The 72,089-nt window shown below is 39.4% G+C and overlaps 2 protein-coding genes and 1 pseudogene across 2 annotated transcripts; 2 read left to right on the top strand and 1 right to left on the bottom strand.

The window, feature by feature from the left end:
• The first annotated feature begins 13,211 nt into the window (after positions 1-13,211).
• LOC149285085 (aldehyde dehydrogenase family 1 member B1, mitochondrial-like) lies at positions 13,212-24,256 on the top strand. The gene is made up of 2 exons (XM_089495834.1): positions 13,212-13,227; positions 22,755-24,256. Exons 1-2 carry the CDS (start codon positions 13,212-13,214, stop codon positions 24,254-24,256), a joined length of 1,518 nt encoding a protein of 505 aa, XP_089351960.1.
• A 3,445-nt stretch (positions 24,257-27,701) lies between these two features.
• Positions 27,702-43,081, bottom strand: LOC149285084 (insulin-like growth factor-binding protein-like 1). Its single transcript, XM_089495867.1, has 4 exons — positions 42,637-43,081; positions 33,405-33,514; positions 30,546-30,662; positions 27,702-27,857 (listed from the first exon to the last, which is right to left on the bottom strand). Exons 1-4 carry the CDS (start codon positions 43,079-43,081, stop codon positions 27,702-27,704), a joined length of 828 nt encoding a protein of 275 aa, XP_089351993.1.
• Positions 43,082-53,793: 10,712 nt separating this feature from the next.
• On the top strand, positions 53,794-56,091 carry LOC149285083 (exosome complex component RRP40-like; annotated as a pseudogene).
• Positions 56,092-72,089: the final 15,998 nt, after the last annotated feature.

Below are 72,089 nucleotides of genomic sequence, written 5' to 3'. Positions count from 1 at the left end.
AAAAAATAAAATTAAGAAATAATCATTTAGCTGATGAGAACAAAAGTTAAGAGGGCAACTCCCATGATCATATCACAAGCATTTTTTTTATTATTCTTCTGCTTTTTGATTATTCCAGGGTATATGCCTGCCTGTTATTTTGGACCTAGCTGAACCAGAATCGTATCGAGACGTGCTCGATATGATCAGATTTTACATCCCAAGTGTGCATGCATGGGAATGTGATAATGTGAAAAGTCCAACATTTCATGGGTAGGATATAGATGACAGAGGCACATAGAGAAGTAAAACATGGGCTAAAATATCATATAATGAATTAGATTTGTATGGCTTTCTTAAGGCATCGAGACCCAGTATTCTGCAAATGTTATACCTTCCAACAGTCCCGGTTTTCACAGGACTCTATCCTGATGTAGCGGGTAGCCGTCCCACTGTCCTGCTTTTGCAAGTAGTGGGGATAATGAGCTTATGGGACCATGAAGGGTTGGGAAGATCCTCTGATCTTCTGGAACTGTCCCAGGAAGCTATATAATAAAGCTCTCCTGTGGCTACATATGGCACATCGAATACTCTACAGCTGGTAATCGCAAGGTGGTACATCGGGTAAGGTTGGTAGGTACCATCTGATTCCACATGCAGCTTTGCCTTAGCTATCTATAGCACGCCCACTCCTTCTTCTAGTCTCCACCCACTACAGGTGTCTTATTTGGATGCCTAAAATGTTAGCAAGTATGTCCCCAAAAGAGCTGTCTAATTTCCTTTCTGAATATATATATATACATACAGTATATAGTCGTGTAAAAAAGAAAGTACACCTTTGAATGGTATGGTTTTACATATGAGGGCATAACATCTGTCCCTTAGCAGGTCTAAAAATTAGGTAAATACAACCTCAGATGAACAACAACACATGACATATCAGTGTTGTGTCATGATTAATTCATGATTAATAACTTGAAATAATTGCTTTCTGTATTACTTTATCAGTCTCTCACAGCATTGTGGAGAAATGTTGGCCCACTCTACTTTACAACATTGCTTCTGTTCATTGAGGTTTGTAGGCATTTGTTTATGCACGGTTCTCTTAAGGTCCTGCTACAGCATTTCATTTGGGTTGAGGTCTGGACTTTGACTGTGCCATTGTAACCTTGATTCATTTATTTTTCCACCCCGTTGTAGATTTGCTGATCATTGTCCTGTTGCATGTCCCAATTTCAGCAAAGCTTTAGCTGTCATCACCCCTCCACCAGTTGGTATGAGGTGTTTGTGCCGAAATGCTGTGTTTGGTTTTTACCAAATGTGGTGCTGTGCATTAAGGTCAAACATCTCCACTTTGGTCTCGTCTGTCCAAAGGACATAGTTTCAGAAGTCTTGTGGATTGTTCAGATGCAACTTTGCAAACCTAAATTGTGCTGCAATGTTCTTTTTAGAGAGAAGAGGCTTTCTTCTGGCAACCCTTCCAAACAAACCATACTTGTTCAGTCTTTCTTTCTAATTGTACTGTCATGAACTTTAAGGTTTAACATGCTGAGGCCTGTAGGGTCTAAGATGTAAGTTTTTTGCAATTTATCTGAGCATTGCACAGTTTGACAATTTGCTGGGACAGCCACTCCTGAAGTTTGGCAACGGTCTTGAATGTTTCCACTTTTTGATAATCTTTCTCAATGTAGATCATGAACTTTATATTATTTGGAAATGGCCTTATAACTCTTCCCAGAATGATGGGCAGCAACAATTGCTTCTCTAAGATCATTGCAGATGTCTTTACTCCTTGGCATTGTGTTAACACACACCTGAATACTCAAGATCAGCAAACTGCTAAAACTTCAGATTTTATAAAAATGGCCACACTTGATCAAGGGCATTTGAATAGCAGTTTCTGTCTGTTACTTAGCAACCTATGGAAGCTAAGGGTATACTAAGTTTTTCACACATGGCTTCTCCATTTTGGCTTTTTTGTTTGTTAAATCAACCGTAACATGATGTAACATGTCCTGTGTTGTTCCTCTGAGGTTGTATTTACCTAGGAACAGATGATTGTTATTATGTCCTGATATGTTACAATCATAGAATTCAAAGATAGTGTACTTTCTCTTTTCCACAGTGTATATACATATATATTACCCAGAAGACCCCAAGATGTTTGACACTTTGGATTCAATAGTGTTAACGCTTGCGATAAATATAAAATATTTTTTTCTTGTGTTAATTTTATATATTTCCAAAGGAAATGCATTTGAGATGTCCTTTTTATGCCTAATTATTTTCCATTTGTGTGCATTTTTGCAAAAATAAGCAAAGGAAAGACTACATATGCTGCATGTAGCAAGAAAAATGTGAGAGCATATTTATTTTTCATCTTTATAAGAAAAACACCATCTGGCACATGAGCTTAGGGGATTGAGATAATAAAGGACCTTCTAAAAACATATAGTGCTCTTCAACTCATCCTGTTTTGAAGAATAGCAAAAGTCATTGTAGGGGAATCTGAAAAAATAAGATGACAAAATTCTTTGATTCACAGAATACAATTCTCGAGAGTACTAGAGAGGAGAAATTCATTAAGATTTGAGCAATACTTGAAAAGAGCTTGTTAATGCATTAACTGATAATGTTAAGTTACAATGTCATTTACACTACAGCACATGACCTAAACAAACACAAGTATTTTGTGGCATAAATTCGTTTCTCAGATGTATTTTGAAAATTTAGACAGTAAAACAACAATGCCCCATAATTCAAAGAGTGCCATTTTAAAACTCATGAAGATTCCATAGTACCATGAGGCCTCTGTTTAGGACCCAAGTCTCTCTGTGCCATTTACTTCCCTGTGATGTTTGTTTTTCAATAAGTTTAAAATGTTTGATGGCTGTGAGTTCATACAGACCTAGAATGATTCTGGCCTAGACTGACTAGGCTTATGTTCCCATAGTGATGGGGGAATATGTGCATACCACCTAAAATTTCAGGGGACACCTGTGTTGGAGGTGTATGGCAAGAGCCAAGGAGAGGCAGGACTGGCTCCAGAAGTCGGTATGTGGTGTTGCCATCCATCAGGCTTACCCGATTAGCCACCTAGTGACATGAGAGTTGTGGCTACATGAGACCTGCAAAGGCGGTGTAACATTACAGAACGCTTACTTTTTCACCTCCCTGGGTCAACCAGCCCACAATCTTTGCTGCAGTGGGGTAGCTACCCAGGTGAGTGCAGTGGGATTGAGGTGTTAAAAGTGAACTCTTTGCAGTGCTGTATTTATGGAGGTCGTTGTCCTAGGTCGGACTCAGAACAGCACCCCTGGCTGTCCGCTCAGACCTATTGAGACACAGAGGACCTCCTTCTCTGCTGCAGAGGCCTAATCAGACTAGGTCAGAATATGCCACTAAACCGAATTTGTTTCACTGAACCTCATTTTGCCATTAAACAATCAATGCTAAAAAGTTTTCGTCAGGCTGCATCCTGTTCTTTAACAGTAAGAAGTAACTGTGCATAAACAGGCATCAGACTGCATGTTTAGAACCTTCTAAGTGATTGAACCTTGAATCACCCCATCAATATTAAACTGAAATGACCAGGGCTTAGGTGTCCTGCAGAGCGTTCTACAGAGAGACCTGCAGGATTGGGGAAGGCTGGGGATATATCATTATTTTAATAAAAGGGTATGTCAAAAATGTCATGATTATTTCTTTCATATTGAAATAGCTGACATCTATTATATACAGAGAGGGGAGCACACCTTAAAAAACATTCACATTCAGATTCCCAGGTTGCTGTCAAACTAATGACCAATATGTACAAAAAAACGGCAAAAACAGCCCAGCAAGTATCATTCAGAAACACGTATCTGAGGTGTAAATATTCGGGATTCCGTTGCATTATATTGCCATATATTTCTTAGCCGCCACTACAGCAAAGTACCCCAAGTCTGGCAAGTCCTATCCTTACCAAGGAGCTGAATCAGTGGGACTGCAGACTTTTAACACACATATATTACTCTTGTATACTTGTTCATGTGGTGCAGATACCTGTATGTGTCCTAATCCCAGGCATTTCCAAGATTGCATCAAATACTAAGGTGTATATAATGTAATAATATAGGGCAGTCATATGAGTCTATTTAGTCAATTTTAAGTGACTGTCCCTTTGAGACATATCTCATTAATTAATGCCAACATAAGCAGAATTAGGCTAGAGCAGATGTAATAAACTGCCACCTTCATTCAGTGTGCTGTTGAAACAGGAGTTGGGTCTTTGCTGTTTTGTTTAATAGGATTTGGCAAACGAATAACCCTCAAGACTTCTTTACAAGAATAGGATGAGACTAGAGAAAACCCCAGGCAATCTGGCTATGTGCATTATATGAAACATCATCTCACTTGACTTGCTATTATCAAATTAGTGACATATACTAAGTCCTTGAATATTAGCTACAGAATAATAGTTTCTAAAGTAATATTTTACATTAAAGTGATTCATGCGTGACAGTATTCCTCTTCTGTAATCTGAGCTAATGAGGCCGAACTATAACTGTTTTGAGATAGAAACAAATTACCTCAGAAATAGTTGTATGTTGCTTTAAAATGGCATGCATATTAAATTAAACATTAAATAAAAATGTGTTTAGAAAAATAAAATCATTAAAAAATAATTCAGAAAAGAAAGTGTAGCATGATCTGACATGTTACATTTAGCTGACATGAAGGATAAGTTCTTAAATAGTATCAGCCTAAGGACTTTTGCCTATTCCTGGCCATTTTTACCCCCACTAACTCTTTCAACCATCTCAAAAATGTTTAATCCCTTACTGATGACATACCAGGTACGTCAGGAAAATATGTGCCTAGACAGCCAATGACATACCTGGTACGTCATTGGTAAAAAAAAATCATCCTGTGTCGCTGCAATCACCGCTTTAGCTGACCGTTCAATGATGGCAGCAGCAGTTATGATAATATTATCAGCCAAAGGACTTTAGCCTATCCCTGGACATATTTGTCCTCACTCAAAACAGCCATTTTAAATCTGTGTAACCTCTTACCGACCAATGACATACAAGGTACGTAATGAAAATATGTCCCTAGAGGATGTCATTGGTAAAAAGTCATCAGCCTACAGCCAATCCCTTGCACTACTGTGCATATGATTGCGACCACAGCCAATCACATGCATGGATATAGTTAAGTGACAAAAGCAGTGCTTGTAAGCAGTGACGTAGGGTGGCAGGCCCAGGGAGTGTCAGGCCCTCTACCTCTCATATAAGGATGCCACATTGGCCATTTGTTCAGGATACATAATTTTGTTTATGCGCTAAAGTATGTATGACTGTAGAATATATCAAGTAATCGATTTGCTTTTCTGAAAATAAATGTGTGGCACACTCAGCACTTCAATGTGTGGCACTGGGCTAGATACAAGCAACCATTCACTGAGCAAGTGCAAGAGCGTAGTGTATGATCACCAATGTAAGGAAAGAATAATATGTATAATTCAAATAATACTTCCTCTTTAATCCAAAATGCTGAAGTAAATCTTAATGCAATTTGCTTTGCAGATGATGTTTCCATTCTATGTACATGAATCTGTGAATGTTAACTGTACCCTCCATGGATTAATCTGTGTTATGTGTGACAAAAATGTGAAAATGTATGCTCATTACCAAGTATTTCTTTTCCCTCTAGCTTACTTAAAAATTCTGTTTTAATTAAGGAAATAAGGAAAAATATGATCTTGCTTTAGTAAACTGTAAAACAGTTTATTCGGAATGATGGATTTTTGGGAACGTTTTATATGGAATTTTGGAGATCTGTACATAATCTAAAAAAATATATATATATTTTGCATGTAAATATGTTTGAAACAGAAGAAATGGAAATTCATTATTGAACCATAATTGTGTGGATTGATATAGTTGAGTAGTAAAATAGGTGCCTGGATATCTGAAATGGTCATACAAATGGGATGCTAATACCGATAAATGTAATTTGAATTAAAACCACTTTTTCAATGCTTATTTATTTATGTAAAATGTACATGCATGGACCAAATGTTTGCAGGAAATGTAAGAACAATTACAAACCAAATAATAATTTCAAAATATATTTTAAAAAATTCAAACGATGAGGGGAGAATAATAATTTTTTAAAACATGTTTGGACCAAAAGGAGGCTTGATTGAGTGACCAGTTTCACTTCTATTATTTTCAGAAAATGAAGGGCACGCACTAAAATAAAATAAAAAAAATGCACTATTAAGAAGTTAAACTTCCTAGGAGCAAACCCAAAAAATTATTACTAACTGCTGAAATGTACATACACATTTATCAAGCATATCTCAGCATGCTCTGTGTTCACATGCCAACCAATGCTTGTCAAATAAGATAACCATAACCTTTAGACCTAAATTCATAGGCCCACATTCACTCACTCTCTCACACACTCTCTAAATGTTTCCCTACCTTCTCTGCTGACCGCTTCTGCCGACTACTTCCGCTTTTGCGTCGACTTCCGCTTTAACATCTGCATTTACATTTTCTTCATTATCATCTTCTGTCTCCCTTCTTTTCTCTCATCTTCTGTCTATCTTCATCCGCATCAGGGGGCACTTACTGTAACATCCTCTCCGCAATCCTCCAATTGGGGAAGAGGATGTCACTGCAACCGTCACCCTATTACCCTGAGTTCAAGTGAGGGCAAAATGACGGCACTTCAGGTGACATCCTCTCCTCCGATTGTTCCCAAATTAAAATGGCCCTGAATTTTTGGACAAACTGAATGGGCAGGGAACAAAACTCATTGCCCAAAAATAAATGGGCCAAATATGAACCAAAAAAGTTGTCAGGAAATTGGTCCATTTGCACATATATATTGTAGAGGACAGCTCACGCATGGGGCGGCAATGACAGTATTCACACAGGTTTCAAAAGTCAAGCGTGTTTATTTAGATGCTGTAGGCACAGAGCCCCTTGAAAATAAAACAAACTCTAAGCCTGTCCGGCTCTAACTAAACATTCGAATACCTCTCTACAAGCCTAAGGTCTGGCACAAAGCAAAGTAACAGGTTTTGCATGGGTAATGCTTCATACCTGGTGGGCTGCAGCGCTGGCTGTAGCTGCTCCCTGCCTCAGTCCCTCCTCCACCCTGCAAACCCAACAGCCCTCTCTTTTAAGGCTTCCTCCCCAGTAATGAGCATAGGAAGGCTCACCTGAGGGCTCCTGGGTTTGCTACCGTGCCTGGCTGAGGAAACCAGGTGAGATATATATCCCATCCACCACTTTCCCATACACTTTACCACAATATATATATATATATATATATATATATATATATATATAATGCTCAGGTATTAACTGTGTATGTTCCAAGTATTATAAATGGCCATCACATGTTCATCTGTCTCTTGAAAAACAAAAACTTTTTTCATATATTACTACGTTTACATTTTCCATGGCCACGATTCTTTTGGTAATCAAGTATATAGACAGATATATAGACAGATACTGTTCCACGTTTAATCTATCGGAACAGTCAAAAAAAAAGGGCAATAGAGAATCTGATTGTTATGTGTAAATTAGGAAGGTGTACCAAGTCCACTTAGTCTCCTGTGTGACTTAAAGGAAAACATGACATGCTAGGCATTGTTATGCATGCTTTTAAATTAATTTGTAGTCCCTTCTTGTTGAAAAAAGGCTCAGAATTTTCTTACATTTGTAGATTAATGTTTGCTTCTCTACTAAAATGAATTTATCAAACAACATAGAGCTTATATTTTTTGTTAAGGGGTAAGAGAGGGAGTGAGAGGATAAGGGAGTATGTATGAATGTATGATAGAGCGAGAGTGTATGTAAAAGTGTTTGTGTGTGAGCATGAATGTATATGTCACAGGAAAGCCAATGACTGTGGCTAAATTACCTGTGCTGAAGTTCTCTCAATTCTCTTCCCAAACTCATTCAAAGGCTGTCTGAACCAATCTACAGCAATCACCAATTTAACAAGAGAAGAGATAATTTACTGGGAAGGAATACATAAACAAATTTTGACATTAGGGATAAGTAGCAGCAACCATGATATAAAAAGTACTAATTGTATGGGGCAAAATTGGATTTTCAGAGACAGAGACAGGATTATGGGTGGTACAAAAACTCACAAGGGCTGCACTTGCCCCGTTCGCCTCCTGTCGAACAATAAGATGTTGGTTTATTATCCAATGTTTAGGCAATGGTATAGTTCATTAAGAACTGGAAAGCCACAAGAACCCTACCCTGTCTCCAAGCAGATATATTTTGTTTCATGGGCTAGCTATCTTCCTAAAGTGGCTCTTTAGGAGATGCATAATTGGTGCCTTCTCTCATGTACAGTATAATCCTGCTGATCCTTATTCATATCTTGACAGGCCTTTTACATAATTAGACAAACATGCTCTGGTAATTAATCTGAATTACATTTAAGCTCAAACATGCCTCTTCTACAGAATTGCTTTAATCCACTAGTACATAAAAGTATTCTCCTGCAACAGAACAGTAACAATTGCTATTTTAAAGGTGTGTCTTTACCAAAAGGTTACTGGCAGGATATAGGCATAAAAAATGAACACAGCGGTAGATAAAGTAAGGTCTCCATCTGGTGGTATTTTTTGAAATTTTTCAAGGCTAACTAACCTTGCTGTATAAATGTCTTCTAAAGAGAACTTATTAGTAATATTGGTATGGACATCCATATGCTGTCTGACATATGAACTAGTAAAAATAGCTTCTGAAAAATAAACTACATCAAATGGTGTGTTTGGTCACAATCACTTCATACCCAATTCCCACCCGCTTGCCTACCACTCCACACTCTGCTCCTTCTCTGGAGTGCAGCAGCAGAATTTAGCCATGCTTACTCCCCATGCAATTCTAAATTATCTGTGGCCAGCCCGCCCTTATCAGAAGCCTTACCCCTGGCATGGTTATTCCCTCTTTTCATTAAACCATTACCGTAGAAGAGGGAGATCTCTGTGTAGCCTGATGTGGGAAGTTTCTAGGTAAGATTAAAGGATGTTTGGGGCTAGCCCTGCTCCTTCAGAATGCCACTTCCCCAGAAAAGGAAGAGCACTGGTTAGCCTAGCTTGAGAATTTCCAGCTAAGTGGATGGCATATATTTAGAACCTCTTGTCATGGACCCAGGGGTCCTTAGCCCTGGACATTGCGTTGATGTCCTTATCAGGTCATCCTGGAATAGCTCTACAAGGGTTCGAGGCAGCAGCTCTCAGTCTTCACGAGTAGAAAGCAGTATAGCTCCTTTGCAGGGACCTGTTATCAGGTTTCCCCATCCAATAAAGTAGACAATCACCAGTTTATGGGGTTTCTGATGTTACAGTGTTTCAGTTTCCTAGTCCTCGTCCTGGTTGAACCATCGATCACCACTCCGTTCCAGTAGGGGATCTCAGTCTGCTGAAACAATGTCCCAGCTCTCCACTATGTATCTGGTAATGAGTGCATGTTCCATACAGTAAATGATCATGGAGATGGGCACTGTACCCATACACAGTCTACTTTTATGAAAATATCCTTTATTCCAAGTGTCCAATATAAACGGTCGATGCACCCCCTACATACCTTCACCTGGGTTTGCTGCCTGCAGGGTGGTTTTTCACCTTGCAGTCTTCTCTCTTGGACTGATGCTGGGATTGACAATCACTTTCTCTGCAACTCTCTGTTTTGGGCAGTTGTCTGGGATTAGACTTTTCCAATTTGCATTCCTGTGCCCCAAAGTGCAGTTGTAGATATAAGGCTCTGCAAATTCACATACCTGCACCTCTAACTGTAAGATACTCTGGGCTTCACTGCTGCACATACTTCAACCAAGAGCCGTGCCTAGAGACAGGCCTCTACTACAGTGCACACTAGCATATTCGTTTTCTGTTCCAATTGAGGCTCGCCCTGACATCCCGGCATTGCCAGTTGGTTAAGCTCTCTGCATCTATATCTCCCATTGAGGATCCTTGCATCTATGTCTGTCACTGTGGAAGAGGTCCACTTCCTTGCATCCTGCATCTCTATCTGCCACTGAGGACATACTCCTCACATGACTGTATTTAGAGTTGCCACTGGCATCTGTAAATGCTGCAGGGGAAATAGCTCTGCTGCTGCACCCTGTTTACCCAAACGGACTAATTCTCCTGAGGAAACCGGTATAATACCAGCGAAATGTGTCGAGAGTTCACACTAGAAGGACTAACAAATCGTTTTTGGACACTTTCTATCGGCTTCTATACTACCTATTTTGGATCCATACTGGGCTCATTAGCATAACATTCCGGTTATGCTACGATTTCTGTAAGTGGATCCCTGTTTTTATGCTTTATATAACAGAAGATACTGCACTATTGTGGCTTTTTATTTTAATAGACCATAAAGAATATTAAAGAAAACTCTTTTAACGATTTCCGAAGAGCTTGAAATCCATCGCTGTTTGTGAGTGTGATCAGTACATTTCCCTATCCCTATTTCCAAGATTTATTACACTATTGTGGTTGTTTTTGGGTTTTTTCCCTATGTCCATGCGCCCTTTTTGGTTACCTCACCCTGTTTACCACCTGGATCTTTCAATGCGGAAGGGGCTCCACTACCTCGCATCCCAATGTCCACCAATGTCACGGGAACCAGCAGTCTTTTCCTGGATCAGCTTCTTCCACCCAATAAAGTAGCTAAACAAGCACTCCCATTCCCATCATGTCTCCCCGTTCATCACACCTGTCTAGATCAAGACTAAGTCAAAGAAGCAAATTACATGTTAAACAATTTAAGAAGAACTGGGTGATTTTTTTCACACTGTAGAAATGCTTGTGGAAAAAAATATCTTTACATTTCAATTTGTGATACCACAGTGGGCGCAAGACATAATGAGACATTACATGTAGCATGACATCAGTGGGCCAAATATTTTAAATATACCCATCTATAGTTTTAAGGTGGACAGAGCTAGATAAGGTACAAGCGAATGCAGAGACATGATGATGAAAGGCTCTACTCCAATCAAAGAGGATACTAATTTTAGAGGAGGGGTCTTATAGGGAAATAGATCCAGCAGAACGGCAAATAATTAATTTTACACTTAAAAGGGAAGTTTGGTCAAACTGTTATTAGAATTGTCCTTTAAGATGCATGGATACTCACATAGCTAGAAGACATTACTCAAGAATTCGACAATTATTGCTCACAAGCTTCTGAATGAAAAACACACAGGAGGATATACAAGTGAACACAATATGATTACACAATGACTGCTACATGCACACTTTCACAGATACAACAGAAAACATTAATCTTTGACATTAAGTGCAGTCACATAACACTAATCCATTAATTATGGGGACTTATGTTTCAATCTGTCACATACACCAACACCTCAAGCATTATTCATAAACCTGGTGTCTCAATTAGTTACTGGCGCTATCGAGAATACATGAAACATGCATCCAATTTATTCAAATGCAAGTGGATTCTGACAGGTTTTGCATTATTTTCAATGAGAGAAATGTTTTTTTCTTACAGTTGTTGAACGTTATGTTACATTTAATTTTTGACAGCAAAACATGAAAATACCTGCATTGATATCAGAATAAAGGGGGCATCTGCTTTGATCAGAAAAATGTATGTCAACTCATTTTTAATTACATGCATGGCCATTATGGGAAGGGCAGATTCTAACCTAGGCTTTTGTCTAGAGCTCCAAGCTAGTGGGAAGGGGTACAAAACCACCAGATTCTCACCTATATTAGCAAGAAACTGCATGTAGCTCACCTAGAGCAGTAGAGTCCCTAGAGATTAGAAAAAAAATATGAAACCAAGTCTATCAGCAGCATTTCCGACTTGGCTGCATTCTTAAGTTTTTATTTTTACTACCATTGTGCATAAATTTGTGGATCAGGTGTTTTTACTGGCCACTTGGGAAATTTGTATTTTGTAGGCCATACCATACATATGAACTCTCTGGGTGACGTGGTGATTCCCCCAATTTCAACATGACAATCCTCATTCTCCTGGGTAGAGGAGTAGCTTTTAGCCATGCCCACTGCCTGCCTAATTCACCTCTCACCCCTTATACATTTATCGATAGTTTTAGTCATTCCTTTGTCTGCAGTTCGTCCTGCCCATCCCACAACAAGGTCCACCTTCCTGTGTGGCTAGGTCCACCACCTCATGAAGTCATTCCCTCAGGAGGGGTGAGCTGCATACAGCCTGTTCTCCAAAGTTCCCAGGCATGGCCATCACTAAACTAATATAATTTTAAACAATTGCTGTTACATGAAGATTAAATAATAAAAAGGCCGAAAGATAATCATGTTGAAATTTTGAAATCAGAAGCATTGTACAAATACCAAATTGTTTTTAAACCAGATAGTATATATGATTGATTAGCATCCTTAGATTTAATTGGAAAATCACATAATGGTAACATCAAATATTCATTTATTTTGTAGACTAGCATTTTTATGAATTATAATTAAATTACAGAGACTATTTATCATCGAGCTATTCTTATAATTCAATTGAAGCACACTGAACTTTAGAATAAAGTGCATATGCTATGAAACCTGTATTAATATCAATAAAGACATAAAATAATTTAGAACTGTTGTCTACAAGGGTCTACTTGTAAAACAGCAAAAATATATTAAAACAAACTATAAAGGTCTCCTGACCAAGATAACCAATCCGATGACATCCGTCCATCTCCGGCTTTGTATAAGATGAAATTCATCCAACATTTTAATTTTTCGGAAATCCCATTTGTTCCTCTGGTTATCATGGAAACAAGAAATAAGCACATAGATGTTGAATAGGGAATTTGAGACCAATGGATGGAAGAAAGAGGGTCAAATTAGGTTAGCGTTATAGGGGTTTTTTTTTTGTTTGTTTCACCCCCCCCCCGTGTCTGCTAGGAAAAAAAAAAAAAATCACCATAAACCCTAAGTTAGTTGGAACTCCTTTTTCTTTTTTGATTCACCACTTCTATGTTGTTCGTATTTTTTAATTTGTTCAATCATATTTAACCACTGGGCCAATACGGGGGCTCCTTTATCAAACCATTTCCTCAGAATCAATAGCCTTCCTAGAAATTTTTTTTTTCTAAAAAGTTTGTTTAACATGCCAAACTGTTCCACATCTCCTAGGATCGCAGCCTTTGGATCCATTACACCATTGCAACTAAATTTCCTTTTCACAAAAAAGAATATGTCATCCCAAAAATGTTATGGTTAAGGATAGTAGCGGACTCGTTAAATGATCTTAAATTAATTAGTTAAATTAATTAATGATCTTAATTAAATCAGAACATTAGAGAGTCTTAGACAATGTGAGAAATGGCAGGCTGGGGCTCACCAAGTCTCACATAGAGGAATCTCACTGTGCATTAGGTTCTGTGCATTGTCATGATGAATTATAGTAATAAGGTGTGCAGGTGCTGGATATTTGCAGACTTGGTCCTGTCTGTGGATTTTGTGGAAAGCATAGGGTGACTGACACCTCATGGAGCACAAAAGCTGTGAGAAGGTTTTGCTTCATCTTTTCAATATGTGATAGTTATATTTTCTGATGAAGCTTCTGTTATAAAGTCACCATTTCAACCATCCCTAACTTTTTGCACTTATTTCTTCTCTATTTCTCTTCTCCTTCCCTTGGCTATATATATATATATATATATATATATATATATCTATATATATATATATATATATTGATATAACGATATATAGCACTGACAGGTAAAATGAATAACATTGAGGCAGCAAGTGAACATTTCGTCCTGAAAGTTGATGTGTTAGAAGCATAGGCGAGCGTAAGGATCTGAGCGACTTTGACAAGGGCCGAATTGTAATGGCTAGATGACTAGGTTGTGAGGTGGCATCTTGGTGCCAGATACCACAGCACACCTTCAAAGATCTAGTGGAGTCCATGCCTCGACGGGTCAGGAGTGTTTTGGTGGTCAAAGAGGTACCTACACAATATTAGGCAGATAGACATATAGACATAATGTTATGGCTGATCGTATATATATATATATATATATATATATAGTTTTTCATGAAAAACTTCACAAAGAATAAAGAATACAATAGGAAAGACTTTGTTCTTTCATACAATGCAACATCTTTTGTTTTACCATCATTTTGCAGTCATAGTATTTTAGTAAACACAGCAGCAGCCAGGCAGATCAAGTTTCTTTGACTAGGATCCCAGTTTTTCTCACTGTAAAAGGAGCAAAGAGAAAACAGGTTTGTACAACTAAATTAGTAATGCACTAATGACCCAGCATTATGTAGCCAATGTTTTAGGGAACTAAGATGCAGCCTTTGTGATATAACGCATATGTCTTGACACCCACAGTATCTAGGAGTGGTTATACAAAGAGATTTCCTGTGCTTTATTCCTAAGGATTCTGTTTACAATTATTATGTGGTTACAGCCCTTACATACCACCCCAAAATATGAGTATATATTCACAGTAAACAGCTGTATGTGGCTCAACCCATGTGATTCATTAAGTTCTGAATTCAGCATAAATGTACTTCCAAGCATATAGAGCAATATGTTACTCAAATTATGAGAAATATATAAAATATTCTGTAGTGTACTGGTAATTATGTAATGTAGAAAAATGAATATATAAGCCATACAATTAAGCTGTATCTGCGTATGTCTGATTTTTCATATTATGTTATGAAGCCTCTCAAAGCTGGTGCTAGGGTAAATATTTGTAACTATTTACATGCCAGGATTTTTGTGAAGATACAGTGCTAATTTTAGGAGACAGGCAACATGTCTCTAGCTGTGGACACTCTGAGCGATGCTTCCTGGTGTGGCTTTCTGGTGCCGCTGAATGCCTCAATATCGAGGCATTTCAGCAACAACGTTTGTGCTTAGGAAGCGATCGTTTTAAAGCAGACGTCCGCCATATTTTATATGGGGCACATTCTCACTTGGGTGAGCGATCACATGCTGCAGCAGTTTTTGTTTTTTGGTTATTTTTCTTAATGGTTATTGTCAAGGGAGTTGTGAGGCTAATGAAGTGAAGCCACTCTATGTCAAGCACACAACAGTATTTGTTGAGTTAAGTCTATTGGTTGCTCCCAACCATTGGAAACTTTTCTTTAGAAAGTGCTAACATCTGCTTAACACCAGCTCTGTAAGTGTGAGGCTAGTGCTGTGTACATTGTTGGTCATGACATAACTGAAAAGTGAGGTGCGTAATGAAGCTTATGTTATGAAGCTTTGCATAGATTTTATTTAATATTAAGTTTCCAGACATATCATTGTTAAAAAGACAGTTTACTGTCCCTGACAATCCCACTAAAGCAGCCAATCAGTGGCACTAAAGCACTCCAGTTGCACATGGCTATGCTTTAAAGTGCATATGATGACTGGAGTTTCCCTTAAATAGTAAGCCTTGTTCTGGGCTAGATACTACCAAAACCATTATGTTCATATCCCAATATTACCACGTCACCAGTTAACAATGACTATTAGCTATTTTGTGTTTATATGCAAATAAACCTTAATAAAATAGTGTCTGTAAATACATAGCAATTTATACGGCAATCCTACGTAGGCTTTGGTGTCCCATTTGCATTAATGGACTAGTTGGTGTTTACCAAACACCACTGCTGTGTTGCACAAGAGGGGCCCGTCAATACAAAAAAACTTTTTTTATACGTACTTATAGGCTTTTCCTTCTGTCCAGTTGTGCATTTGTTTGGACTAGATAGTGGGCATTTAAGTATATTGTTTATCAAATGTGTATTTTGTTTCAATAATGTAAAATCACATAAATATGATCTTGCCCTCCTGCTATAATTATAACCTGTATTTAATTAAAGCCACTGTTTGGTCTTTAAAAAAATAAGGGCATAAAAATAAAAGTCTCGCTTATTGGGGAGGCACAAAAAATTCTGCACCCATGTGTCAGTAACCTTAGGCTCATCCCTGGTTGTTGAAAACAAGGTATTTAGTTTCTATACATAATGTTTATACCACATCGTCCATGTTAATGTGATAGTTCTTTAGATTATTTACTTGCAATTAGAATATTATGTAGAATATCACATTCTCTTTGCACGCTATTTAAGTTAAATAATTTTCCAGGCCAACACCTCAATATAGGATCATTTTATAAGGAAGACACTAGTGAGTGCATCCTGCTGAGATAGCTCAGTTCCAGGATTAAGCATAAATCTTTTCCCTATCTTCAGAACAAATTGAATTTTTGGAACATTAACAAACTAATATATGATCTTCAAAAACAAGAACATTATCTTTTAAAAGAGCAACAGTGCCACCAGCTGGAGTGAAAGAAGCAACCAAAATGTCAACATGCCATTAATACTTAAAAAAATGCAGTAATGCAGTAATGCTTTCAAAATAATTGACAAATTAACCCCTTCTTTAATAAAGAAATATAATTCTTTAAAACCTGGCGCTTTTTAACATTTTACCATATGTTTATTGAACCAAAGTTCTCCTTTTTCCTTGTTTAATCCTAAATATATTTATTACTTTTACAAGCACAGAAGGGGCTTTCTTTTTATATGTATAGTTCAACAAACTGTAAATCACATGATAAAGTGGTATAAATGATACAAAGTCCCCATATATGCCAAACCAAATAAAAAACATCAGAAACAAAATATTTTTTATGAAATACATTGACCTCCCTTACTAAATGGAATAAAACTGGGTGATCAGCAGCCACACTAACTAACAAGATGAGGTTGCATGTCAAAAATCATACACCATGGCATGACTGAGCACGACAAGGTAGTTATACTGCATGAGCAAGGTCTCTCCAGGGCCGGCCCGACAATGGAGCCGAGTGGGGCAACCGCTCCAGGCGGCACTTTGCCATCCCAAGCCCTTTTTTTTTTTTTTTTTTTTTAAGCCGAGAAGAGAGAGAGGGCACCAAGTGGTTTTATCTTACCAAGTAGTCAGTACCCGCTCGGCGCCCCTCTCCTCTGCGAGCCCTCTAGCTCGGTCTCAGTGCCGGCTTGTAATGTTGAGCGCCGGAAGATGACGTCATTTCCGGTGCTCAGCATTACAAGCCGGCACCGAGACGAGCAGGGAGACTCACCGCAGGACTGCTGAAAGGAAAGTACGGGGGGGGAGAGGAAGGGTAGATAATGGGGGGGGCAGGGAGAGGAAGAGTAGATAATAGGGGGGGGCATTTTAAACTCGCCCCAGGTGGCATTTTGTCTTGGGCCGGCCCTGGGTCTCTCCCACACAAACATTTCAAGGCCGACAGGGGTTTCTAGATGTGCTGTACAAGCTTTTTTGAAGAAGCACAAGGAAACAGGCAATGTTGTGGACTGTAGCCACAGTGGTCAGCCAAGGAAAGTGCTGCAGACGAAAGACACATCATGCTTAGTTCCCTTTGCAATCGGAAAGTGAACAGCAGTGCCATCAGCTTAAAATCGGCAGAAAACAGTGGGCCTGTTACACCCTGGTACACCCATCTACTGTCCAGAGAAGTCTGGTCAGAAGTGGTCTTCATAGATGACTTGTGGCCAAAAAAGCCATGCCTCCAATGTGGAAACAAGGCCAAGCAACTCAACTGTTGATGAAAATAAAGGAACTGGGGTGCAGAAAATGGATGCAGGTGCTCTGGACTGATGAGTCAAAATATATTTGGCTGTAGCAGAAGGAATGTTGAGCGCAGGAGGGCTGCAGATCGGTACAAGTGTTTGCAGGTAACAGTGAAGCATGGTGGAGGTTCCTTGCACGTTTAAGGTTGCATTTCTACAAATGGAGTTGCTGAGAATGCTGAGATGTAAAGGCAGATACTTATCCATCATGGAATACCATTATGGAGCCATCTGATTAGGCCCAAATGTATTCTGCAGCATGACAACCCCAAACATATAGCCAAAGTATCTTCAGCGTAAAGAAGAACAAGGAGTGCTGGAAGTGATTTATGGCTGCCACAAAGCCCTGATTTCAGCATCATTGAGTCTGTCTGGGATGAAGTGAAAGAAGTAACTGAGGCTACATAAATCCAAAAAATAATTATGGTTGTGTAAGTGTCTACTTACATTTCACAATGGCGAACTCCAATTTCTCAAGTCATGACTAGCATTTTCACAACCAGGGTCACGGTACCAGAGGTTAATGGATAAAGCAGGTAAACAGCCAAAGTCAGGAACATACACAAAAGCAGGGGCCCAGGAGAATGCTGAGAAGCAGGGACATTCACTAGGGAGCCACAGTACAACTGAGCACATGCATAAGGGTATTGTGGCCTGATATAGCCCGGGTGGGGCGGTCCCAACAACATCAACGGCGTTCGCCTTAAAAATATTAATGAGGCAGCTGTGCAAGGGTGTGGCAGCCTCATGATGCATAAAGTGTGCGTTGCTCTGCTGTATGCGGCAGGCAGAAAAGGAGGATGCCGGCGAGGAGCCCCATTTGGTTCTCTAAGATGTTTGGAACAACCTACCTGCCGAGTTCCTTAAAAAACAGTATGCAAGTGTATTTGATTTAGATTTTTCTTCTGTTCACTGACTTTGCATTTTGTTACATAACAAAAATAAACTATTAATGTGTCTTTTTTTGAAGGCATTCTTACTTTACAGCATTTTTTCACACCTGCCTAAACATTTGCACAGCATTGTAAATACTTCAAAGATGCCTGAAAACCATTACTGCCCTACATGAGGAGTTTTTGCCCAGATAATGAAGATGTCTGGTTGGAGGATGGTAGATAAATGGAATTTAAAGCATTTATTAATGCATGGGATAGGGATAAACCTATCCTGAATCTAAGAAGATCAAAGACTGTCTAATGTCTAAACCTTTACATCAGGAAAAATGGGCAGACTTGATGGATCAAATGGTTTGTATCTGCCATCAATTCCTATGTTTCTATGGTCTCACACAAGAGACACTGGAGGTAAGAAGGTAGATCTCCCAGCCACTATTTGAAGATACATAGAGAGAAATGGCACACTACACCAATATTCTAACTTTAAATGCTAAAATTATAATATAATACTTTCTTAATAAAAGACACAAACAGTATACCGTATTTGCTCGATTATAAGATGAGGTTTTTTTCAGAGCAAATGCTCTGAAAAATACCCCTCATCTTATTTTCGAAGGCGTCATATAATCAGACCTCAAATAAAGGTCTGACTACAAGATTAAGATCCAGGTTCCCTGCAGCGCTGCAGGAGACCTGGATCCTCTGCCGGCACTTCCTCTGGGGGCTTCTTTGACAGAGCGCCGGCGTGACCTTCTGGTGCTCCATCATAGACGCCCCGAAGGAAGTGCCGGTAGCAGCAGAGGTTGTCTGCTCAATACGCACAGGCAACCTCCGCTTCTGCCGGCACTTCCGCCGGGGCTTCTATAACTAAGCACCGGCAGGTCACGTGACGTCAGTGCTCCGTCGTAGCAACCCCCTGGTAGAACTAACGGGCAGCAGAGGTTGTCTACGTGCATTGCGCAGATGTCCACTGGCTGCCCCCATTAGACACCAGGGAGTCTGAAGTACGAGGAACAAGTCAGGGGAAGCATTGGTAAGTCGGGGGGAGGCAGAATCGCAGGATATAAGGCATTCCTGTAGGCAAAGTGGCATATAGGGGGGTTAAAAGGCATAATGGGGGGGCAGAGTGGCATATTGGGGGTTAAAAGGCATATCATGGAGGCAGAGTGGCATATAGGCAGGTATAAGGCATATCTGGGGCAGAGTGGCATATAGGGGGTTAAAAGGCATATCTGGGGCAGAGTGGCATATAGGGGGTTAAAAGGCATATCATGGAGGCAGAGTGGCATATAGGCAGGTATAAGGCATAACTGGGGGCAGAGTGGCATATAGGGGGTTAAAAGGCATATCTGGGGCAGAGTGGCATATAGGGGGTTAAAAGGCTTATCTGGGGGGCAGAGTGGCATATAGGGGGTTAAAAGGCATTTTGGGGGCGGAGTGGCATAATGGGGGTTAAAAGGCATATCATGGAGGCAGAGTGGCATATCTGAAGGCAGAGTGGCATATAGGGGGTATAAGGCATATCGGGGGGCAGAGTGGCAAGCCGTGGGGCAGATGTGCATAACTGGGGGGGCAGGTTGGCAAATAAAAGGAAATAAAAACAAAAAAAAATTTTTTCTCGATCATAGTTTTCATTAAATATAAAAAATAGTTTACATGTGAATTAATATTTACTAGTAAAACTTTTTTCTTATAGGGTAGTCTTATATTCATGCTTTTTCTTTCTTTCCTAAATTAATATTCAAATTTTGGGGGGTCATCTTATAATTCGTGTCGTCTTATAATTGAGCAAATATGGTATTTATGATATATTCTTCAAATTATGGAGGCGGGAGCACAATGGAGCCGCGTTATATGAGCCGGAACAGCTATAAAAGAAAGGCTTCAGGTGTAATAAAATGTATATAGGGCCAAATACAAACTTCAAATAATTGGAACACATATAAATGTATGTGCGTCAAAAATAGGCAGAGTCACTTAGATGCAAACAAAGGTAAAACATTTAATACGAACAAAAATAGAAGAAGAATATAAAAAGAAGATAACAAAAATAATACGAAACAAGTCTTACAAAACCTTGGAGAGGAATTTAGTTCATGACATCTGTCCTATGCATTCCTGAGGATGGAGGGAGGGAGTGTTGGGACGTGAAGAGTCCGTGGATGGCAAGTACATCTTCTCTCGACCTCTCTTCCCATGCCTCTCCATGTCTTACAAAAGCCTAGCTTATATGTGGATTGGATAGTGATGTCAGGGTATTGGTCTTCACCTAATTGGGTAAACATGCTCACTAAGATCTTTACACGTCGAAACCCTATTTTAGGTGGTGGCTGTACGCATACTGTAATGCCCTTTTAGAGTTACAACTATACCCTGCATTAGCAAGTTACTATCCTATCTATAGAATGCCTGTTCAGCAAATCCTTCATTCCATATTTTAAGGTCAAGGAAACCTTGAAGCCTATCATTGAACTATTGCCTATACCAATAATTATATATGGTCCATTTCTTAATTGAGGTTTATTAGAATCTTTTACATCAGGCAAGTTAATGTAAGGGTGTAATAGAGTGAGTGTGTGAATGTGTATGTTTTAGTGCATATGCTAGTTACCAAGGGAGGAGGAAATAGGTTGAGGGGCTACTCTGCAAAATGCCCTAATGTATATGCCCCTTTTCAATCCTCCCCTCAGCTATTTACCAAGCAGGGTACATTTTCTCCTTGATAAACTTGCCACCAGTCAGCTCCATTGTTGGTCTGGCAAATGCTGCCGGTGGGAGTCTGCTTATTGAATTTCAATAGGAGCATTTTCCTGCAACTGATTGGCTGCTTCAAACTGGAGCATGGATGAAGAGCTACAGTACTCACAGGGTTCTTTGTGCACTTTAATGCATATGATAGCTGTGTGGCCCCATTATATTTTCATGTAAGGCAAATGCATGGAGGATTCTGCAGAATTCCTATTTGCATATACACCTCCCCCAGCCAAATGTTGTGCAGATTTGTTCGACTGAACACATTTATCTGCATGTGATATACTCATCTTCACCCCGTTCCAGGGCTGGCATGGCGAAGTGGGTTCCCCATGTGTGGAAAGCTGCCATTGATTTCCAAAGCTCCAGCAACCAATCGGTGGCAAGAGTAGTTCACCATGGGCAGCAGCAGGGCTTCATCTTCGGTGTCAGGTAAGTGCTAGGCAACACTATCCACAGACTGTCAAAATTAAACATTTCTCCTGCAGGTAACAGCCCATAATATGATTACAGATAATTGTAATTTCAAAGACAGCTGCACTAACAACACATTCATTCCACATTTCCTGCAGCATTTGGAAGAGGGCAGTGTTTAAGCACGAATCTCCTCCTCACTGTCATGTTTACTAAGGGAGGCAGAGAAGGTCCTTGTTATCACAGAAAGGACGGAAAGCATCATCTCTAGTCTGCATCGTACCGGGTAAGTGTTTGCTTTTAACAAATATATATATATTAATATAGATATACTGACCATATTGCATACCTGGCTATAAAACCTACACAGGAAACTGCACTCCATGTTTAATTGGTTATGCAGAAATGTATGCCATTACAGTGGAGGGAGAACGCATTAGATTAGATTTGCTAGAGGTGTTTGAGCCTTTTGGAAGAAGATCACTTTCCGCTGCCAAGGTGAGAATGAGAATATTTTTCACAGCTGCACAATTCTTTCTTTAAACATGTTAACTTTTAACGGATGATTTATGATGTACTTTCAAAAGTGCTACGATGCGATGATTCTTTTGGTATGAAAGGCTTTGTTCTACTTGTGCAAGACAAAGCTCAATTCCTGGCGAAATATTTTTTTTAAACAAATAACACATTGTTGCTATAAATACCTACATAACACAAGGAAGCCATTGGCTATTTTGGCTATATCTTTTGTGTATCAGATGGCTGTTAAATGTATTCCTGAACCCTTTGCCACTGAAAGTCTAACATTTTTGTGTGTTTATTTGCAAGGAAATAAAAAAACAGGATTCATAAAATTGTCCAAGCAAGTTAAAAAACAACAACAAAAAAAAACAGTTTGTTAATGTCTATTGTGCCTGATCCTATTTTGTTATGTTTTAGTTATTGTCTGCTATATGGAAGAATGTACATTTTGTAAATACAATATGGATTTACATAAATCTTTTTTTATCAAATCTTTTCAGTAATAATCATGTTGCTCTTTAAAGTTCGACAAAATACTCGTATACTGCATTGCCTGGCAGCCTCTTACTCCGTGGCTGCTGTCCCTAAGCCCCTACTGAAGCCTGAAGTGTACTACAACAAGCTGTTCATAAACAATGAGTGGCATGATGCAGTCAGTGGCAGAACCTTTCCAACTGTGGATCCCTCTACTGGAAAAGTCATTACATACATAGCAGAAGCTGACAAGGCTGATGTTGATCTTGCAGTTAAAGCTGCAAAAGAAGCTTTTAAATTAGGGTCTCCATGGAGGTGCATGGATGCATCACAACGAGGCCGGCTTCTCAACCATCTTGCAGACCTTATTGAAAGGGATAGGATCTATTTGGCATCATTGGAAACTCTGGACAATGGCAAACCTTTTACTGCATCATATGTTGTAGATTTGGAACTAACCATTAAGGTATACAGATATTTTGCTGGTTTTGCAGACAAATGGCACGGAAAAACGATCCCCATGGATGGTAACTACTTTTGTTATACCAGGCATGAACCGGTTGGGGTCTGTGGGCAGATTATTCCATGGAATTTCCCATTGTCAATGCAAGGATGGAAGCTGGCTCCTGCCTTAGCCACAGGTAACACTGTTGTCATGAAGGTTGCTGAGCAGACACCACTTTCTGCCTTGTACATGGCATCCTTGATTAAAGAAGCTGGATTTCCTCCTGGGGTTGTAAATATTTTAACTGGTTATGGACCTACTGCAGGGGCAGCCATAGCGAGACACATGGACATCAACAAAGTAGCATTTACTGGTTCCACAAAAGTTGGTCGCTTAATCCAGCAAGCAGCGGGTGAGACAAACCTTAAAAGAGTCACACTGGAACTTGGGGGTAAAAGTCCATGTATTGTTCTGGCAGATGCAAACTTAGAACATGCCGTAGACCAGTGTCATGAGGCTGTGTTTTTCAACATGGGGCAGTGTTGTACTGCAGGTTCCAGAACCTTTGTTGAAGACTCAATCTACAATGAATTTATTGAAAGAAGTGTAGAGAAGGCTAAACAAAGAAAAGTAGGCAACCCTTTCGAGCTAGATACGCAACATGGTCCACAAGTTGATAAAGAACAATTTGACAAGATATTTGGCTATATCAAATGTGGCAAAAACGAAGGTGCTAGCCTTTTGTGTGGAGGAGAACGTCATGGTGATGAGGGCTTCTTCATCAAGCCTACTGTTTTTGCTGATGTCCAAGATACCATGAAAATTGCAAGGGAAGAAATATTTGGACCTGTGCAGTCAGTGTTTAGGTTCAAAAACACTGAAGAAGTTATTGAAAGGGCCAATGATACTCGATTTGGATTAGCGGCGGGAATATTTACACAAGATTTGGACAGAGCAATGTATTTCATCCAAGCTTTACAAGCTGGTACAGTATGGGTTAATACATTCAACGCTATGGCAAGTCAGGCACCATTTGGAGGATTTAAAGAGTCTGGAAATGGCAGGGAGCTTGGAGAAGATGGGCTTAAACCTTACACTGAAGTAAAAACTGTGACAATTAAAAGCCCACCCAAAAACACATAAGCAAGCAAAAGTGCTTAATTATATGTTCAGGTGCATGGGAATTTCTGGTATCAATTAAAATACTGAAGTGTAATTCTAAATATCGAAAGATCTGCGTCTGACTAGGTATGCACATTTATAAAACTAAACGTATCCTAAGTGAAATGGCCATTATACATTGAATGCTTTTTTTTATGTCACCGACGATAACATGCATGTTCTACAATTAAAAGTTACCAATCCTTGTTACTCTTATAACGTATATATGTTTGGAATTATAATGACTTAATAAAGGGAAAGGCTGAAATTTTAGCAGTTAAAGTATGCTGAACTAGTTTCCTCTAGTGGTTTGTTAAGCTCTGTATGTTTTCCCCTAGTAGAAGGGTTTGAGCTAGACAGTCTAATATATCTGTGTGAGTATGTGTGGTGGAGTGTCAGTAACAAAGCACAAACACCTTGCCCAACACCAGGAAACAGTCTAGTCTGAAGTGAATTTGGTACCTCTTTGCTATTTAGACACCACAGGACGTTCTTCACGTCCTACCTATACTGTGGTGAGTGATATTTTACAGTGGTTGTAATATACCCCTTTTCTACACTTATAACACACCACAAATATTGTGGAGGCTAATGTAACAGCCTTTAATTGAATCATTCCATACATTTATGTGCCAAGTATTATCAAGTAAATGATTCACAAAACATCTTCAAAGATATCGAAACTCTTCCAGTTGTTTGGGTGACATGACATACCAACGGAACTGTATTCTTTTTTGTTCCTGAAGCTGTACAGAGAAGGGGTACGTCAATATATGCCAAACCTATATAGCCAAACCCATAAAGTGGTGATGCCCAGATGTTGCATTTGAAAAAGTGCCATGTTCAAAAGTCTTTTAATTTTAAGTCAAAAATACTTTTTCGTGAAAAAGACATAGTTGACATGAAGTGGGGCTTGTGTTCAGAGAACCTTGAACGCACATTTGTGTCACCAGGAAGAAAATAACCACACAGTTCACACAGAAGCAACTTGCATGTTAACTTTAGTTTAGAAAATCACCCACAATGTTAGTCTTTTATTTATTTTAACAAACTGAGTGCTTCTTGCATCCCATCCAATCTACCTTTTTTTGCAGCCTGAAAATATTACTAAGTAACAGCTTTGTCCATTTTGATTGTTTACAAAAAAACACTATAATAATATAAAAAAATGTTCTACTTCTCTTTTTACACAATTAAAATGCCAATACAAAAGTAGTCCATGCTTCTTCTGTGCCCCTGTACACAAAAAAAAGGAGAAAAAACGTTAACTCATATAACATTTAAGAACAACAAGTGGTATTTTCGACATTAGGGCCCAATGCCTCCTTAAAGGGAAAGTCCTATGAGAAAAACCCCAAAAAGTTCCAAAAAGCTTCCTAGAACAGGTCTCAACAACGATTTAAAATAAGCTGCCTTCCCGTACCTTGACCATGTGCTGCCTTGGGAGTAAAGACTAAGATTGAATCTAACACCATTTGGGGCCCTTTTTCTCTGAGGATATACTGTAGGTACTTTAGTCACATGAATGGGGTGGCTACCTCCGGACGGTAGGTCTGGACCAAACTCTAAATTACAGAAAGAACCCTGCTGCCTATTAAATACATATTGCATATTGTGTGTCTTATCGTTAAGGTGATTTACTTTATAGCACAATGTGTTTCCTTAGAATGTATTGTTTAACCCTTCAGTACCAGGGGTTTCATACACCCAGAGTTATTTTGCCATTTTTGCTATATGTTGGTTCAACCGTTCCTTTTACTTCTTTTCCTGTGAATACTGTACCTATGTAAACTAGATATTGTTTTTTTTCAAGGAATAGACCAAGAGATAGAATTGTCATACTTTCCTAGCAATTATAGGGCACATATTATAAGGTGTACATTACTGCTTCGAAGCTGTTGGGTTTTTACATTTCGTATGCTGGGTTTGCAACTCTAATTTTGAACAAAAAAAGACCCAGAAAATTATATATTTGGACACCTTTTCTGCAGCCATTTGGACACCAATTACTGCCGTGGATATAATTTCCTGCGCTTTTTTCCCCAACACATCTGTGCTGCTTAGGACTTTTTGCGCAGATTGTGTGTTATGGCAAAGACATCTAGACAAATACCCCACTTTGTTGTCTAGACATTACAGGGCACAAGTTGAAACATGACTGTTAACGTTGCCAATCATGAGATTTTTCATACCCCCCAATAAATGTATATATTTCTGACAAGCAGACAACCCAAGGCCAGCTTTATTCAGCTGCATCTCCTCATTTCAGAAATACCCCACATGCATAGGTTTTTTTATGCATGGGTTTTTTGTGGATTTGTGCGAATTCAAAATACCCCCCTTTTCCCCATGTGTCTTACCCTAACTATTTTTAAGAGAAGACAAATATATGATAGAAAAAAAAACTAATAATCCACTTTTGCATGATATGCCATAAACCAATCATCAATGGAGAGTCCTTGCAGAGGGACACGAAATGCAGTGGCACCTGGAGTCCTTTCTAATACTTTTTTATAGCAGACTGTATGGTCTTCTCTGAGCCTTTCGTTTGCCAACAGTGGGGGGATTGGAGAAGGAAAATGCCAGATCTTTTGAGCGTGGACTCCTCAAAAATAATGTCTTTTAAAATGATTAATTGGAATTTTAGGAAAGTGTTTCATCATTGCGCAGAGCACTTGTGCCTCACTTTTGTTTGTGGTGACCTAATTGTTTGGGGGACTTTTGTCTTTTCTGCCCATGCTACAGGCTGAAGTGTAAAAAAAAAGAATTAACTCTAGGCTCCTATAATTATGTACCCAGAGGTGGTAGCCTTTATTCAATAAGGGCAGAAGCAGATCCCAAACTATTTTCCCTTGTGCCAACTGAGTCTGGGCAGCCAGAGGGATCTAGGTATAACTTTACACCGTATCTAGACAACTTTGATGAGATATACTGCCTGAAATGCAGTCTTCTCTTAAAAAGAACCAGGGACTAATCAGTTAAGACATTTTGCTCTAGGGGCATTGGGGATTATCTCTAAAACAAAGGAAATGGAGAAGATCGAAATATCTGGCCCTGCTCATATACGGGAGAAAAGGGGGTTGGTAAACATGGGTCTGTGCGCTAATAGGAGCATAGGATGTTTTTTATAATATCCATCGACACCTAAATCCTCTAGGTTGCTGGAGTGGGCTGCTGGCACACCCCAATCCCCACCCATTTTCCCTTTAAATCGGGGTGCTTCTTGCAACGTCAGCAGGAACTCCCACTGACAGCAGGGGGACCGCTTGCAATATCAGCCTTAACGCCCACCGACGTCACAGGACGTCAGCTGGTGGTCCTGCAAGGGTAGGCTCCATATGGGACTGAAGGGGTTAAATACTATATTGTTTTTTTGACACAGTATTAGTTTTAAACATGCATGTTTTATGATTATGTTGTTACCCGATTAGACCTTGCTCTCTGAACTGCTACGATGACTCTTTCTGGACCTGCGAGAGCTATGCACACTGACTTTGATTGTTCCATCAGCAAAAGCTTCTCCAACCATATTAGTTGCATGACACTGGTATGTGCCCTCATCTTCTTTCATTAGTGGGTTTATCTGAAATAAACATTTGCTATGTTAAGGTTGCATCAGTTACTTTGATGGGCACATACTATGTAAAACACTACAGCAAAATAAGAAAAGAAAAAAACAAGATATAAAAAGAAATTTTAAAAACATTAAGTAGTTGGATTTTGTTTTTACTTTGTGGGACAGTCTTGTTCTAAAAAATACATTTTCTGACTGTGCATCATTATGTGCTTTTTGATAAATACATACTTATGCAGTTTAACCCTTTGGGAGACATCTTTTTGTGGTTTTGCTACATGTTTTAGGACAATGAAGCTGTTGATAGATACCTAGTTTAAGGCTGAGCTATAATCAATCTATAACCAAATCTCATTGGTACCGTATTTGCTCAATTATAAGACAACCCTGATTATAAGACGACACCCCAAAATCTGAATATTAATTTATGAAAAAAAGAAAAAGCCTGAATATAAGACAACCCTATAGGAAAAGTTTTACCAGTAAATGTTAATTCATGTAAACTATGTGAACAATTGTTTGTTAATAAAAGCTACGATTGAGAAAAATATTTTGTTTTTATTTCCTTTTTTTTTAACCTGCCCCCCCAGTTATGCACATCTGCCCCCAGGCTTGCCACTCTGCCCAAGAAATGCCTTACACCCCATATATGCCACTGTGCCCCATGATATGCCTTTTTACCCTCTAAATGCCACTGTGCCCCATGATACACCTTTTAACCCTCTATATGCCACTGTGCCCCATGATATCCCTTATACCGCTATATGCTACTCTGGCATTTAGGGGGTTAAAATGCATATTATGGGGTAGAGTGGCATATAGGGAGGTATAGGGCATTTCAGGAGGCAGAGTGGCATATAGAGGGTTAAAAGGCATTTCTGGCGGCAGAGTGGCATTAAAGGGGTTAAAAGGCATTTCACAGAGCACTCTGCCTCCAGAAATGCCTTATGCTCCCCATTTAACACTCCCTCCCCCTCCCTCCTCCAAACTTACCGGAGCTTCTGAGTCCCCCGGTGCTTAGTCCGGGCAGCGTGTAGAGCTCTACGCGATTCGCGTACACAACTTCCGCTCTACACGAATCGCGTAGAGCTCTACACGCTGCCCGGACTAAGCACCGGGGACTCAGAAGCACCGGTAAATTGAGGGGGGGGGGCATAACACAGGATGATCCAGGTCCCCTGCATCTGAGTCCCCGGTGCTTAGTCCGGGCAGCTTGTAGAACTCTACGCGATTCGCGTACCCAACTTCCGCTCTACGCGAATCGCGTAGAGCTATACACGCTGCCCGGACTAAGCACCGGGGACTCAGAAGCACCGATAAGTTGGGGGGGGGGGCATAACACAGGAGGATCCAGGTCCCCTGCATCTGAGTCCCTGGTGCTTCGTCCGGGCTGCGTGTAGAGCTCTAAGCGAATCGAGTAGAGCGCTACACGCTGCCCAGACTAAGCACCGGGGACTCAGAAGCACCGGTAAGTTGAGTGGGGCATAACACAGGAGGATCCAGGTCCCCTGCATCACTGCAGGGGATCTGGATCTTAGTCTCATAGTCAGCCCTATTTGAGGTCTGATTATAAGACGGCCCCGATTATAAGACGAGGGGTATTTTTCAGAGCATTTGCTCTGGAAAAAACCTCGTCTTATAATCGAGCAAATACGGTAATTTTTTTGTTCACAAATAAAAAATGTTCTTAAATAAATCTGTTCTCGTGTCTATATTTTCTTAATTTGTGTCTTTACATTTTTTTTATTGAGTGGAAGGGTTGTACGGTGGGGAAGGGTCTCCTGTGTTATCACTGCATGGTAGTACGAATCAGGTTTTTTGCTAGTATGCCAGCCAGCTGATATCACAACAGATCTGACAGCATGGTAGCGCTTTCAGATTTTTTGTTAGTTATCATGGTAGCAAGCAACTGTATTAGGCTGCCTGCTCCGTGGGTTGATTGTTACCTAAAGCAGCGATCAGATTTTGATTTTACTTTTTCATTCTTAAAAGAAACTGTGACTTGTCTGCTGCTTTCGCTTGTTAATAGAGGAAGCCTGCACATTTAAATGTAAAGATGGAAGTCTTGTGTGTACTGTTAAAAGTTGCCAGACCTCTGCCTGGAACAAGTAAGATGGCTGTAGCTTGGCTCAGTAAATGAGTGAGCAAACTGTAAGTTTTGTGTGTACTGTTAAATACGTCATGTGGAAAACATATACTAAAAGCATTCAAAGTTTGTTTTTGGTGAACTGTTTTTCTGTGAAGGTTTTACATTACTTATCCATACCTAATCACTAGTAATAGCATCTGATCGGGTGGAAACAAATAATGTTTTTATAAAGGGACACTTCAGCCATAATATGCACTTTAATGCATATAATAGCTGAGGGGTCCCCTGTGGTGTCCCCTTTGGAAATACATAGGGAATTCTGCAGAATCCTCCCATATGCATTTGCCCCTTTTCCTATACTATACTTAACGCTATTCAGTTCCAGTACTGGCTCTGCAAATGCTGTAAGGTCATCCACATTCGCCTGACAGAAGTATATGTAGATTGGACCAGCAATACATTATCCATAAAAACTTGCAGTAAGGTAAACCTGTTTAGTAAATATTGTCTGTTAAGTCATTTTTGTTTTTAGCTTAGTTCTAAAATTAATGAGTAACACATCAGACTAAAGATGCTATTTGACATGTAATAAAGCATTTGTAACTCACCAGCACCCAGCCAGTGCTTTCATGACGGGAAGGACCACCACGGACTTGGACTGCAACATTCACTCTGTCTCCAGGGAGCTCCTCAAAAATTTTTATTCCTTTAGGTGACTCTGTGACCTTCACAAAAAAAAATAGTATTTAATAGTTTAATGCAAAAAATGTGTATATCATTTAAATTTAGGGCGATCTTTCATCCACTCTCCTTTAATCAAGTCAAAAGTATTACCATTATAGTTATGAGCACAGATAGAACCGGCACACAAAAAGTAATACATGTTAATAAAGATGATAACCATACATTAATCTAATTATAAATAAAATTAAAGTGCTAAGTGCTTAATTAGAGTTCTTATAATTCACAAATAATAACTCTTGATAAAATAACGAATTAATGTGCCAATAAATAAATACTAAAAAAGTATAAAAATAACTCATCATCCCATCCCATCCCATGCCAAAATAAACACAATTATAACTCCTAAATGATTAATTAAATAAAAGTAAATAAGTGAGAATAACAGATGCACAATAGAAAAATAAATTGGTACATAAATAAATATATGGACAAAAAAGAGACAATCATCAAAATATGATCAATCTATAAAACAAAAGTAATACCCAACAGAAAAAAATCCCACTCAGTAATTTGACACGTGTGAACAAAACAGAAATTATAGATTGCAGCAATCTAAGGTGGTTGTAGATTAATTAAATCAGAAGAGTGTGATAGAAAAAAAACAAAAATAGAGAAAAATAAAATAAATGTATCAGGTTTTGATCCAGTTATGATGGTGATCTATAATTTAAATGCTTTGTCAAATTTTGGTAATGCCACTCAGATCAAGTTCTTATTTAGTCTAGTTACTTTGGCACTAAAATGTTTTATCGTCTTTTTTTCAAGTGTATTTCCCTCTTGGGTATAATTAAAATTCCCTTCAAGTAATTTGATTTTGATGTTCTGGGTGGGGTGATTTCTTTGTCTGAAGGGATTATATTATGTTTATATATTTGTTGCCAACTTTATTAGGGTGAGAAGCGCAGACAGTATTTTGTTTTTTGGATTACCATCAAGGCATACACTGTTTTTCTACTTTGTGTTTCTGTAAATGTATCTATGTTTTGGGCTGGCTTCACGTATGTAATATCTTGTTTCAGATTCAGTGCACCATTTAAAATACATACTACTAGGGGATCTGCATAGTGTACAGTGATTTAAGCAGAGCAGTAGCTAGCTCCTTTTGCGCCCGAGGCAAGATTGGAAAATTGTGCCCTCGCACTATATTTTTACAGAGGTTATTTTATTTACACTGCCCTTACACACAACTGCCCATACACACTGTCTTTACACATGCCTGCCCATACACACATATATACAAACATATCTAGGTCTAGAAATGAGGTTTAACATTTACTAATGTTAACAGATTAAACTATGCCATGATAATGGTCTCTGACCTTTAAAGAAGTTGTGAGATTCAATGTTTCCAATTTGGAACCTAAGTGTCACTAATGGTAAAGCTTCATCAGTGGGGAATTGAATATGTCTAAGCAATGTTAAAGAGCTGCTGTGTGTTAACAAAAGATACATCTATGGCCTTAGTTGGATACCTCCCAGCATTGCTGGTAGCCAAAGCAGGTCTTGGAGGGGAAAGGTGAGGGGAAGGACTAGGACAGAACTTTTGTATCCCTCTTACAACCTACTGGGGCACACAGAAATCAATGAAGAATTGGGGCCCCTGGTGCACAGGAGTATATATACTAGACTTCCCTTACAAGAAAAATACTGCAGTTTTTCTGAAGTAATACTGCAGTTTTTTGGACATGAAAAAACTGCAATACTGCACTTTTACTGCAGTATTACTTCACATTTACTGCACTTTTACTGCATTTGTACTTCACTGTACTGCAGTTGTACTGCAGTTATTTTTGTACGGAAGTACAATTGCAATAAAGCTACAGTACTTTGAAGTACAACTGTAGGTTTGCAGTATAAAAAAAAAAGTGCAGTAAATGTGCAGTAATACTGCAGTAAAAGTGCAGTAAATGTGCAGTAATACTGCAGTAAAAGTGCAGTATTGCAGTTTTTTCATGTCCAAAAAACTGCAGTATTACTTCAGAAAAAACTGCAGTAATTTTTCGTAAGGGTTGGCTGCCGGCCAACTCTTCGTGTTCGTCTTTGTGGCGAAACTGCGCCTGGGGAGACCAATGGTATCCCAACTCCAGAAGTTAAAGGTACGTACGAGCGACTCTATTGGTCGCTGGCAAAACCTTTACTTTTTCTCTCACTGATTTCTGGGCCTAGAAAGTTTTGTCCTCTGAAGCGACTACAAATTCAGGAGGGCATTTTATCTCTGGATAAGTAAAAATGAAGTCATTCTATTTATTCCTACAGTAAATAAAGTGCCAGGAAACAGATGACCAAATACACACCAGGACAGGCTCTGCCACACCGACACCCAAACACACACACCAGGACAGGCTCTGGTGCACCTACACCCAAAAACACAAACCAGGACAGGCTCTACCACCCCGACACCCAAACACACACACCAGGACAGGCTCTGCCACACCGACATGCAAACACACACACCAGGTCAGGCTCTGTCACACGACACAGAAACCCACACGCACCAGGACAGGCTCTGCCACACCAACACCCAAACACACAGACCAGGACAGGCTGTGCCACACCAACATCCAAACATAAGGGACCAGGGAGATTAGTAGATTAACAAAGACAAAAATGAAGATTCTTCATGTTGTGTGTCTTCATCTTCGTTTTGCCGCCCCATGTTTGTTTCTTCGGTATTCGGGCTGAACAACGAAAACGCACCCTTCATGTTCGTTTTCATGTCATACCTTTCTCCACGAGATGCTGGGAGTTGGGACAGCCTTGACCTCGCATGATAGATAAACCTGGGCTCCTGTTACATTGTGAATCTTCTGGGGTGTCACAATAATGATGGGAGCTGTGGAAAAGAGTACACTGGGTTAAGAGGAAATCAATATATAATTTTTTTTAATAAACATGCACTTTTATAGACCAAGACTCCAGAAACACAAAGGAGGTGCTTGCGTTTAAGTAAATGGCTACAATATATGTCTAACTCACAATTGTGTAACTCGCATAAATGCTTTAAGAACTTTGTTATCATTGTCATTTACACTAACATTTGCATAAAATATCATGATTGTATTTTCCGGTTTTTACCTGATTATCAAAATTCATCTGAACAAAATCAATTGTGTTTTAACATAGCTATTTAAGTATCCAACATTTCCATATTTACTAACAGCAAACATGAATTAAAAAAACTGGGAGGGTAGATCTGATCTGTATAATTCAGTTATGACATGGATTACGCTATGAAATCTGCTGCCGCTTTAAAAAAATAAATGTAATGTAATGTAAAGAGAAGATATTTTTCTTAATAGGTAGGTAGATTGGAATAAAGTATAGATTTGAATAAAGTATAGATACATGTGAGTTTTTGAGCTAAATGCATATTGTAAGCAAGGACAGCTAATGTCTGAACAAAACTGTAAAAATCGACCCAATGGCTAGAGTGGTAACCAGCAGTGCCCATAGTCTATGTTATTAACATTCGGTAGTTGGAATAAGAACTACTGAATGGTAATCAGACAGAGTAAATTATTCTCCCAGGGTTGTATGCACGCATAAAATAATGAAGAGTCCGCAGTTAAACCAGGACTCCTGCAGACTCATTGGCAGCTGGCAGAGGTTACTTTGTCTCTCCAAATACATCATAATGAGCGAGAGACCATCTGTTAAAAGATGTGCCTTCTGTAATTTTTCATTGAAACAAGTATATTTGCATCTTTAAGTGCCTAATTGACTGCACGAGAAGATAATGTGGCTTACTCAATATCTCCAAATTGTCCCCTTTTGGCTTAAGCTTTAATACCTACATAGTGCCTTCTGCTTCCCACTGTTGTCTCTGTGTGCTTTAAAATAACCTCCTTGGTCCAAGCACATGAGCGTATTTTAAACAACTACAAGTAAAATTCAGTTTACTATGGTACAAATGTATTTATTTTTTTAGACACATTGACATAGATTGTAATGGAGGTAAGAAAAGACTTCACATGACGAGATTATGCAATAAAATAATAAACAATGTGAGCATATTTAAGTTAATTTAATATACTTTCTTAAAAATCTACAGTATTTAAAGCAATACTTATGTACTTTCTCAAGCCTTAGTAACAGATCAAATAACTACATCAGAGACCAAGTTATCATGTACCATATCTGGTGGTACAGGGCAGATGCCAGATACCAATTATCCCAATACGGCTTAATAAAAGGGAGTTGGCAGTAGAGATACAATATGATCTTACGGATTTTACTTGACGTTATTACAGACAAACTTCATTGAGTTACCGCTCCAACAATAGCTTGGATAGCCCTTTATAAAGCATTTTTAAAAAGTCACGTAATAGACTTTTTTTCTAAAGAGATCCAACTGCATTTTACTTTTGAGGCCCATGAAGGCCAAAGCATATTTCTGCTTTGCCCACCAGCAACATCCACACAAGGTTTTCCATATAGCCCTGGGTACAATCAACTCACCCAAGCACACCTCTCGTAGTGTCTCAGTGCCACCTCAACCACCAAATAGGTCATTAACTCACAAAAGCAGGTCCCTTTTTCCTTCTGTACCAGTAGAAGAGTTACAGAATCTGCTGAGGCTATATAAATAAACGTAATGTAACGTTGTGGGCATGGCTGGTCGTATATGCTGATGGAGATATTTTCCTTTGTATTGGCAAAAATAAGCTAAAATCTGACCAGATGGAGGTTGTACTGGGGGTATTGGGAAAATTTGAGAAACACATTGTTCTCCATTCTAGACAATTAGAAAGTTAAATATAAAATGATATACAGTGCAGTTCTGAGGATGAACACTTGTGGGATAAAAATTATTTGGTGTTATGCATTTAAAGTGATTTTTGGTGCAATCTTTGAAATGTGATTTTATCACCATTGGAATGCATGAACTAAATCCAAATGTCACTCTGCACAATACCCTGAATTTTAAACATTTAATAAATGGTCCATGTAGTAACATACTGTATAGTAGAACCACAACCATTCCAAATTAGGCCTTGATGGAATAATAAAGCCAGTCCTCCATATTCTAAAGAGAATAAATGTAATTTGCACTATTGAGATATCTAGAAATGTTATCCAGTTAGTGCAGATGGGCCTGAGTGGTCTATTAGCTGAGGAGAAGTGTATACTTGGAGCCAAGGAGCTCAGTGTGGCAGCTGTGTATTATTAATTCATTCTTAAGAATAACTCTAGATAAGACAAAAAAAATAAGGTTCTTAAGCAGGCTATTGCAGTGACAGAGGCTTACACACCACTAGAGCCCTGCGATCCCTGCTGAATTTCTGACCAATACCGCCCGCTCCCGCAACGTGTGTGTTCAAATCCTGCAACATATGTGTCTAATCCCGCCCGCTCCTACAACATTATTCACAAACATTTATTCACTCATTCATATACTCATTCATTCCCTCATTCACAGATACTAATCATTCATAGATACTCATTCATTCCCTCAATCACGCATACTCGCTCATACAAACTCCCCCACCCCCTTACCTGAACTGCAGATTTCCCCTGCACTCCCGCAAGGTTGCCTTTGTGTTGCTCACACACAGTGTCTCTTCTCTTGTCCCGCCGGAACAGAGCAGAGTCATGTGATGCGACGTACATTGTCTGACCGCCCACAGCACCTGAAAAACCGACCACACACGCAAGTTTTTTTTCGGGTCCCACGAGACCCGCATCCCAATGCAGTCCTCTACACACCACTGTGCAGCCTGGCAGTAAGTGCGAAGACAGGGAAATTCCCAGGGTACACTACCCAGAGTGGTTAGCTATGCTAGCCCCAGGTAAATGTGTCAGGAGTGGGATTTGACAGGGAGTGATTGTGGCTAAATGTTGCTTCCCTGCCCTGTAGAAAGGGATCTATGACCCAGAGACTCTGGGTGAGACCTGAATGTGTATTTTAGAGATCACTGTAAGTAAAGAGTGGTTCTTATAATTGATGTATAACAGGGAAAGCGGCCTAACACCATCACAGAGATTAAATCTAAATACAGATCACTCGGACAAGCTGGAACGAGCAATTTGCTCAATATGTGGATCTAAGTCCATTCCTTCCTTCCATGGTTAAATCTATGGCTGCACCCCATATTTCCATTCCTGATTTCTCTGCAACTCTGGATCTGCAGCTCCTCCTAAAAGTGAGTCATTTATTTATGTATGTATGTATGTATTTATTTATTTTAGCTTAAGTGAATGCATATTAAAGGACTTATAAAGTTTAATGGGTATTCTTTGTTAAGAATTCTGCTTGCAAACACATCCATTCAATGATGATGTCTAGCACTAAGAAGACGTTTGAACCATCTTTATAAAGTAAGTAGCCTGTATGTAGGTCTGGATACTTGAATAGATATGAAGGCTTTAATATAACAATCAACACAACTGGTATATTATCGTTCATATAACATTTGAAAAAAAACGGTGTTGAGGAAATCATAAAACATGTAATCTCACATTCTTTAAATTCATTTAAATACTTATTTTCTAGCCCCTCTAGGAGTTGTGCAGCCAAGTATTAAGCATTACGCACACTTTTGGTCCTCAAATATAAACCGAGTCTTTCGGTACAAAGTGTTAACTTCAAGAAACAGCCTCATGGTTAATGAATGCAGTTAAGCAATGAGGCCCAGCAGGGATCCCCTACACACACAATGGCTTCTGCATTCGAGATGCACAACACCATCATCTGTTGGTGCACATAACTAAATCCATTTCAACCCTTTCAGCACCGGATGAAAGGAGCATCCCAATGCTAATAAGCAAAACTCAGCTAATGAAAGAATCAAGGATGCCAAAGAGCCCAACAAAACCGGGCAGAAAAATGCAAACTATGTGTCTGTACAAACAGATATCATGGGATGTATTCTAGATCACCTGCAATGACTGAAAGTGCAAAAAATTATTATAGACTGTAATCCCCTGAGCCGAGTTTGGCACCATTAAATTCAGACAAAGGATTTTTTCCCCCCTCAATCTCCCTCTTTCTGCTTTGTTTCCATTTGTTGGAGTGCAGCCTTTTAAATTCATGTTATTCGTGCCTGCTGGATGAAGGGATTGCCCAGACTAATGCTACGCCAAGCTTATCACAGAGTCAAAGTGGATTTCATCTTTTGTAACAAATTAATCATCCATAGGTGTGAACAAAGCCATGTCATACATAGATGTTTGAACACCATGCAGATGGATTATATTGACTACAAAACACCTTGCCAGTTTGTCTTTTGTGGCTTTTAACTTATGCCATAAGAACGTAGTAACCCCTGCTAATTTGTATATACTTAAAGACAGGACAGAACTCAATAGATACTAGCTTTTTATAGCTTTTTAACTAGCGTCCCTGGTAAAAACAATGATTCAGTTCAGAAAAAGTTAATGATCTGACATCTCTTATTTATCTGCAGACCAGGCGGCTTCCTTTGTTGTTATATATATATAGAGAGAGAGAGAGTGATATTTATGGTGGCTTTAACACATGACTCAAACACATGACCAAATGGTTCACAAACAAAATTATGTAAATTGAATTAATGGTTGTTACAAAAATTGGTTTCACTCCAAAAAACAAGATGTTCTTGTGTGGTTGTCAGTCTTTGACTAGAAGAAAAATAACTAACCGTCAAATATGTAGTTATTTTAAAAATGTGTTATATTTTATCACCAATTTACTCAAATATTTTTTTTCAGGATCAGTTATTTCAAATATTTGTCAGATAATGAAATGTACCAAGAGCAATGGCTATACCAAGACAAAATGACCAGGTGGAAAGATTATATAGAATGACTGCAATAGAATTGCCAAGAGCTGTCATGCTGAATCGCAAATCAAAGAGACAGACACCCGGAATTCAACAGTGGATCAGCCTCTGAATAATGGAACTCCATTTGCACAGGGGCACCGACCAGACCAAAGCTTCTCTTAATCCCCCATGATCTGACTCAGCTTTTGGGATAAAATGTGTGTGAAAATCACTGGTACGGATGGGAGGAAATAAATATTCAAAAGCAGTGATACAATACGAAGGAAGCTTTGTCCAGATCAGTGACACATCCTCCAAAATGACACTTTTAGAAGAAAAAAAAGTGCGTGTGCATAAATAAACCAAATTCTTTTGGCATTCTTTAAAACAAATTCGCACAAAGAACAAAACTTTAAAAAAAATAAAGAATATAGAGAATGATTAATAAAAACTGATAGTTTGTAATTATTCTTCATTTTTGCATTAGCCCTGTCAGATGGTTCAAAAAATATATTTGAAACTGAAAACGTATGTTTCACTTACTACTTTTCTGACGAACCTGAAGAACAACCTGACGAAAATCTTGTTTAGGCACACCAACAATTTACAAGCAAGTCAAATATTTGTTTTAATATTAGAAAAAAAACTTCTACTGAGTGCTCCACAAATCTTTTTCCAATGTTTGCCTTCTTCTTATGTTCTTCAGAGCTACAGAATCCAATGGTGATATAAAAGGCTTTCTTCGTAGACAAATTAATAAAAGCTTTACTAAACCCATTGGGATTCATGATTCCTCCACGCTGACGTTATAGTGGGAAACAAATTCACTATGTACGTTACTGATTAATTCTAACTTACATTGTAACCGACTTATGTTGGGGCTTACTTCAGAAAACGCGGTCCTACATGTCCTTCATGTTTTACATAGAACATGTGGTAAGCTTATAAGAAATATTGTTGTACTTTTGAGTTAGACCTGTTATTTTATCTTCATTGTCACGTCAGACAGGGCAATTTATTCAGTGATTGGATGTGTTTTTGGGGACTTCAGTATAGCCATATGTCTATCCAAAGCATTTTTAGATTCCATCACTGTATTAACCTCTACCACTTGCTGTGGGGCTATTCCACTTCCTACCACCTTTCTGCATCCACGGTCTATAAACCCCTTCATGACAAAGCCTGTACATGTACGCGCTCACAATTCATTGTCATTAATGGGTTTAAGGACAAGCGGTTGTCCTTAAGGGGTTAATAAAAGCAGCCACTCTATAAATAATCCCCTTGTGTAAGCTGGCAGTAATGCAGTGCTAATAATAAACCTGTGAAGCCTTAGTATTTCCAAAAGTGCTACAGACTGAAATAAAAATTCTAGGACGCATAATTCTTGCTGTAGTAAAAGTATGGGCAATCTGCTGGTAAACGTCAAATCAAATGGTGCTTAGCCAGCTACTTAGCTGACCGGGAACCCTGGAATTTCTGTTTCTAGTTGTACAATGTGCTTTGCATTAGATCCACATAACATAATTAAAGGAAAGTTTTATTAAATATAGAGTATATAACATGATGAGTCGTTTGGATAGGCTGCATGCCCCTCTCTAAATACGTAATACACACTCAAATAGGAAACAATAAAATACAATAAAAATACAGGTAGTCCTCATTTTACATTGACTCAATTTACAGCTATTCACGTTTAATTTTAGATCAGATCTTGCAGTTCCCTAAGAATTAAGGGTAACTTATTAGAATCAGGTGGTGGGATGAGATGTCTGGGTCACTGTCATTGTGAATAGTAAAAAGATAGCAGATGTCACGCTAAATAACCCTTTGTATGTGCAACCATATGCAACTGATTAACATTATGTGTTAATTTTAATTACAGTGTCTGTACCAGAATTCATCATATTGTAGAACTGGCTGTGTATACACTGTGTATATACACAGCCACATCTATGAGAGGGACTATGGTACTCATATAATGTTTTGAAGGTCCATATGTTTTGAAGGTGGTTATATTTCATACTGTACCACATTGCTAATGTTTAGGTGTTTTGTCTGTTTTATATGCGTGGATGTTAAGTTAAATTGATAAACAATATAAGAAATTTGCTAATAGAATCATCAACTCATATTGAGACCAAGTTATATATATAAACTGAAATGTTGATTTTTGTGATTACACCATGTTGAGCTAAACCAGGCTTTTGCCATCAAACCCGCACAGTTTCTGTGTGGTAATTAATGCTAGTGGAAGTTTGGAAATCTTCAGCTATGGAATCAGCAGAGCGTTGCTAACTTTTACACACCATGCGCCTCAGAACTCGGTAACCCTGCTCTGTAACTTTACGTGGTTTTGTTATGCGAGGCTGAGTTGCTGCTGTTCCACTTACAGCTCTTCAGAACGAGCCATTTCTTCAGAAATGTTTGTAAATGCAGACTGCATGGCTAGGTGATTGGTTTTATACACCTGTGCCAATGGGTCCATATAGTTTATATATACAGTATATATTTATTCCAATTTCTCCATTTACTCTGGCCAGATGGGTGCGTTGGACTAAGTTTTAGTTGGGGATTGATACATTTTTATTTTATCTTCGTTCTACATAGAAAGTGATGTCCCTCTTTCTAACTGGCAAGTTTAAAAGATATTCTCAGAACTGCTAATTAGGGCAGTGAACCCACGTTTTAGATCTTTTATTTTAACCACATTTACCATATACTTGGTATTGTTATCATAACAAATATTTTTTTTTATTTGATGCTATATTGCTATAAGGTTGCTTTAAACGGCACTAATAGGAGCCTAATATGAGGGTTTTTACTAGTAAAATGATGAAAAGTCAGGATTTTAATTAAAAACAGGAGGGAAATGGTATGCCCTTGTAAGCTTTCCCAACCCTTATCATATTTTGTTTGCAGTTTAATTTGGTATCGTCTAGATTTTTCTTGATCTCTTGGATCCAAACATGGTATTGTGTTCTGAAGATGTTACTGTGTTTGTTCTTCCTCTGTGGCTGAATCAAGAAAGATGATGGATCACAGTTGAGGGGACCCTATTATGGACTTGGTGCCAATATGAGTGGATGATGATGGGGTTCTACTAGAAGGTTTATGTCAAATATTCGGTTCCTGTCCTTAACGAAATGCTAACCTTACATCAATACTCTACCAAAACATATTAATTTTAATCATTGATGTCCCTACAATCTAGAGTTGACTGCATCTTAACCAGGATTAAAAATGACTGAGGAATAAAAACCGCATCAAGCTTCTTTGGTGCAAGCCATTAAATACCCATTGTTTCTCAAGAATTTTATACAAAAGTACATATGTTGGACTGTAAAAAAAAAGCTAGGTGGAATGTAGGTCACCATATGGTAATGTATAAAACAGATCCATTCTGTTGGTTTCTATGTTTATAGACAACATTTCAGTCTTTACTATTGGTTGTTCATGTAACTTGTATGCAAATGTATTGTTCTGATACTCTCAGGTGCAGAAAATGGGTGTGCAAAGTGATTTATTCACTAAACCATGAGCAGAGTTGAAAATTCCAACATTTATTTACTGTTCATTGTCAAGAGCTTCTCTTGCAAGAACATCTGGGCTGGCTCTATGTAATGCAAAGTTAAAGAGGTGACACTTTTTGATGCATTAACTGCTTTAACTAGCTTCTTGCAGGAGAAGTTTATTAGGGCTGGCCCTTCATGAAACTTTGTTAAGTTCAGATATGTTGGAACGTTGCATATGTAAAGTGAATAAATCCCACGGTACCCATACATGGACAGCAGTATCTATAGTGAGGATTGTGAACGCCTTTGGTGCAAATTGCGCTTTTTTATGTTACATTTTAGATCTAGAACAATAAAGACTTTAAGCGAAATCCTGGTTAATGACAGTATTTAGTACTATTTATATCGCTAAGAATATGAAACAAAATTATTGCTCACTCCCATTAAATCCATGCTTAGAAAAGTTGTTAGTAATGAGGTAGATTTCATTCATGGTTCACAGGGTTTGCATCCTGGTCCAGATTCATCTGTATTCTTTTCATCAACAGAAATGACCCTTCACATGTTTAAACCCTGCCACAAATGAACAACTAAACTACCACTAATTACCATCAAATAAGTTTGCCAGAATGGCACAAAACAAATTTAGGGTAAATTATTATATCGGTTTACTGGTAAAGTAATAGTACACTACTCACCAAATGTGCATTCTCCATCATGCACCTTGTAAACAGAACCTGTGCCAGAGTGTTGGGACTTCCAGCTATGCAGGTGGAGGGTGCACACACTGGAATAAGTTTTCCCATCTGAGCCACACACAGCACCTTCTTCTTCACAGACGCAGACCCCTGTACCCTCAGATGAGGATGAATCACTGCCAGAGCTGGACCTGCTGACACAGACCATCCTAGGGGCACAGCGAGCTCGCATCTCATCTCGCCCTCCGCAAACTTCTCCTTCAATGCTGAGGCATTGCTCACAACAGTTACACTCGTCTTTGGTGAGCAGCTCTGGGGCCACACAAGTCACAGGGCTACATATTTCCTTATTGCAAGGACCACAGACAGAAGAAGCATCAGCACCTACTCCTGGAATCTGATGAAAACACACAATCAATGGCAACAAGGATAAGAAAGGCTGCATTTTTTGTCTGCGTCTTTTGCTTGAGGAGCTTGTGCTTGGGAACAAGTGACCTCGGTTCTCCACCCAAACAAACTGAGGTGGCTAATGCTCTGGCAGTAAAGACATAGACAGCTGTAGCCTGATAGCCACACCTCCTTACAGCAAAGTGCCAAAGAACTTTGAAAAGAGGATAGCTCTTACTTACCATCATTCATTCAGCAGACCATGCATCCTTATCAACTTTGAACACATGGCCAAAAATAACCCCCACATTGGTAACACTCATTCATTTAAAGTGACCCCATTAATTATCGTTGTTTGGAATTAAGCCTGACTTGCCCTAGAGCTAAGTAAAAAAAAAAAACCCCAAGAAGCTTGCCTTTAATAAAAGAAAGCAGAGCAGCTGAGACAATGGCCTTCACAATGCTAATGCAAAACAACGCTTGCGGTGGAAGGCACACAATCAATTATTGAACGAAAACCCACTGCTTCTTTCGACTGTCATTTTTTTAGCCGCAGAATAGAGAAACACATCATTATCTGTGAATATAATAACTGCAAATGAATTCAACATTCCATGTGCGACATTTAACAATGGGAATGCTCGACAGCAGGGGTGTTTCTGGCTCGAGAAAGGTTGTGTTAATTATTTATTCTTAAGTGCTTCATATTTATGCATCTTTCTATACCTGGAAGGATTCATACATGAACAACTGGTGCAATGTGAGGTCAAAGACAATTTCCTCTGCCCTGTAACTTGCCAATAGTTATATATTTCCAGATGTACGTTTTGTAATAAAACCACCAATGTGTGCCTTCACCAAGTCCACCCGACGCAGATAAACATATATACTTTGCTTATTTAATGTTTTTCGTTATATCAAAAACATGTACATGTTTTTTAAGATATACAAAGTATAGACTGAGAATACGATATGGCTAGTTGAACAATTAGCAAATGTTTAATCTTAAACATGTTGTAAAATAATAAATATCAACTGCATGAGAGTTCAGAGCTGTATGTATAGCCTGTTCAGCAAGAGCAGAAGTTGGCAAAGCAAACCAGTTCAAACCCTGTCTCATGATTTTGGTCCTCACCAATGTCTGACCAAGTATGGAGTGAGTTGACTGACTCAGCCATATGTATTTTGCCACTAATGGTATTACGAAGAAAGCAGGCTATAGTTTATCCGGCAGCAACGCATATCTCTTCGATGAGTGTGGCCTCTGATACAAAGTATGGCCTGGTGTCTGCCGTGTCCCTACTTGCTTGTTTTGGCACCTTGTTTTCACTTTTTCCTTTTTTTTTTTTCAGTGGAGCACCTGAGCCCTGGGGCTTCAAAAACAAAAAACACAACATAGCAGTCTGGCAAGCTTTTGACTAAATCACAATCCAAATCGCTTGCATTTTGTATTTTGGATCTGTTACAACAGTAAAATAATTTAAAATCACACACAATAACAAAGTGGTAAAAAAGGAGAAGAGGGCCCTGCTTTGGAGAGCTTACAATCTAGTCGATAGTCATCCTGATCTTACAAATCTCGCAGTCAGTCCCTTCTTTTCTGATTTCTCCACACTTTCTCCCAGCTGTCTATCATTGTATTATCCGGATTTATCCTTTTTTTGTCTGAGTTGGTGGGTAGGTTTTTTTGTTATGAGTTTTTTTTCTGCGTGAAATAATTAGTCCCTTTGGCTACAATTTCCCTGCCCCCCTCATGCTATAGAAACCTGGTAGCAAACAAGGGGGAGCTTTCGGTGTCTGCTACACTATTTCAAATCCCCCTCCCCTGCCTTTTTGTTACTAATTGCCTTATTGTTGCAGCTGCGGCTTATTATCATCGCATCCTCCTGGACCACAGGAGTTTTTATTGGTTTGGTTAGCCCATACATGTTGTGATAAATGTGAATTATATATTGTTTTTGGGACATGTAGGGATTTTTTTAATCCATATATGTTAGACATATATGGATTAAATGTTAGACATTATTTTTATAAACACAATTTATATTTGTATATTTGTGTATTTATTTGTGTGTTAACTGCCCACTTAAATTGTACAGCGCTGCTCAATTTGATGGTGCTTATTAAATAAAAGCTAATAATAATATAAAATACCAAAATATATTTGTTAATCTGCCCTGATTTGTTGGCTACCCTATATTCCTTTATAATGTTCATTTATTTTAAGTTTTCTAATTTGGTTTAAGGTTTTTAAAATGTTAGTTACATTTTTTTTAACCCTTACCTTAACCTAACCCTAGTTAACTAACTCCTAATTAACCCCAAAACACTAACTACACAATATTAACGTTACTATATATATATATATATATATATTATATATATATTATAGATATAGAGAGAGAGAGAGAGAGAGAGAGAGATAGATGAATAGATAGATAGATAGACAGACAGACAGACTAGACGGGCTGAATGGTTCTTATGTGCTGTCATCACTTTCTATGTATATATACATACTGGGGCTGAAACCCTGAGTCTGAACTTCATAGCCCTGGATGGTGACTCTGGGGCTAAAGTATACTAAGCTAAAGCATAAAAAGGAAAGGTAGGGAGAAAGGGGGGATAGAGAAAAAGGGTGAGAGATATCCAGAAAGGGGAGAGATAAAAATGGTAACAAAAAATTGGTAACAAAAGGCCCCAAAAAATAAACAAATAAAAAAATATAAATAAATATATATATTTAAGAACAAGTCCTAAAATTAGCGCTTTATTTTAGAACAATTCTCGCACGGAAAAATACTGGCATGTTAAATGCCCATGGGGTGTCTAGTTTTAAATGGATGGAGTAAATTGAATTGTTCAGGATCAACAATGGCCCGGTTAACACAGGGGGAAAGGATGACCACATGTCTAATTTCCAATTTGAAAAATGCACATGCCCCAAATGCAGCCATTTTGCCCCCAAACAGCCAGGCATGTATTACTGTGCTCGGGAGATGTTGCTGAACCCATATTGGGGTGTTGTGTGACAGTGGCATATACCATGAGCTTTAAATTTATATCTAAATTACAATGTGTGTGGGAGAAATACACACAAAAAATATTAATGCAAATATCTGGTGGTAGAATTAGTGCATGGAAAGAGTTAAAATACCAGAATTTAAAATACCCCAGAGTGTCTAGTTATCAAAAACATATGGTTTTATTGGGCACACTGAATTGGCCGGGCTCAAAGATGTACCAAATAGGGTGTGGGCAGCGGATCACCAAATAAAGTTCAACACTGAAAAAATGCACATGCCCCAAATGTGGCCCTTTTGCCCCAAAACAGCCAGGCATACCCATGCATGGGTGGTATCACTGTACTCGGGAGATGTTACTGAACACATATTGGGATGACATATACCAGGACCTGTAAATTCATACCTGGAGTACAACGTGCATGGGAAAAATACACAAAAAAATTACTACCACAAAGTTTGACAAAGACTGGTGGTAGAATTAGTGCATGGAAAGAGTTAAAATTCTAGCATTTGAAATACCCTGGGGTGTCTAGTCTTCAAAAATATATGGTTTGATGGGGTAAATTGCATTGGCCAGCTTCAAAGGTACCAGAAATAGCACATGGGGGAATTACCAGGTTTTGAAATAGCAAAAAGCTACTTGTACTTATTAAGAAAAAAAACAAACATAAAAACATTCAGTATTTCTATGTAATTTCTTGATTCATTCTAGCTACAATTTTCCATGCATGCATATTACAATTATAGATAACATAATGACGGGAAAAAAAAAGAAAAGACATAAATGACTTATGGTATCTGTAAAAGTCCTTTCATGTATGTATGAAAAAAACATTCAGTATTTCTAAACTCAAGTAAAAGTCAGAAAAAGTCCCTTTTTTCTCAATTTTTTCACCATATTTTATACTTTTTTTAATAGTAAATAATATGATACAATCAAAATAATGACATCTAAAGAAAGCCCTTCTTGTCCTGAAAAAAACCCAATATATAACTTGTGTGGGTTCGCATACCTCCCAACATTTCAATATGTGAAGGCGGGACACTTTTTTTTTTTTAATCGCTCTCGCGGAACTCACCAATACATGCAATTGCACTTTACAATGTGGCGCTTCATTTTTGTCAGCACAGTCATGCATATTAAAAAAAACCAACACATTTAATTGAATTCCCATGACGCTCAGCCAGACATACTAGTTCCATGATGCTGGCTGAGCAGTTAACAGTAGATAAAGCTGCAGATAGCTGTAAACTACAATTCCCATGATGCTAAACCACCCAGGTGTCCACCATGACTAGGAACCATGGGAGTTGTAATCCACAACTAACACCTGTCACATCATCTGCTGTTAACTACAGGTTTAATGAGGCTCAGCCAGACATACTGCTTCCAGGGACATACTAAAACGAGTGACAAAATGGAATGCCTATAGACCAGGGGTGGGCAATTAATTTTCCCATGGGGCCACATGAGAAATTGGAATGGTTTTAGAGGGCCAGACCTCTACAAACTACAAACTCCGAAGCCTTGTCCATTTTGTTAACTTATGTGCTGTTTAATAAAGTTATTCAAGCCTACGTCATTGGTAGAGGTGCTTGAATAAGTAAGGCCTGAATAACTATTAGCACAGCACAGAAGTGAACAAAATGAACAAGGCTTCGGAGTGCATACCGTATTTTTCGCTCTATAAGACGCACCTGCTGATAAGACGCACCTAGATTTTAGAGGAGAAAAAAAAGGAAAAAATATTTTGAGCTAAAAAATGGGCTAAAATATTTATTACAATAACTGAATAAGCTATGAACACAGTAAGACACACGCAGTAAGACACACACAGACACAGTAAGACACACACAGACACAGTAAGACACACACAGACACAGTGAGACACACACAGACACAGTGAGACACACACAGACACAGTGAGACACACACAGACACAGTGAGACACACACAGACACAGTAAGACACACACAGACACAGTGAGACACACACAGACACAGTGAGACACACACAGACACAGTGAGACACAGTGAGACACACACAGACACAGTGAGACACACACAGACACAGTGAGACACACACAGACACAGTGAGACACACACAGACACAGTGAGACACACACAGACACAGTAAGACACACACAGACACAGTAAGATACACACACACACAGTAAGACACACACACACAGTAAGACACACACACACAGTAAGACACACACACACAGTAAGACACACACACACAAACACAGTAAGACACACACAGTAAGACCTCCCTCCCTAACCCCCCTTCTCAGTATCTCCCCTCTAACTCCCTAACCCCCCCTTCTCAGTATCTCCCCTCTAACTCCCTAACCCCCCTTCTCAGTATCTCCCCTCTAACTCCCTAACCCCCCCTTCTCAGGATCTCCCCCCCCGCCCCGGTCACTTACCTTAAACTCCTGTGTTGGAAGCGTGAGGCGTTTGTCTCGGGTGCCGGCGCTTCACTGCTGATCGCCGGCGTCTGACGTCATATGCCGGCGCCCAGCGTAAAGCGCCGGCACCCGAGACAAACGCTTCCAACACAGGAGTTTAAGGTAAGTGACCGGGGCGGGGGGGGACACCGGACTCATTGGTGAGTCACCAGGACACTCTTTGCGGGCCGGTCCGAGCTATTCAGCGGGCCGGATGTGGCCCGCGGGCCGTGCTTTGCCCAGGTCTGCTATAGACTATAATAGAGGGGAAAAGAATAATTGATTTTTAAATAAAATCTTAAAACATATCATTTATGTGGGATGATAGCTGTTTTCTATGGAATGACAGGTGAATGACAGTTTTGAGTGAATGCCCATAGGATATAATGGGAGAAAAATGAAACCTGTTTTTCAGACAAAACCCTCTGACATATCATATAGATCTTTGGCACAGATACTCCCCTAGTACAGAGACAGGATCTAAAACTCATATTATGTGGGATTATAGTTGTTTTCTATGGAATGACAGGTGAAAAACAGTATTGAGGGAATGCCCATAAGATATAATGGGAGAAAAATCAAACCTGTTTTTCAGATAAAACCCTCTGAAATATCATATAGATCTTTGTCATGTATACTTCCCTAGTACAGTTATAGGTTCTAAACCTCATATTAAGTGAAATTATGGCTGTTTTCTATGGAATGACAGGTGAATTACAGTTTTGAGTGAATGCACATAGGATATAATGGGAGAAAAATCTAACTTGTTTTTTAGAGAAAACCCTCTGACATATCATATAGATCTTTGGTACACATACTCCCTTAGTACACACACATGATCTAAAACTCATATTATGTGGGATTATAGCTGTTTTCTATGGAATTTCACAGAAAACCATCAGACATATGACGTAGATCTTTGGCACATACTCCCCTATTACAGACACATGATCTATGTGTCAGATTAGGTGGAATTATGGCTGTGTTCTAGGGAATGACAGTTGAATGACGGTGTTGAGGGAATGCCCATAGGATATAATGGGAGAAAAATCAAACCTGATAGATAGATTTTTGTCATGTATACTCCCCTAGTACAGTTATAGGTTCTAAAACTCAGATTATGTGGGATTATAGCAGTTTTCTATGGAATGGCAGGTGAATGACAAAATTGAGGGAATGCCCATAGGATATAATAGGAGAAAAATCAAACTTTTTTTCTGCAATAAAACCCTCTGACATATCATATAGATCTTTGTCATTTTGAACACTGGTGACACCTGTACTATGTTGGCAGTTTTGAGGTGATTTGTAAAAGGCATGCTGCATGATACCATTGGCGACAGAGGCAGCATAAAACCATGCAATCAGAGGGAGAAAATGTTCCTGGGCATGCATCCTCTGCACATGTGGACCATCTGCTACTCTCGTTTTGGAGAAGAGATGACAGATATGTAACCAATGGTCTTTAAAAGACAGTGACATTCATGTTCATTTTCAGAAGTGCTTTGTGCTTCTTACTATATGAACCATGGTTAAATTTTTTCCTGTTCTGTGTTTTTTATTTGCACTCTTTGTGTTGTGCTATGTTAACAGCAATCCATTTCCGGACATGGTGACTCACAAAGTCATGATATGGCTTCCCAAAAATGATAGAGTGAGCATTCAGAATAGTATAGACACCACAGTCAAAACCAGAGCCGGCCCGACAATGGAGCCGAGTGGGGCAACCGCTCCAGGCGGCACTTTTGAAGCCCTTTTTTTTTTTTTTTTTTTTTTTAAAGCCGAGAAGAGAGAGAGCGAGAGGGGCGCCGAGTGGTTTTATCTTACCAAGTTATCAGTACCCGCTCGGCGCCCCTCTCTCTCTCCTCTGCGAGCCCTCTAGCTCGGTCTCAGTGCCGGCTTGTAATGTTGAGCGCCGGAAGATGACGTCATTTCCGGTGCTCAGCATTACAAGCCGGCACCGAGGACTGCTGAAAGGTAAGTACAGGGGGGGAGAGGAAGGGTAGCTAATGGGGGGGGCGGCAGGAAGAGGAAGGGTAGCTAATGGGGGGGGCGGCATTTTAAACTTCGCCCCAGGCGGCATTTTGTCTTGGGCCGGCCCTGGTCAAAACTGTTATTTTGTTACCAAATTTTTATACCCCTGTGAAAGGAAGTCATGGTTGAACAACTTTCTATTCCAAGTCACCCAGATGTACTAAAAAATTTAAAATATCAATGGAAACATATACGTCAAGACAAATTTTCACAGCATTTTTTGCTCATATTTACAAAGGGTGCCAATATTAGTGGAGGGCGCTGTACCCTTATACAGTAGTATAACTTTTTCTATACTTTTGGGGCCCAACTCCATATATATATATATATATATATATATATATATATATAGTTTTTATATATGTAGTTTGGAAAGCATTGTAAAATAAACGCTGGGGTTAATCGCATCCTTAAAGAAATCTTACCAATTTAATTATGTATTAAGCAGGGCTAATTTTTCAATGTTTTAACAGCCAAATAAGCCTAGGTTGGTCCAGCTTAACACATGTCTAAATCAGCATATTGAAATATCCACCTCTGTTCAGAGGCTTACATTAATCTATCTCAATACCATAGACATAGGGTCTGAGACACCTTGTGCCTTCAGTAACAGTAAAGGTGGAGGCAGGAAAAAAAACTAAAACACAAAAGAATAGGGCCAATGGCAATATAAAAACAGAGGCAGGGGAAATACTGTACAAAGATAAACCCTGGCCTGGACACATCCCACTGCAACCACAGCACCTGGATTTCTGAAAAAAAATGGATGGAGGGCTGGCTGAGGGTCTCCACATAAATCAATACACAATGTGGGGCTGTCTGGTGGGATAAATACACAATGTGGGTATGTATGGTGGGATAAATATTCAATGCAGGGGTAATTTTTAAGTTGATGGTTTTGTATGGCCTTTGAATGATTATATAAATATGCAAATGTGGAGGAAATGGCTAACGCTGAGAGAGTGACCCAAAGCCCTTTGACTAAATCATTCAATTTACATGCATGAACTGGGTGGCTTGTGTTTTGGTCTACCTGGTTGCTAACAATAGCTTTTTTCTCCCTCACCAAACAACAACAAAAAAAACACAATGTAGAGGAGAGCAGAAGGCGGAATTAAACCCAGGACCTCATGGACACTAGTCTGGCTCCCTAACCGTTATGCTACATAGCCACATGGAAACAATCACTCGATTGGAGTGAATTGAACCCAGAACCTCAACCGTTGCACCACAGAGAACAGGTATAAGAAACAATCCTTTAGTTTTACCTTTAGCTAGCCTGACTGAATAAACTAAAGAATGGCGGCTTGTAAGGGCAAAGACAAGATGGCTTATGTTTCGGTTTATGTGCTTACTAAAAAACCAAACAGAAACAAGCACAGTTGAAGCATTGGGGAAGAGAACCCAGAGCCCCAAGCAACCAAATCCAACACCTTAACCGTTAAGATACAGAGAACAGACATGAGGGCTCAGAGAAACAATCCTTTAGTTTTTACCCCAACACACTCCTGGCTGGCCTGACGTACAAACACACTAAATAAACTAAAGGTAAATAAACGGTGGCTTGTAGGGGCAGAGACAAGATGGCTTAAGTTCTTGTCTACGTGGCGATCCATAAGCCTTAGGGAATTGAGCCCAGAACCTCAAGAATCACCTAAACTAAAATCACTCTAACACCTAAACCAATACACTACAGAGACAGTCACAGTCCACTATCTCTGGCTTGGCGTTGTGGTTGAGGTGTTGGACTTCCACCCCGTTGCTCGCAAGTTCAAATCTGGCTGCTGCCAGCTTGCTCCCACACCTGTAATGTCTCCGTAGCAAAAGTGGTAGTAACCGTTAACCGTGTTGCAGTTACCTTGATGCCCATAAGTTAACGCAGCAAGAAAAAAATAGTTTCTTATTCAGTTAATAATAAAGTGCCATGCAATATGATACCAAATATGATACGAGGGGCAGCTGCTCATTGGCTGAGCCTAGTCAGTGGCCCAGGTTCACCTCTCTCTAAATGGTCAGCCCTGGTCAGGTGATACTGCTCACCAATCAGGAGGCTAGGGCTGAGGGACAGCCCCTGATTGGTTGAGCCTAGTCAGCTGGTGCTATATAAATAAATGTAGGGGGAAAGCACATTTGGCCAGGGAACTAAAAGCAGAGTGGAAACAAACTTTTGAGGGAGACTTCTCAATTTAATAGATGCAAGCAGGAGAGAGCAGAATGGGACCTATAGTACTGAGATAGGGGAAGTTAATAATAATAAAACATTAAAATGCTAAATGAGGCATAGACTGATCCACCTACTATTGGGGAAGTGCTTCCATGATGCAGTAAAGCTGAAGATGCCAGCTGTGAACTACAATTCCCATGAGTCTCAGCCAGCAAGGTATCCGCCATAATGCTGGCTGAATATAATTGGAAGAGTAGCCCACAGCAAAAAAAAAAGCTAATGTTCTGCCTTTTTGAAGGCCATATTCACGAAAAAATTTATTTAATAAACTGTATTGTGGGAAATCTGTAAATCTTAATAACATGTTTATATATTAGCTCAGACTAAGGTGCTAAATGACTGATGGTGATGCGACTTTTAAAAAAATATAAGTATTAAAAGTATTGGATTTACCGTATTTGCTCGATTATAAGACAAGGTTTTTTTCAGAGGGTCTTTTCCCCCTAAATTAATATTCAGATGTTGGGGGATCGTATTATAATCGAGAGGCTCAGTTATGATTTAATGAGGCTATAAATGAGACTATAAAAGCCTCATAATCAGTCAATCCATCCTGTGACTAATGTTAAAAACCCAGAGTTCCCAGATGTATCCTAATACATCCAAAAGGCCTGCTATGTAAGGACCTGCTCTGACAAATTTGAGACAATCGGCAGCTATACATATGGTGTAAAATAGCCCTGGTCATGGACCAATGAACAATACTTAACTGTAAGTAGAGCCTAAATATTCAGTAACGTTTCAAATCTGTATTCCGATCAAATACTGCAGATGCTATCAGAATTCTTTAAACACATACACATACATACTCTAACGATAAACTGGTGAGAATCTGCGTTATAGCTGACCAAGAAGATCTTTAGTGTCTACGATCAGTAGCCTAAGCGTTTCGTCTCCAACAAAATGGCCTCTGTAAAGGAGACGCACGGCGTAACGTAGTACCGTATCTAGTGTTTAGAGCTTTCTTCCGGTGAGGAGGCGTGTCATCCCGTGTGTACTTCCTGTGCCGCCCTCTCATTTCATCCGTCAGAACAGCATGTCTGTAACGCGGGTTGAGGATGTGATCGGCCAGGTTGTGCTCCCCGGAGATGTGCTTTTACTCTCTGCGCGGTCTGAGGAGGGCCTGTTGTCTCTGTCCGGCTCTTCACAACCTGGCAGGGTCAAGGTGGTGTGTGGCCCTGGGCTCCTGAGGCGAGGTGATGATCTCCAGGTCAGCAAGTGTGGGCTGCTGAGGCACAAGGAGCCTGCTGTCTACTGGGTAGACTCGCAGCAGAAAAGGGTAATTAGCGCTGTTGAGGTTTTATTTCACTTAAGTTGTCTGTGTCTCTGTGTTACACAATTACCAATACTATTTATTTAATTAAATAAATGTAATTACATTATTGCTAATTACCTTTTCCCCAATTCTGTCAATAAGGCAAATGGATGTAGCTTTTTTTAGCCCCAGAGTCTTAAGTCTAACTTGATACCTTTTTAAACTTACAGTCATAGTAAAGTTGCGTAAGTTTTTTTTTTTTTTGATCTCTGAGATTTTCTTTCATCTCCCAAAAGCTTACCTACGATCACCTTTAATTAAGCCAACGCAGAAAAATATGTATGTACGTCGATGAACGACTCTTCCCAGTAGCCAGAAAACTACTTTAGTGGCACTGTTAGGACAGTCTGTAGTTTAGCAAAGAAGTCTTGATTGTAAGAGTAACATTAAACTTGCAGCTCAGTGTACGTCTTATTTTTTAATGGTGGTACCAACATAAACATATGGCAGTGTAATTTTAGTTATTTTTGTTAGCCAGCCGCTATTCTGACAATTTACGCATCACAGCAGGTGGTTTTGAAATAATAGTTTGTAGTGTGCTTATGTTGTGGAATCTTGTGTAAAGCAACCCCAAAAAAATGAAAACGTCAGTGGAATAAAATGCCTGTATGTATGTTATCCGACACTTGATTTTTCTTTATAGTATGTGCCAGTCAAGGGTGACCACGTCATTGGCATTGTGACGGCGAAATCCGGAGATATCTTCAAATTGGATGTTGGCAGTAGCGAGCAAGCTTTGTTATCATTCTTGGCATTTGAAGGCGCAACCAAAAAAAACAGGCCAAACGTAAAGGTGAGTTTTCACGTTTGATCTCTATCTTTAGATGTGGACACCTTCTTCGGTGAAGTCCCTATTCCATGTTTCCTTCCACTGTCTACCTGCAGTCTCATGGCTCCTAAGAGCTTTCTCCTGCTTAGTGTCCTCCTTTCTACTTACGTGATTTCTCTTTTGACTGTAAAATATATAAATCTGCGCAATAAAAGGATCCTATTACATAGGCACATCACGTGGCATAAGGAATAATACAGTTGTGTTATGTTGCAGGTTGGAGATCTTGTGTATGGGCAATTCATCATTGCCAATAAAGACATGGAACCAGAATTGGCATGTATAGATAGTTCAGGAAAAAGCCAACGGGAAGGGCGTCATTGGACAGGATGGGTTCATGTTTAAAGTCTCTTTGGGTTTAGTAAGAAAGTAAGTACAATAAAATGCTATTTATCAAAGCTCATACCTATATCCTAACTTTTAACTGGGAACATGGAAAATTGATACTGCAGGGGATACATGATTTATAATATAAAAATCAAGTGCTGCTAAAATGTTTTAAAAATAACTTCCTTTGAATATGCCGCTTATGTTTACAATACTGAGATAACATTAATGTGGAAGAATAGTCCTGCATATTATGGGAAAATGAATTTAAGATGGCTTTACCAACATTGTATAAATAAGTGGATTTCTAATAGCTTATTTTAATATGCAAACATACATTACATAGTTTTATTTTGTGTAATTGAACTATAAAATTCAAGTTTTGGCAAAAGTGATAGATCGCTTAATGGGCCAACAATGTATACCTTCTCCATGAAAAGCTTGTGAATTTGTATTTGTTTTGATAATGTTACAATGTACAAATATTCTGTAGTTCAAGTTTTTCTGTGTATTCAAGTTTCAAGTCTTGTGCATAGGGAGGAAATTACATAATGTATATATAATATATATATATAATTAGTACTTTCTCAGATGTCCAAAATATAAATGTATAGAATATATAAATTTGAGCACTTTTGTCATACTTTTATTTCTGCAGACTACTGACACCACAAAATGATATCATTCAAGAGTTGATGAACGTCTTCCCCTTTGAGATTGTTGTTGGCATGAATGGGCGAATATGGGCAAAAGCGAAAACAACCCAACAGACATTAATTATTGCTAGTCTGCTAGAGGCCTGTGAATATTTAACAACTGCACAGAGGAAGCAAGTCTTTGAAAAATTTTCTAATGTATTGTAAACCCCCCCCCCCCCAAAAACAACCAATATAAACAAACCAGGATTAATCAAGAACCACCACCATTACCTGGAACCTTCATTTCTGGATTGAGAAGCACTGGTGTGGATTCAGCAGACGATTATGGCAGAAAATGTTTACAGTGTAATGTAAAGGAAGTTGTCTGCATTGTCATGTGGTGAACTATCTCAATGAAAAACTAAACCACAAAATTTGCATAGCACAAAGCTGAAAAGGTGTTACGTGTTTCAAACTTGCCGCATCTTAGAATAGAAAAATGTGGTTTAGAGCCTTTTAACTCCTTCATTCCCCTATAGACGTACCGGGACGTCCAAAAAACGCCCACAAAGAAACCCCTATGGACGTCCCGGTACGTCCTGCCGCTGCGGGGATATCCTGCCCTCCGATGAGGCACAGAGACGCTGCGATCTCTATGCAGGTCTGTGAGGACCTGCATAGAGATCACAGTGTAATCGGTGCAGGGGGTATCGCGGGGAGGGGAGTGAGAAACCATCTCTCTCACTCCTCCTCCCGTCCTGAAAGAGAAAAGCAGAAAAAAAAGTTAATTTAAAAAATAAAATATTAAATAAATCATTAAAATATATATAATACAAAAAAAATTGTGAGCTGTGATGTCATTGTGATATCACTGGCATGTTCAGGAGGTCCCTAGGAGGACCTCTTACCATTTCTGTGTAAAAATATATAAAAAAAAAAATTTAAAACCTTACTTCCTATTGCCCTAGCATAACATCTAGCCAGTATAACCCTTCTGCCCCCGTTCACAACCCCCAAACCCGTTAAGCCATAGGCCTAAAAATTATACAAAATTGTACACCTTATAGTATGCTCCCTGGTGCTGGGAAAGTCTGGAAAATCTATATATATTAGGTATTTCTGAAATCAGGACACCTGAATTAATAAACTTGGAGGGGATTTTCCATCACTTTACCTAATTTTGTGAGGATTCGGAGGGAAAATGTAAAAAAAAAATTAGTTTATTTTTCTAATCGCTAGTTTTTACTAAATTTCTCATTCTAAATTTTCAGCTAATCATCCAACTATGGTATCAAACGAAAGCTCTATCTCTCCTTAAAAAAACAATATATAGTTTATATGGGTACACCATTCACAGGAAAGGATAATAATCGCTAAACCGACATACCCCAAAAATGGCAAAATTGCTCTGGTCTTTGAGGTACCAAAAACCCCTGGGATTGAAGGGGTTAATAAAGCCATATTTTTGTTACTATAGGCTTGTGTTGCGCTTTACCATCCACTGCTAACAGACCAGACTTTTCTATATAACACTTGAACCATCATATGCATCTTAGTCCATACAGTGAAGGAAAAAGTTATTTGATCTGCTGATTTTGTACATTTGCCCCGTGACAAACACATGATCAGCCCGAACAAAAAAAATCCAGAATAATGTATTAACTTATTATTGATTTGCGTTTTACTCAGTGAAATAAGCATTTGACCCCTTTGCAAAACATGACTTAATACTTGGTGGCAAAACCCTTGTTGGCAATCAGAGGTCAGAGGTTTCTTGTAGTTGGCCACCAGGTTTGCACACATCTCAGGAGGGATTTTGTCCCACTTCTCATTAAGAATTTGAGGCTGACATCTACAATCCACAGATTTTCTATGGGATTAAGGTCTGGAGACTGACTAGGCCACTCAGGACCTCGATGTGCTTCTTTTTCAGCCACTCCTTTGTTGCCTCGGCCGTGTGTTTTGGGTCACTGTCATGCTGGAATAGCCATTTTCAATGACCTCGCTGAGGGAAGGAGGTTCTCACCCAAGATTTGACGGTACACGGCCCCATCAATCATCCCTTTGGTGCGGTGAAGTTCTCCTGTCCCCTTAGCAGAAAAACACCCCAAAGCATAATGTTTCCACCTCCATGCTTGATGGTGTTTTTGGGGTCATAGGCAGCATTACTCTCCTCCAAACACAGCGAGTTGATGCCAAACAGCTCAATTTTGGTCTCATCTGATCACAACACTCACCCAGTTCTCTGAATCATTCAGATGCTTACTGGCAAACTTCAAATGGGCCTGTACATGTGCTTTCTTGAGCAGGGGCACCTTGCGGGTGCTGCAGGATTTCAGTCTTTCGTGGCGTAGTTTGTTACCAACTGTTTTTTGGTGACTATGGGCCCAGCTGTCTTGAAATCATTGACAAGATCCTCCTGTGTAGTTCTAGGCTGATTCCTCACCACTCATGATTATTGAAACTCCACAAGGTGAGATCTTGCATGGAGCCCCAGACCGAGGGGGATTGACAGTTATTTTGTGTTTCTTCTGTGGACAGGTGTCTTTTATACAGGTAACAAACTGAGATTAGGAGCACCTAATCTCAGCTTGTTATCTGTATAAAAGACACCTGGGAGCCAGACATCTTGCCGATTGATTGGGGGTGAAATACTTATTTCACCAAGTAAAATTTATTTGAAATGCGTTATTTTTTTGTTGTTCTGTCTCTCACTGTTCAAATAAACCTACCTACCTGATCAGATCTTTGTCAGTGGGCAAATGTACAAAATCAGCAAGGGATCAAATAATTTTTTCCTTCATTGTATGATAGCTGGGAGGTCCCTTTAAGTTTTTGTGATGTACCCACTTACAAATAGTATGGTGAGATTCTGCACAATCCCTTCGAGCTTTTGCCTCTTCCCATGCCTGCACTGTGTGTATGTGTGTTGCTTTAAACTGAACTCCTCTTCCTGTATTTGATATACTTACCTCCAATCAGCTTATGTGCTGGCTTAGGAGAATGCTGCAGGAGGGGTTGGAGTCCCTTGATTTCAATGGGAGAGCTTTCCTACCACCGCCGGCTTCAAGAACTAAGACAGAGGATGGCAGCTGCAGCTTCTACATTTTTTTCCTTCCTGAACTGTTAACTACGTCCCCCTTCAACTACCTAATACAGTAAGGGAATTTAAACATGCATTGGACAGACATAAAACTCTCCTGAATCTAAGACAACAAGTCTGATCTTAAGAAAAAAAAACAAAACAGGCAGACTAAACAGGCCCAGTTGTTCTTATCTGCTGTAAAATTCTATGTTGACCCACAGCTTTGTGTGTGTGTTGCAGGTAGTTACAATTTAATCATTCTGGTCACTGACAAACCGGTAGCATAAACCTAAACATATTTATTTAAAACACAACCATGCTGAACAATTTAAATTAAGGAAATTAAGTTACAAGGCCATATATCAAACAGATGTAAAGCTCTCACATGATAAAGCATACCAACAGTTTACGCAAACTTTGGTAATATTAAAGTGAAACATTTTTGTCCGATATAACTTGGTTGCAAAGAAGAAAACCTTTTCCAGGTGGAACCCCAGCTTTCAGTGCTTCTGGCCAGTTGTTTGTTTTGAGGTATGTGGCCAACACATCAAATACTATAGGGGGGGGGGGGGGAAGAAAAAAATGAATAGTTTCCATTATAATGCAGAGCCTGGCATGAAAAGCAAACAATACTGTTAATTGTTAATAATAAGTATCCGTGAGGCACATGAAACTGTGGGTTAAGCTCATGGAGGCTGGTTCTATTGTATCGCATACAGCTTACTGAATATATAACGCGATTCAGATGGCGAAAAGCAGATTTAAAAAATTAACATAATACAAGTAAATAAATAAACTTGTTACCTTGATTAATGGCTAATATTTTAGAATGGAAGTTTTTCACATTGGGGTTTTTAACCATGTATTCTTGTATTGGTAGCCGGGCAGTCTGCACACCACTTTCACAAGCTTTACGGTATGTCAATTTCTAGAAAGCAAAGCATCACTCCAACTTAATACTACCTTTATTCAGATAATGCTTATAATTTACACAATTATGTATACGATACACTCAAAAGTAACTTTACTACTTTGTATTGTATTGATACAGTATACTACAGCTTCATTTTAGGACCTTGCAATCACATGGATAAATGCCACTTTTACACCTACCTTCTGAACACTTTCATCAACCAAGCCGCCAAGCACATAAACCTTCTCGGGGTCAATAGCTTCAAGAACTGTGGAGGAAACCAATTAAATTATCAAAAAAAATACTGGGAATGTCAGAATTTTTTTGTTGTGCTAAATAAATTTGCACATGGATGGGAAATAGTCTATAAGAATTTGGTAAGTGTGCCGCTAGCCAAATAGTCACGGTGGTCATACATTTGTATGACCACCATGAATATATAATTAGTTATATAGAATTAGTGGTTTTACTGGACAGCCTCCACACAAATCAAACCATGTATAAATAGTAAAAAGGTTAAAAATGAAAGCGTTGGCCCCTTAAAAAGTAATGAGGGAGAAGTTATAGACGGGGATCAGGAAAAAGCTAATCTATTAAATATATTCTTCTCTGCTGTATTCACAGAGGAAAATGAAATGCCAGGTAATATACAGCAGGATGAGATAACTGCCCCAGTACATGTCGCCTGTCTAACCCAGGAAGAAGTGCAGTGCCGCCTAAAAAAAAAATCAAAATAGACAAATCACCAGGTCCAGATGGCATTCACCCCCGCGTTCTAAGGGAGTTAAGTAATGTAATAGACAGAACCCTATTTCTAATATTCAAGGACTCTATAGTGACAGGGTCTGTTCCCCAGGACTGGCGCATAGCAAATGTTGTGCCAATATTCAAAAAGGGGACAAAAAGTGACCCGGGGAATTATAGGCCTGTTAGTTTAACTTCTGTTGTGTGTAAACTGTTTGAGGGTTTCCTAAGAGATGCTATTTTGGAGTATCTCAATGAAAATAAGTGTATGACTCCATATCAGCATGGGTTTACAAGGGATCGGTCCTGTCAAACTAACCTGATCAGCTTTTATGAGGAGGTGAGCTCAAGACTGGATCGGGGTGAATCGCTGGATGTCGTATATCTTGATTTTTCCAAAGCATTTGATACGGTGCCACATAAAAGGCTGGTACATAAAATGAGAATGCTTGGGCTGGGGGAGAATGTGTGTATGTGGGTAAGTAACTGGCTCAGTGATAGGAAACAGAGGGTGGTTATTAATGGTACATACTCTGAGTGGGTTACTGTTGCTAGTGGGGTACCACAGGGGTCAGTTTTGGGTCCTATTCTTTTTAATATATTATTAATGACCTTGTAGAGGGATTGTATAGTAAAGTATCAATCTTTGCAGACGATACTAAGCTCTGTAACGTGGTTAACACAATAGAGGACAGTGCACGATTACAAATGGATCTGCATAGGTTGGAGGCTTGGGCTGGGATGTGGCAGATGAGGTTCAACACAGATAAATGTAAGGTTATGCACATGGGGAAGAAAAATCCAGGCTGGGAATATGTATTAAATGGGAAAACACTGGGGACGACTGACATGGAAAAGGACTTAGGAGTTTTAGTTAACAGTAAATTTACCTGTAGCAACCAGTGTCAGGCAGCTGCTGCTAAGGCAAATAAAATCATGGGGTGCATCAAAAGGGGCATAGATGCCCACGACAAGGAAATAATTCTACCACTGTACAAGTCACTAGTCAGACCACACATGGAATACTGTGTACAGTACTGGGCACCAGTGTACAAGAAAGATATAGTGGAGCTGGAGAGGGTTCAAAGACGGGCAACCAGAGTAATAAGGGGAATGGGAGGACTACAGTACCCAGAAAGATTATCAGAATTAGGGTTATTCAGTTTGGAAAAAAGACGGCTTAGGGGGGATTTAATAACTATGTATAAATATATAAGGGGACAGTACAGAGATCACTCCCAGGACCTATTTATACCCAGGACTGTATCTATAACAAGGGGACATCCTCTACGGTTGGAGGAAAGAAGGTTTCTACACCAGCACAGACAGGGGTTCTTTACAGTAAGAGCGGTGAGATTATGGAACTCTCTGCCAGAGGAAGTGGTAATGGCAAACTCAATAAAAGAGTTCAAAAGGAGCCTGGACGTGTTTCTTGAAAGCAATAATATTACAAGTTATGGATATTAGATTAATAGGGACAGAACGTTGATCCAGGGATTTATTCTGATTGCCATATTTGGAGTCGGGAAGGAATTTTCCCCCTGGTATGGGGCAATTGGCATCTGCTTCATAAGGGTTTTTTTGCCTTCCTCTGGATCAACACAGTAGGGACACAATATGTATATAGGTTGAACTTGATGGACTTTGGTCTTTTTTCAACCTTATGAACTATGTTACTATGTTACTTAACATACATACATACATCACACCACTACATATGTTTATTTAGTATACTGAACTGCAAAATAAATGTCATTTGGGAAACCGACAGCTCCAACTTAATATCGGAAAGTCAAAATGCCTTCAGTGTAAATATGTTTCATGAGGCTATGAAACAATTCATATATAGATGATTGAACTTAGGATAGCTAGGTGGACAGAATAGGGTTAATCAAATACTTATTAAGCACACTTATACATTTGGGATTTAAGTCACTGCACAATTTACTTAAAATAAAGTTTCATAGATATTGACTGAAGGTTCTTTCTGCCATATGTTTAGTTCTTTATACCAGGAACTGTGGCAATTGACAATTACAATAGAAATACAGATTTATTTCACCATATAACAAGAAATGTCTTACTTCAATACGGTATTTAAAAAAAAAAAAAAAAAAAAAAAGGGGAGATTTATAATATACCGTATTTGCCTGATTATAAAAACGACCCTGATTATATGAGCACCCCCCAAAATCTGAATATTAATTTAGGAAAAAAAGAAAAAGCCTGAATATAAGACCATGTTTTACCAGTAAATGTTAATTCATGTAAACTATTTTATTTTTTTTTTAAATAAAAGTTATGATTGAGAAAAATATTTTGTTTTTATTTCCTTTTATTTTCCAACCTGCCCCCCGGCTTTCCTTATACCCCCTATATGCCACTCTGCCCCATGATATGCCTTTTAACCCTCTAAATGCCACTGTGCCCCATGATATGCCTTTTAACCCACTATGTGCCACTCTGCCTCCTGAAATGCATTTTATTATTATGGGGAAGAGTGGCATATAGGGAGGTTTAAGGCATTCAGGAGGCAGAGTGGCGTATAGAGGGTTAAAAGGCATTTCTGGAGGCAGAGTGGCATTAAGAGGGTTAAAATGTGTTTCATAGAGCACTCTGCCTACAGAAATGCCTTATGGCCCCCATGTAACACTCCCCCTGCCCCCCCCCAAACTTACCGGTGCTTCTGACTTCCGGTGCGTAGTCCGGGCAGCGGGTCCATCGCGCAGACCTTCCCCGGCTGTCAGAGATCAGAGTTCCCCGCACCGGTGCGTAGACGTCTACTCGCTGCCCCGGCTACACACCGGTGAGTCACAAGCACCGGTAAGTGTGTGTGTGTGGGGGGGTTTGAATGGGGGGCATAAGACAGGAGGATCCAGGTCCCCTGCATCGCTGTGGGGGATCTGGATCATAGTCTCAGTCAGACCTATTTGAGGTCTGATTATAAGACGACCCCAATTATAAGACGAGGGGTATTTTTCAGAGCATTAGCTCTGAAATAAATCTCGTCTTATAATCGAGAAAATATGGTACTTACCATTCTCAGAGTCTGGTGTGAGGTAAATGAGGGTCTCCAATGGAAATATGTCAAGAAAGCTATCTTCTGTTTTATCAACCTTAAAAATATAATAACAATACAATCTAGAATTGTGTTTATCCTAAAGAAAACAAGAAACAAGTCCAGAAGCACTCAGAGTTTTGAACCAAATACAACTCAATTTTAATAGAAATACATAAAACGTTTAAACTTCTGATAATGCTTTATGCAGTTTCAGGAAAATTACTCCAGTGATTAAAATCTAAAATCTGTTTTTTCTAAATCTATTTTTTTACAAAAAACTAAAGTCATAATTTAAGTGAGGAATTCAACTTACAAGGTAATTCATAAATCCGTCATTCATTCGCACACATTCATCATATAAAAGACTGTTTTCTACAAAACCTGTCAGGTACAGCCAAAACGGTTTTGCAAGTTTCTTGTTTGATCCATACAGTCTTCTTATTTGAGTTGCAAGACGACTTATTTCCTGCATCGGAAAAAACAAAAGGGTTGCTAATTATCCATGTTACAAATAGTAACACTTCGGACATTATTTAGCAATTAAATGTGTGCATTAAAAAAATATATAAAAAATGAACTTAATACAATACATCATATGACGATAATCGAGAGTGGGGAATTCTCATAAATTTCATGCACTGGGATTGTAAGCTGTCCACTGACCTTGTGCAGCAAGGACTGCCATAAGAGATGTCTACTTCTCCCATATGTAGTGTTATGACGTTACTGACCCAATTCACTGTAGGGGCAGTAGAAGGGTCTGCTCTGAAAATAAGTACACCTCTTTTTTTGATCCTGACATAATCCCCCAACAAAAACGTGTCTCCAGGGGTGCAAAGCAGCTGAGTTCACTGTGACACAGGGCCCGTAACTGTCTTGCCAGTGTGTGGCATAAGATGTTCAATTACACATAAGTCATAATGTATCTCAAAATAATTTAAATCTGGTGAACATTTTGGAGGCAAGACAACATCCAGGCAGGCTGTGCACACTCCACTGATTAACAGAAACATGAGGGTTTTTTCTGGTGAGTGACCTAGAATATATTACCTTTCTACTCATGTGCTCTGTCATGCTCAAGTCAATGCAAAGTCTTGGACCCGAATACTTAGCTTCCAAAAGTTGCTCTTTGGTCAAAGCTTTCAGGAAGCGCTTGCTGTGTTGCTGCTGGCTGGGTTCTGAGATGACAAAAGTTTTTTACTCTTGGATTTAAAGAACTATATAATTCTTTAGAGATATATGAACATTGATGAGATGATAGTTCACAGAAATATTTGCACTGTGTAATTGCAAGTGTTCCCAAAGCCCCATCATGCCTTTAGGAAAATCCCCCACCTATTTGTAAATCCAAGAGGGGCAACTCTTTAATCTAAAAGAATAGCGAAGCCTGGTTCTCATACAGGCTTCAAGAAAAAATTAAGACACAAGGCCTTGGAATTCTAGCAGACCTGAAATGCAAAGTTGTACTACAAACAATAGATCACTGATAAAACAAAACAGGCAAAGAAAAACCATATACATTTATCTTAATTACACAAAGCTGCATTTTTTTTTTGCTGTGCACAATAGATCATACCTCTCAACAGTGCCATTTTTTGTGGAACGGTCCTGATTTTATGGACAGTGGGTATCATGGGCCAGTTGAAATCCATTGATCTCCTCTGACTAGCCCAGTGAGATGGAAGGTCACTTAGGTGCCAGCTCCTTGACTTTCTCCAGACATGTATTACAGGATAGAGGTATATGTATGCAGACTCATAAGTAACACAGACCACACACCTGTATTTGCATCTTTAGCTTGTTTAATTTTTCTTTTCTCCTTTTCAAGTTTCCGTTTACTTTTTTTGGCAGCCACAATTTTTTCCCAATGTCTCTGCTTTCTTAAAACATTTTTCTGAAAAGAAAGTTACAAACAGCATGTAAAACAGTTGAACAAGGGTACTAAGGCTTGCTCGTTGGCAGTATTGTTTGCCAGAAATAATTGGCACTTGCTTGCAACAGATATTACATTCCACAAACCTACTGTGCAGAAGACACTCAATACAAATACGCTGGGCCCACTTATTTGCAAGCATAAATTATGATTATCCATTGATAGCTAAAAACACTAACCCTAGTTATCACATCTAGCAGGCTAACATTTGTACACAGAAAAATCCCCACTCTTTAGAATGCGGTTTCTTTAGAAGAAAGGAAGGTCAACCCACTTATCGTACTTGCATTAAAAAAATTAATTAAAGATTTGGTGAAGTCATTGGGTATTATAAATGAACAACCCTAGAAAGTTTCTCATCCAATAAAGGACCTCAATGTGTCATTTAGTGAAATCATTTTCAGATCATCCATCCTGCCTTTGTTAAATACTTACAGAGCACCACACAGCATTTTCTTGAACAGGCGACTGGGATTCATCTCCATCTGAATCAATATGAAGTATCGAGAGGAATTCTGACAGTTGTTCACCCTGTCCTAGCTTGTGGTTTATACCACCATTGATTGTATGATGCGATTCTGTTCCGTTCATGTGACCCATCTGATCAGCACCAGGACAACTTTCTGTAGATTGCATCATCCCCCCCCCCCCCAATGCAATCCTATAGAAACAATAAGAACATATAGTGCTTTATTGGTCCAAGAGAATATGGCGTCTATAGCCGAAGTCAAGATGTTATGTCATGTTATCTATGCTTAGTTTAATAACTTGATCTGGAATGGTCCATTCTCAGACTCTATAGAAACAATTCATTTATTTTTGTAACAGTTACATTTATAGCACCAGTAAAGAACTAAAATGCAATGTGCTCCTCATACATAAACAAAGAATTCTTATGTAATTAAGTGGCTCTTAATATTATTCAATAACCATGAGCATCTAACAAAAAAGGTGACCTGTGGACTAGATAAAATTATTTTGTGGATGCATTAACTGGATCTAAATTTCCACTCACCTTCAAAGTAATCCCACCCACCCAATCTCTTAATATTAAAATACTATAATTTACATTGTCCCATGGATCATCAAATATTTTATTCCTGGAACCAAAATATCAGCAACACTGGAAGACATGATTAATTATAATGTAAGGGGCAATGAAACTAAAAATCAGCCAGTTCGAAACGTAAAAAAAGAAACAAATCCGGTAATAACTAAATTAATGTAGTAAATACACTGCGGAAAGGGTAAATCTCTGAGAATTATCCTCCTTGATCGAATATGGGCTATTGCAAGCGGAAAATCTGCTGGGGAGGACTACTGACCATATTCCACGTTACTCTTAGGCAATTTACCATTGAAGCATTAATTATAGGGGATAAACACTGCAAAAAAAACCCCACTATCTTCGCAGAAAACTTCATTTTACGTACCTCTTCTCACTCTCGGATCGCCGTGCAGCTTTTACCCGTAACGAGACTAAAATCAGACAGGCTAAGAGATTAAAGGCAGCAGCCGGAAAGCACGCGAAAGCACATCAAACCGGCTACTTCCTATTATGCCGCTGACGTCGAATGAACACGTGACTCGCGTGGTCACATGGTACAGAAACTTGCGAGACGCAACCGTGTAGGCGGGAAATTTGTAGAGTGTGGTGAATATCAGCGTTGCGTACATAACATCCAATATTCGATCTATCAGATAAATTAGGGAAATAATATAGGGTTTGGCTATGGAGCAGAACATATTCTAATACTCTACAATCTACCTGTTTAGAAAATCATATCATCTATCTAGTGGTGACTCTAGAAACAATATATAGGGGGGCACACAAGATACCACAGTCAAACTGGGAGGGGGGCATTAATAATTTCCACCATTAAATCATACCACTGAAACAACATATATATATATATATATATATATATATATATATATATATATATATTGCCAAAAGTAATGTGCTATGGAATGATACTTTTGTTATTGGACAATACAATACTTGATCATTCAACATGGGAAGCCTGAAGCCACAATTTAGTACGACTAATCCTTGAAATCCTTTAAACACAATACCTTAACTTTTGCACTAAATGATTTCAGGGCCTAATATTAGATCCTGCTCCTGATATATATATATTAGCCCCTGCTGCCCATATATATTAATATTAGTCCCTGCTGCCGATATATATACATAAATATATATATAAATATTATATCCTGCTGCTGATAGGAGGTATAGATCAACACATTAACACACAAACCCAGCTTTGCATGTATAGATCAATTGAAATTCACTTGTGATCTCAGCACTGAAGGTATATATCAAATAAACAGAATCAGACATACAAATCCTGTATTTGCAAGTATACAGTAATAATATATGAAATGTAGCATTGCAGGTATAGATCAAATAAATACATGGAAACAGCATTGCAGGTATTAATCAACTGAACATGACATACAAACCCTGTATTTGCAGGTATACATAAATAATGTATGGCAGGGCCGGCCTTTGGGGTGTGCGACCGCACAGGGCGCCACACTCCAGGGGGGTCCGCCGCCTCCGGGTCTGCCGCCCGAAGACGCCGCGGGGTCCGACGCCGACGCCGCGGGGTCCGCTGCCGCCCCCTCTGTACCTAGATTAAAACATCAGGTTTTTTTGTTGTTGTTTTTTTACATTTATTTAAAATCCTCCATGTTAAATAAAGGTTTTTTTAACTTTATTTAACATGGAGGATGTTAAATAAAGTTAAAACAAACAAAAAACCCCCCAATGTTTTCATTTATGACCCGGGCAGGGGCGCTGAGCGGTTGCTCGTGAAGTTCTCAGCAACTGCTCGACGCCCCTTACTCCTCAAGGTAAGTTAGGATAAGGAGAAGTAGGGAGAGGGGGGGTAGTTTGAAGGGACAGAAGGGGGGGTAGTTTGAAGGGGCAGAGGGGGGGGTAGTTTGAAGGGGCAGGGGGGGGTAGTTTGAAGGGGCAGAGGGGGGGTAGTTTGAAGGGGCAGAGGGGGGGTGTAGTTTGAAGGGGCAGAGGGGGGCTAGTTTGAAGGGACAGAGGGGGGTAGTTTGAAGGGACAGAGGGGGGGTGTAGTTTGAAGGGGCAGAGGGGGGGTGTAGTTTGAAGGGGCAGAGGGGGGGTGTAGTTTGAAGGGGCAGAGGGGGGTGTAGTTTGAAGGGGCAGAGGGGGGGTGTAGTTTGAAGGGGCAGAGGGGGGCTAGTTTGAAGGGACAGAGGGGGGTAGTTTGAAGGGACAGAGGTGGGGGTAGTTTGAAGGGGCTGAGGGGGGGGCACCAGAGGAGTAGTTCGCACAGAGCGCCAGAATACCTAAGGCCGGCTCTGATGTATGGAAACATAGCATAGCAGATATGGATCTACAGAATAACACAGAAACCCAGCTTTGCAGGTGTAGGTCAATTGGAATGGCCATAACACACATAAGATTTGCGATCTTTGTCCCATATACACCCTGCCTGTGCCATCTTGGTCCCCAAGGCTCAAACATCCTGCTAGTGCCATCTTTGCCCTTCCACAATTATACATCTATGATACACACATTAACTCATGCTCTCCCTCATTTAGAGAATTCATCCACATATTAACTCATGCTCTCCCTCATTCAGACAGTTCATCCACATATTAACTCATGCTCTCCCTCATTCAGACAGTTCATCCACATATTAACTCATGCTCTCCCTCATTCAGACAATTCCTCCACATATTAACTCATGCTCTCCCTCATTCAGACAACTCATCCACATATTAACTCATGCTCTCCCTCATTCAGACAATTCCTCCACATATTAACTCATGCTCTCCCTCATTCAGACAACTCATCCACATATTAACTCATGCTCTCCCTCATTCAGACAATTCATCCACATATTAACTCATGCTCTCCCTCATTCGGAAAAAATCATCCATTTTAAGAAACTACGCCCCTTGGAGCTTCAAATGAGGGGCTACATGTATTTCTAGGACAAAAGTTGACTGCACAAATAATGATGGAATATGTCGCTTTGGCTAGAAAATATGTTTTTTCTAACCATAGCGACATGTTCATTTGTGTCTTGCGCACTCCAGGTTTGCACTAGAAACACATACAGCCCCTCATTTGATGCGCCAAGGGGTGTAGTTCTTGCAAATGTGTACTTTTTGTACCATAATTTAACTTCCTACGTGAGCAGTAATGCCACGTCAAGGCTTCAACCCTAATTACTGATCATTCACACGCCTTTCATATCTCCATTCACTCGCAGAAGCACACACCATACTTTCCATACATTCACTCACAGAAGCACACACCATTCTTTCCCCTTACAATCCCAAAGAAATGATGGTAAAGGGAGAAAAAAAAAAATCACTTTTACAGCAAAAATAAGGATAGGGATAAGATGGTTACTGTAATGTTTCTGTTGGTAAATGCAGGTAAGGAATCCAGTATAAAGAAGTGAAAGGTTGTGAAAAACCAGTCTCAGACCGTATATTAAGTGTGTAAGAATAAATAAATAAATCAAGGGGGATACTACCCTTAGTTTCTGGACCGATTACACAGCTGCGACCTTGTAACACACTCTCCAGGTGCAGAAAATTCGTAAAACAATCCAACCAGGTGCGCTCGTGTTAACCGATAAAATAAAGTAATATAAAGAAAAAAATAATAGTGTAGACGTATAGTCAGTCAATTAAACGGATAAATATGCTATATGCACTCACAAGTATACGTGATGCTTCAAAGTGAAAGAAAAGTCCTCTATAGGCCCGTCTGTCCGCTTGCATATGTGGACAAAAACACAAAACCAAACAAACATGGGATGGTATCTTTCAGGGAGGGAGTACCATAAGGTGGTGGATGCACTTACTCTTATGTAGAGAGTATTCAGCGTTGGATTCCCCAGAGGGTGGCTCCTGATAGATTTCTCCTTTACGTTTGTCTGCAGTCTCGTGTTGGTCTTTAGTAGATTTTCCCAAAAAATGTAGTATCAAAATTGGAAACTACCATAAGTTAGTGGCCAACTAAGTAGTTAATCAAAGAAGAATTTATTTGAGGGCAAAGCCCTATACAAAAAATACCAAATGGACTACAAGTACATGATTTTAAAATAAATAAATAAATATCGCCACAATAAATAGATAAATATTTAAAAATCAGTCTGTTATGTCCAAAGATAAAAATAAATAAATATATTTAAAAGCCAGTAATCAGAAAAGATAAAAGTACTGGAATAAAAAAGTCCTCTCTCTACGCGTTTCGCCTGCTGGGGCTTCCTCAGGAGTGATGTTTCTCTCTCTTTCGTCGTCTTTTTATTCATGGTTGGCGCCATCTTTTTTGTGTTCCTCCTCCTCCGGTGGCGACCCCTTCTCCGTGCGTCGTGACGTCAGACGGTATTCTCCTCCTACGTGTTTATCGTCGCGCATGCCGTCGCTGGGACCAGTATCTTTCCTTCCGTAGCAAAGAAGTTACGTTCAGGTATCGATTCTCCAATCTTCCGAAACTCGTTTAACACGAGCACACCTGGTTGGATTGTTTTACGAAGGAATCCAGTATGCAGGAAAGGTAGCAACAGGAACGGTTCGGACAGAGTCCAAAGAATAGTTGAGCAAGCCGGGTCAGGAATGGAGAAGGTAACGTAGTCAGGAGTAAGGCAATGGTTCAGCAACAGGAGGATCCTCAGACAAGCCAGTTCAGGAGTGGAGATAGAGTAGCCAGGAACAAACCAAATCAGGAGTAAACGCAATATGCAGCAGGGAACAGCTCAGCTGGGAACAACAACCGAGCACTGAATGAGTGTCAGTGCTCAGGTTTTAAACTGGCCGCCTCTCCAAGCCCCGCCCCCAGCTGATGACGTGGAGCTGTGCGTGCAGCGTGATCTCCACTGAGGCATAGAGAGAGGGAGGGGGCGTGGCATGTGTGCGTGCTCCTCCTCCCTATTCTGGAGGGGCGGCATGGGGAGCAGCAGACCCCGAGTGCCCGCCGGACGCGGGCACCGAAGATTGGGCACCGGGGAAGGTAAATAGCGAGTACCCGCTATCCGCGGGTACTCGGGAGAATGGCTCCGCTGCGGTTCGGGACGAGAACGTCCCGGATCGTGACAGTCTCCCCCCCTAAAGAGAGACCTCCGGGCTCTCAAGGGACCTGGTTTGTGAGGATAAAGGGAATGAAAGTCCTGTACCAATTCATCGGCATGTACTTCCCTGGCATCCTCCCAAGAATTTTCATTCACTTCGTAGCCATTCCATTTCATGAGGTACTGGAGACGACCCCTGTATCTTCTGGAGTCCATAATCTGCTCAACCTCATATTCATCAGATTCGTCGATGACGATGGGAGCAGGAGGATCCGGGTGTCTACCTGGAAAAGGATTCTCAATCCATGGTTTCACAAGGGATACGTGGAATACTGGGTGAATCCGCATAGAAGGAGGGAGCGTTAGTTCAACTGCCACAGGAGAGATGATTCGTAGGATTGTGTAGGGACCCACGA

Source organism: Sceloporus occidentalis, unplaced genomic scaffold (assembly GCF_023333645.1).
Source record: "Sceloporus occidentalis isolate IW3139 unplaced genomic scaffold, rSceOcc1.0.p SCAF_85, whole genome shotgun sequence".
NCBI classification, from domain to species: domain Eukaryota; kingdom Metazoa; phylum Chordata; class Lepidosauria; order Squamata; family Phrynosomatidae; genus Sceloporus; species Sceloporus occidentalis.
Note: the sequence above shows the minus strand (reverse complement) of the source record. Positions and strands in the feature narration are given on the sequence as shown.

Excerpts from the sequence above, each read along its gene's own strand:
- LOC149285084 (XM_089495867.1), bottom strand. The coding sequence starts at position 43,081 with ATGCAGCCTTTCTTATCCTTGTTGCCATTGATTGTGTGTTTTCATCAG. Across the intron at positions 30,663-33,404 it reads CCAGCATCTCGTGGAGAAAG|GTCACAGAGTCACCTAAAGG; the intron begins GTATGACATGAA and ends TTTTTTGTGAAG. Across the intron at positions 27,858-30,545 it reads AAAGCACTGGCTGGGTGCTG|ATAAACCCACTAATGAAAGA; the intron begins GTGAGTTACAAA and ends TGTTTATTTCAG.